Source organism: Aethalodelphis obliquidens, unplaced genomic scaffold, assembly GCF_003676395.1.
Source record: "Aethalodelphis obliquidens isolate GAN/ISIS:26980383/991018 unplaced genomic scaffold, ASM367639v1 scaffold11, whole genome shotgun sequence".
Classification (NCBI taxonomy): Eukaryota; Metazoa; Chordata; class Mammalia; order Artiodactyla; family Delphinidae; genus Aethalodelphis; species Aethalodelphis obliquidens.
The window spans coordinates 8,596,542-8,668,630 of record NW_020837955.1 but is presented as its reverse complement, the minus strand read 5'-3'; the positions used below and the strand labels follow the sequence as shown (position 1 = coordinate 8,668,630).

Below are 72,089 nucleotides of genomic sequence, written 5' to 3'. Positions count from 1 at the left end.
GGGAAAATTCAAAGAGCAGTCAGCCATATAAATGAGCAATGTACACACTTTATTCATTGGTAGTATTCCCCTTACCTGAAGGCCCAGTATTCTGGTGATGTGGGTGACAATTTCACGTGTCTTCTGGACCAGATGTTTCCCCGGCTGTTCCCCATCCATACATCATAACAAACATCTGCCAGAAGGAAAGCCAAGCTGTTGTTGGGCAGGTTACAAATCCAGTTACTGGCAGAGGCAATTAAGCCATGCTGCAGATACACAGCAGGCTTTGCAGCTGCAAAATACAAGTAACAGGAGTTTTTTATATGAACTTCCTTGGTGCTTACAAGAAAATTCTTTTTCCTGACTCCCTGCAATACAGAAGGAAAGTTAAGAGATGAAATTTGGCACCAGGCAAGCCGAGGTTCTAGGGTTTTGAACTACTTCTGAAGCTGGGCAAGTTATTTATCTTCTCTGTGTCTTGTTTTTCTCTTTGCAAAATCAGAATTATGTGCAGTGTATTGTATTGTTATACAGCTATTGGAGTCAGATTGCCCTGATTTAAAATCTATTCTGCTACATGTTAACCTCTTTGTGCCTTAGTTAACTTATTTTGTAATGGGGAATAATAAAAATTGCTATCTTATAGTGTAGTTATAAGAATTAAATTAGAATTAAAATACATAAAATTCTGTCCAGCACAATAAATATCTGCTCTACAATTATTCACATTAACGACATTTTATTTCTCAAAAAGCATCTGGTGACAAAACTAAGCTTTTTCCAAGATAATAACAAAGACAATAAAAGTGTCATTTATTGAATGTTTCCTGAATGCCTGGCATTATGCTAGTTAATTTGCATTGTCAGAAAGCAAAATGCAAGGTTTTAAGTGAAATTTACACAAGGTAAAATTGTTAATTTGACGTAAAAATCCTACTCACAAGTAGAATTGGAACAATTTGACTAAAGAAAGAGAAAAAAAGAAGGAAACAGGGAAGTGGTGCTGAAAACACAGAGAAGAGAAAGAGAAGTGACTAGGATATTTCTGTCTTTTATAAATGGTCTGTGATGCTGTGTTGGTACCCCAGGACTTTCCCTTAGGTCACCTTTGGAGCTAGACCAGTTTCCTGAGATTGAGTAGGCTAGATTGGCCTCTCAGAAAACCTCAGCCGTCTGGAAGTGAGGATAAAGTTTATATCCATTAATCCATCTTTTGAGGAAAAAGAGAAAGAAGAGGTGTTACTAATTCTGCTAAATTAGAGCCAAAGAGCTGTCATGATCCATAGCCCCTTTCTAATCTGAGCCCTTAGGCAGCTTCTCATCGCAGAGACAGCTTTCATCGCATGCCTTTTGGCAGCTACCTGGCAGAACTGATAAGATAAAAGTTTGTGGAAACAAAGTTCTTGTGAGTATTTCCAAAGGTAATGGAGTTATTTTAGGGGATGGTCAGTTCTATAAAGTGAACAGCACCGTTCCACCTCTCTCTCTTTTTTAAAATCTAGATTGTCTCTTTAAATAACTAACCCTTCTGATACTGGAAATTTTCGTTATACAATGCTCCAGAGAAAAAAAGGAGCTAAGAAATGAGAGAAGAAAGCAAACAGTTCTTGCTAAGTGGATTCCTCTCTTCTCTATAGGTATCAACCTATATTGTAGGGAGCTAGAAATGGCTCTAACTGCATTGAAGTATAGAATTAATAGGGTTAGATTTACTTTAAAAAATAAAATCCCAGTGACTTGCATAGAGAACTAATTACAAATGAAATAATCCCAGTGAGAAAGTTGTTGTGGTAGCTGGAGCACAAGATAATGGTGAAGTTGAAGCCTGGACTTGAGCAATATTGAAGCTGAGAGTTTTCAGATTAGAGAGAAGTTTGGAAGGCAAAACTGATAAGTCTTGGTTATTGGCTGTGTATAGGAAGTGCGGGAGAGAAAAGTACCAAAATGACCCTAGAGTTTTGGTTTTTAAGCCTGGAAAGTGGTATCTCTAGAGTAAGACCAAGTTTTCTTTTGTTTCTGTGTTTGTTTGGAAAGAGGACAAAGTGGTGGAGGAAAGGAAAGAGTAAATAGTGTATGTGAAAATGCTTTAAAAACTCCAAAGTGTTACGCAAATGAAATAGTAGAGGTGGTGGTGATGATTTGCCTCCACTTATGGAAGGGAATAGGCTCTATTTCAGAATAAAAGCTTCCCTGCTGCTGTCGTCGCATCCAGGAATCTCTCCTTAGGCACTATTGCTTTCATAATGAAATAAATCCCACCTGTTCTTGGACATGCTCTTCCATGAGGAATCCTGTAAATTCCGAGGATATAACCATCTTTTGTCACAATGTCGTATTTTTCATAAGGATAACCCCAGTAGGAAATAATCTGGCTCTAAAAAGAGGAAACGGAAAGGTATACTTCATGATGTAATCTCCTGATTTTTATACCCACATTTCAATATAGTACTTTAAGTCACAACCTACTGTTCATCTCTGTATCGGAACAGAATGTAGCAGGAAAATCAGGATAACTTGAGGAGGGTTTTAAAAGGAGGATGCATGCAAAGGCATGGGTAAGGCAAGGCGGTGGGTTTCCATACGTGCTGGTTTTCTTGGCCTGGTATTATTAATGCACTCTAGTTCACTCCCCAAATGTTTGATGGAAAATGGCATGTTCATCTTACGAAGGAAACCATACGGCATTGTGCAGAACCCTATGGCTAGTGGCAAGTGAGTTGTTATCAACCTTAGACCTGAAGGGAGATGGGAGAGAGTGGTTACAAGACCCTGCATGAGAAAGTCAAGTAAAGAGGGCCATATTGAGAGGGGCTGTGACCTTTAGCAGAGGGAGGCAACTTGCCCAAGATGACCTTATGGGCGGAACCAGGGCAGTAAACCATCTGGTCTCACTCCTCTCCCACCTTCTGATCTCCTGCTCAATATGTCCATTGGCTGAACTGAACTGAAAACCAAAGGTCAAAGGAATTTAACTGACCTAGTTCTTACAGGGCAGAAAGAAAGGTGTAAAGACTAGAGAGTGGATCTAAAGGGGTAAAAACAGAAGATACCTCATCCACAGATATACAAGGAAGAGGGGAACTACCGTTTATTGGTCATCTTCCACATAGAAGATGGTTAATACCCCTTGTTTTATTAATCCATATAACAGGTCTTTGAGATAGAATTATATCCATTTTATAGTTGAGAAAACTGAATTTGAGGGAGAATAATAATCTGTCCAAGACTGAACACTAGGAAGAGATAAAGACAAAATTTAAGTCAAAGTTAGTTTAGCACCAAAGCATATGCTTTTATGATAGGATTATGCATTTTCCCAGGCCGGGCACTCACAAGAGGTGTGCACATATTGTGCAACTATATAAAGCACTGGTTATGAGAGCCCAGACTCTAGAGACAAGCTGTATGGCATTGAATTCCAGCTCTTCCTCTTATTAGCTGTGCAGCTTTGGGCAAGTTACTTAACTCCTTTGTGCTTCATTTACTTGAACTGCAAAATAAAGATAATAATAGTATCTCTTCACAGATATGTTGTGATGATTATACACACAGTAAGTGCTCTATAAATGTTTATTATTCTTCTTATCATTAGAGAATAGCCAAAAAGCAGCCAGACCAGGGAGGAAGAAAGTGTCTGTGAATGTGGAAGGAGGAGGAAAATATTTTCATGGAATGTGAGCTCAGTAGTGTGGTAGAAGCTTAGGAGTACCTGCTGGATACTTTGGGGAGAGAAACAAGAAGAGACACTAATTAAAAAACATCGACAGTTCCATTCTTAAAGTTCTAATACAAACTTGGGTATGGGTGAGGACTTCAGGGTGCACAACGTACACAAGAAATTGTACATTTCCATTGGAATGAAGCATTTAGCAAACATTTGTCATTTGTCTTGTTTTTGTTTTTGCCTAGATCTGTTCCGTTTCACTTTATTCCAGTCCACTTCTGGTATGAATTCCTGCATGTTAAGACACTTTTGTTTATAAGCAACCCAAACCAAATCTGGCTTACTAAACTGAAAATGTACATGGATATAGTTCACAAATTAAAGGAACTGCTCTAGAAAGAGCCTCCGGAAGAGCTCAAGTATACTCCATAGAGATCATCGGTAGGAACTCATGAACCTTCTCTTCAGGAAACCACCATGAGATGGTAATTCAAACTACCAGCAAAGGAAGTATTACTGCCCCAATTTGGGTCAGGTCTTTCAATTCTTTGGTTAGTTAGCTATGCCAAGAGACAAGGGAGGAAACACAAATTTAATCAGTTCAGAATTTTTAAAAACTAGACAGGCATACCAATTGCATCTAAAATGACAATAGCTTAATAATTCCTTCTCTTAGTTTTTTTCCTTAATGAGTGACTTACAATATTCATATTAGCTTCCGGATTTGTTGAGCTTCCTTCATTTTGACTACCATATATAGGTCCAAGAAGAAGCATCCAGCATGTTGCTGTTAAAAGCTGCCACATTTGGAATCTGCCTGGGAAAGGAAATATTAATATATTTGTCATCAAAGAGAATTCTACAAGTGAAACTCAGTGTAATCTTTCTATAACACTACTGAGAGAGGGAGTAGAAAGATGTTTCTAGGTTGTGTCTTAACAAGTAATATACTTAATTATTCAAGACTCATCCCATGAAAAATCTGAAATGGTGAATTTTTAGTAAGAAAAAAATGAAAGAAGAAAACGAGGAAAGAAGAAATGAAGAAACCAACATCAATTAAATCTCCAATAGATAATCAAACAAAAGGAGATTTATAATTCACAGAAAAATGTAATGGCAAATGTATTAATCAAAGCACCTTTAGTATCTCTAGTTATCAGATAAATTAGTACTCTTCTGATGGTGGGAGTGAGCATTGGCACAACCTTAATGGAAAGAGATTTATTAACATGCATTGTGAATTTTAAAATATTTATACCCCTCACTCAGTATAATTCTATTTCCAAAAGTCTATCCAAAAGAAAAATATATATATACAAGCATCATTTATAAAATTATCCCTTATTGTCTATCTTAACATAGGGAAATTTGCCAAAATAAGACATTGATAAAATAAATTATGGGGAAAGAAGAAAGGAATTATTCAGCCACCAAGTATTATGTTTTTGTGTGATATGTGAATTCCTATCATATAATATTAAGGGCAAAACAATGTCACTTGTACATACATTTTGATAACAAAATATAACGAGAAAAAAAAGGACTAAGCATCAAATTTTAATTATGGTTATATCTAGGTGGTAACTATTTGGGTGATTATTTTCTCATTTTTAAAGAATTCTCCATACTTTCTAAATTTTCTATATCCAGTATTTATTTATCATAAGAAGGAAGTTATTTTTCAAATAGAAAATTGTGAAAATTATGGGGGGAAAAAGATGACATGTATTCCTCATTTGGCTTTTTTTTTTTTCCTCATTTGGCTTTGAAACTACTTCAGTTTAAAAACAAACAACTACTTTGTTGTAAGGCAGAAGCTAGCACACCATTGTAGAGCAATTATACCCCAATAAAGATGTTAAAAACAAACAAACAAAAAAACAAACAACTGCAAAAGTAACAGAGGGGGACATTTTGCAGGAGACTTCCCATTAACTACTATATAAAATGAAGATCTTCAAATTATGTTAGAAAACACGCTATCTGCTAATCTGTTTTATTTTCCTCTAGAAAGGGATAAAGACAAAATTTAAGCCAAAGTAAGTTTAGCTCCAAAGCAAATGCCCTTATGACAGGATTATGCGTTTGCTTAGGCCAGGCAAATAAGAATTGTGTATATATGTAGTCTTCTCTTGGTATCCGGGTGAGATCAGTTCCAGAACTCCCCCACTTTCCTCCCCCATGGAAACCAAAATCCACAGATGCTCAAGTCCCTTATGTAATTGTCATAGTATTTGCATATAACCTATCCACATCCTCCTGATATTTTAAATTATCTCTTTATTACTTATAATATGTAAGTATTATAATGCAATGTAAATGCTATATAAATGGTTGTAAATATAGTGTAAATGCTATGTAAATAGTTGTAACACATGGAAAATTCAAGTTTTGCTTTTTGGAACTTTCTGAAATTATTTTTCTGAATATTTTCTATGTGGAGCTCACAGATACGAAGCGCTTAATGTCTATTGTGGGGTTCTGTAAAGCAGAATAGTCACTTCTCTCTCTTCTCTGTGCTTTCAACACCACTTCCCCTACTTCCTTTTTTTCTTTTCTCTTTCTTTGTCAAATTGCTCCAATTCTACATTTTGAATAGATTTTTATATCAAATTAACATATAAGAGAGATGGCAAATCTCACCCTGTAGGAAATGGAAGGATTTTTCAGACTATGCCTTCACTATTCTGTTACAGAAAATTCCATGAGCTCCTCTCTTGGATTTATCATAATCTCTGTTGACTATATGTATTAACATAATTAATTTATACCATAATTAATATGATTAACTATATATGAATTAGGTAGTACATATGTAATTTTATATTAATGTAATATATTTATATATAACTAATATTGATTAATATAGCCAAATTCTGGTGAAACTCTATTATAATATGGTAGTGATAATAATACCACCACAATAATTATTGTTACTATTACAACTTGTTTTGAGCACCTATTATGTGCCAAGTAAAGTATCAGACATGATTGTGATTACCTCATTTTATTCTCAAAATAATCCCAAGGGATAAGAAATATCATTCCAATTTTATTTCCAATGAAACCTGGTCTTGAGTTCAAGTCATTTGCCTGAGGTCAAAGAGGTAGTGATGGAGGCAGGATCTGAACTCAGGTTGTCTGACTCTAAAGGAAATGCTCTGAATCGTCATGCTCTTAACCACTCAGTCCATTCAGAATAGACATACTAGGGTTCTCTGCTAAGCACCTGGTTAGTGTTACCTGTGGCCTATACACCACAGCGATCATAATCACCATTAAAATCAATATAGACTTTTAGAACCCACCCCAGCCAAACCGGATGAGCATCTATGGGGGTGTGGCCAGGGATCTGCATTTTAAACCCTCATTTCAAGGGATTCATGTGCATTCCCAACCTGTGAAAGACAGACTGACTGGATTCCTTGAGAGGAGAAAATGTTTCATTCTCACTTTTGTCTCTCTGAGACCCAGCATGAAGGTTTTGAGAAATGAAGCATTATTGCCTGCCATATCAGTAAACAAAGGATGTCACAGTCATCAGCGACTGCAGCCCTTCAATGGCAAGCAGGTGAGTCCTGAGGGAACTCAGGAAGGAAACAAAGAATACCTGCCATCTAGCAGGCATCAGACTGCAGCCACTCCAAAAGTGAGCCCTGAGGAAACTCAGCATGTGAAAACACAGGATCCTGGCCCCAGATAGCTGAGGTGCATATCAAAGGAATGATTTCAGTGAGTCCAGACTCTTGCATCTTCCCATAAATAGAAACGTTCTAAATTCCTTAACTTGAGAGGTCTAGTTTTCTTTCATTAACAGTTTCTTTTGTTCCTACTACCTGCTCTTTGTTGCAAAACTCCTATATATCCTACCTCCCCCCTTGCCTCCTAGGAGCAGTTTTCTCAGGGTTACTTGATATGCTGCCTCCTGGGCTTGAAGTCCTCAGTATGCCCACTTAATAAAACATAACTCTCAACTTTTAGGTTGTGTATATATCTTTTAGTCGACACTTCCTATAAATGTTTGCCAAATAGACAGATGGATGAAAGAGAGAATGAGTACATCATTTAATCTTAAAGACTATCCCAAATTGACTCACTATTTTGTATCATATCTTTCTTGCCTGCTTTCATTTTACCCCACTGCATTGCTACTCTCTTTTTGACAGCGAGAGCTGATTAATACCTTAGTTCAGGTCTGTATATTACAGGACGGTAGTAGGGCAATTTAAAAAAATTAGTCTTTTCTCTCAAGACATTTACAATTTAGATGCTCCAACATCTGTTGAGTGATTGATACTTGAGGCCTCTGGGTTACAATCATTGGCAAGTGACCCTGGGACCCCTGAGTTAGAGCAGATCTGACCCTTGAAGGGCAGGCTGGAGAGCTTGTGTGGTTTGTAATGATGCAGGGAGGAGGGCTGTGTGCTGCTTATAGGAAGAGCTGAAGTCTAGTCCCCAGCGATGGAACAAGAATGTGTACTAGTCATGACACTTTGTATTTTGCAGCCATGACATAAAGCCCATTCAGCTGCCTTTGTTTTGTTCTTCTGTGTAATGGATCTGGGTGTGGAAAGGTGACACACCCAGGCAAGAGGTGTCTCTGTGTTATATTTTCTAAAGAGTAGCATGTTCTAACCAAACAGGCTTTGTTCAAGCACTTCTCACCAGGGCTGTGCTTACCTGTGCTTTCTAGGCGTGTGTTTGTAATAGGGAAGAACAAATCTGACTCCATGTTGGATCTGTTTCTTTTACTTTAACCTTTGCTTTCTGTTGCTTTTGTTGCAAGTTACTGTAATCACTGAAAGGATGTTGTCTATAGCTATAAGCATGCATAATGACCTGTCTCAGGGAACCCTGCCCCCTCTGCCTGAATGTTAAACTAAACTACCTTTGTTCACCTCACAGGGAAACATCCTGACCCTGCCCACCTGTGAATGGCTGCAGGAAAGAAGAAATTAACACATCCCCTCCCTGAGTCTGGTGAAACCACAAGATATTATGCAAGACTTATGGCCTTTTTACTTTACCTGCTCACCTCCCCCATCTCTGTTCTATAAAAGAAGCTAGTATCCAGACCCTGGTAAGATGGTTCTCTAGGACTCTAGTCTACCATCTTCTCAGATGCCTGGCTTTCTGAATAAAGTCGCTGTTCCTTGCCTCAACACCTTGGCTCCCGATTTATTGGCCTGTCGTGTGGCGAGCAGTGAGCTTGGACTCTGTAACATGTTTACCTGCTCTGCCTGATCTGAGCCTCACAATATTTATTATCATTGTTGGGTAAATCCACCTGATTCAGGCACTTCTACTTAATGATACTCCAACAATCCTCTAATCTCTTTGACCTGTTTCTAGGATAGCTTCCTGATGAATGATCCTACATTGACCTCCTGCTGATTCACACTAATGTATATATGTATGTTTGACTAAGAAGAGAGAAGACGTCGTAAATTCCAGGGGACTTTTAGTCCTTAAAGAGGAGACCCTTATCTTCAAGAACCCAGACTAAATCAATATAGATTTATTTATTATAGGTTTATATATATATATATATATATATATATATATATATATATAATCTACACAGACTATATTGCTTTATTACTCTAAAGCATTTCACATTGCTTTCCTATAAAACATGACTCTCATAAGATGCTATTTGTAAAAAGAACTCATGGAAAACATACATTACAATATTTAGACATAAATATATGTTTTTTAGACTATATATATGTATATATACAAGCTATATACATGACTTGCTTGGAGAGTCTTAAATTACAATATCATAATTAAGACTCAATATGGTCCTGCAATCAAGACTCTGTTTAACTTATTTAATTTACTTTTCCATAGTTTTATTTGCTCTTAGAATTTTATCATTTGAATAACACCAATTAAACATAACTTGACCCATATTTTCCAAAGAATACACTTGGGAAATTCTAGTTTGATATTTATTTCTTTTTCTATTCATTATACACTGTGATGAAAGTGAATTAAAAGGACTTCCCTGGTGGCGTGGTGCTTAAGAAACCTCCTGCCAATGCAGTGGACACGGGTTCGAGCCCTGGTCCGGAAGATCCCACATGTCACGGAGCAACTAAGCCCGTGTGCCACAACTACTAAGCCTGCACTCTAGAGCCCACAAGCCACAACTACTGAGCCCACGTGCCACAACTACTGAAGTCCATGCACCTAGAGCCTGTGCTCTGCAACAAGAGAAGCCACTGCAATGAGAAGCCCTCACACCACAAGGAAGAGTAGCCCCCGCTCGCCGCAACTAGAGAAAGCCTGCACGCAGCAACAAAGACCCAACACAGCCAAAAATAAATAAATAAATTTATTTTAAAAATATTTAAGGAAGAAATTGTTACAATTAAGAAAAAAAAACACCAAAATACTAAGAACAGTGTTGTTATATTTACAGAGTTTTTAAGAACATCCTTATCTTATGTCCCAGAGGTTCTGCTCAATAAGTTTATACTATGAGGATAAATTCTCAGTTTGAATGTGGAGGAGAGCCCTTTGTATAAAATTACTTTAATGCTTGTTATTTATCATAAAAAATTAAAAACAGATTTTTAGTTATAAAGCATTGCTTAAATAAACTATGTTAATTAACTTTTGTAGGTAAAGCCATTAAAATGTATATGAAGACTATATAATAACATGAAAACAAACTTGTAATAGTATGTTAAATGGGGAAAAAATTATTGTTTGGAGGAAGGGTTAGTCTTCATGCTAGGGTATGCAAAGACTTTCCACAAATACATACACACATAACTAGTTTTTAAAATATCAAATTCTAGATCTTTTACTCTCATATATATTCTCTCCTAAAATTCATATGGCCCGAGATTTCTAACTTCAAGGAGGTTCTCGTTTTCTAACTCTACTTTACAAAGGTAAGGTGACACTCTCTCCTCTTTTGAATCTTAACTATGGTGAATTGTCCCAGGTTGTAAAAAATTCTGAGGCCCCTCACAAAGGAACACTTCACAATATTGACATGGGTATTGGGAAAAGGAGAGTTTAATCAGGTATCAATCCTTTTTCAAAAGCAACTATCTCTGCAAATCTTGTAGTTTCTAATTCTTTGCTTTCAAAACACTGAAAAAAGATCTACTTGAGTTGTTAGGAGGTAAATCATTAAAAATTGTTTTTGCAGATGCATCACTGTGATTTGTGATACAGAGCTTCGAAAAGTTCAGAGCGGAATGGCATTAGGTAAACATGGTTTTTCAGCAATTTACATCTGTCAAATAAATGGAAAAGAATTGATTCTAAATTTTGTGTCATCTGTGAATAAATAATAATTGTCATTGGGTGTATGAATTAAAAGGAAATGTTTCATTCATGTCATTAAGAGATTCATTGCTACTAAAATTTGATTTTAATGCTTAATAATTATTCATTGAACTTTTAATATATTTATGATCCTTTGACCAACTGTATTCTAATAAAAATTACAAAGACAAATCATTAAAAAATTAAAAGAAAAATGCAACCTTATAAGAAGTGAAAACAATTTAAATTTTAATGTATATCCACTTTTTAGTTCCAGAGAAGAAAGATCAATTGATCAATAAAAGACTTTTTAAGCATATAAATAAATGACACTAGAATATATATTTATGGAAATATATAAAACACCTGTAAGAAAAAAGTGGAATGGAAATATGAATTCAATAAGAAAGCAAAAGATATAAAATTTTAATCCATTAATTAAAATATTTTTTTCAATGGATAATCTTGGATATTAAAAAACTACTCTATTGAATATATTTTTTAAATTGTATAAAATTTCAATTTAAACTGGCAATATTTGTGAGGTACCTTAAAGTACATCCTTTGAAACTATTTAGAATTATGATAAAAATTTTTCATACGTCAGCCTAAAAATATGTAAACATTTATAGAGTTTTGCAAAATTTGTTTGGGCCTATAGTAGTAAAACCAAATTTTAAGTAACTACAATTTTATTTTTTGAATATCTCAAACAAATAAGCAAATCAAAAAAGTATGATCTTCAGAAACTCTGGAAGAATTACTGCAAAATGATAATGGTTATATCCAAATAGTAGGAATAACAATTTTCCTTCTACTAATTTACTTCTTGGTTACATATTTTCCTCAATGACTTTATTAGTTTGAATTATTCTCACAATAAAAATATACTAAAATATTTATTATAGTGAATATTTATGATATAAAATATAATAATATACTTACACTAAATAAGAATACTTAGAAATAATTAGCTGTAAATTTAAATGTAGTGAACTCTGAATAAAGGTTCTAGATGCTTATGGGGCAAAGTCCACAAGTTTTAGTATTTCCACCTTGTTATAACCATTTTGGCAGTTCCTCATAGTTTTTCTTAATAATGAGATTTTTGTCAGTGACACAAATAACTGGGTTTGCCAGAAGCCTGCTGTCTGTCATTTAAAATATCTTGGCCTCTGACACAATTTCTCTTTCTAGCTGACACTTTTAATCTAAAACTGATTAGGGTGTTTACAAACATTTAGATTCTGTCTTGCCCTTACCTCAGCATCCTTCACAAAACTCTGATATTCTCATCTGTTACCAAAGTATAGTGACTCACAAGTTTACACAACTATTGGTAGCAAAGTTAATCAGAATCTAGATTTAAATTACTTCTCTGTTTTCTGAATTCCCCCAACCACAGAGTGAAAGAGTTAATGAATCAGGAAGATTAATGAGGCTGTGAACAAGTGAAAGAAAGAAAATGATTGCACAATCAGATGTCCAGGCCTGAAAATTTCAGATTTGAGGATTAAGTATTTTTGTATCAAAGGAAGGAGTAGGCAGCTGTGATAGGATCTTCAAATAGCACTGAGAGACTTTTTAGAGCCCAGAGCTATTGCTCTGTGCTCCAAACCCAGAGGCATCAGAAGACAAAGGAGTACCAGGGTGAATGGGGAAGAACAGACACAAAAGAGAAAAGAAAAATAAATAGCAAATATCTAGAAGGCACTAATTTTCATGGCTCTTCTACAATATTAAGGAAGAAGCACTTGTTCTGCTTGGCAAAATAGCCTCTGAAAGATTGCTGCGTTAAAAATTTTAATATAAAATAAATAGCAAAAGAAGAGCTGTGGAGGAAATAAAATTTCCTTCAATTTTTTTTAGACGTAAGATAGGCCAATGAAGAAATATTAAAGCAAGCTGCTTTATAGTAAAATGACTCCTTTAATATCATATTCCTATCCCCAAATTTAATTCCACACTATCATATTTCCTGCCTGAAGTGTTGTGTGCTAAAGTGACTATATCTTTGATATATGTGATTATATATCTTTTTCAGACAAGAGGAAAATCTGGCGACAACTTCTTTCTTAATTCTGGAAACAGAAAATAAAGAATAAGTATTAAAAAAAAAAAAAGGGCTTCTCTGGTGGCACAGTGGTTGAGAGTCCACCTGCCGATGCAGGGGACATGGGTTCGTGCCCCGGTCCGGGAGGATCCCATATGCCGCAGAGCAGCTAGGCCCGTGAGCCATGGCCGCTGAGTCTACGTGTCCGGAGCCTGTGCTCCGCAACGGGAGAGGCCACAAGAGTGAGAGGCCCGCGTACCGCAAAAAAAAAAAATTTTTTTAAATAATAATAATAAAAAAAAGAATAAGTGTATTGTAAAAGCAACCAAACAAAAAATAACAACCTTTTGACTTTGATATATAGAATTAAAGGACCATCATTTGATCTCTCAACGTCTTGGCCAGGGGATATTAGTCCATCAGGTTGGCTCATCCTCATCTCCCTAGACTTGAAGGCAGGTCTGCAATTATGAGGACTGGAAGAGCATGTACTCTTAAATAACATCAACATTAATATGAACCACTTTTTCACACAACACTCAGCAAGGCTATTCATTATGAAGCAGCAGGAAGGAAACGGCAGGTACTTCACAAATTATAAGGGTCCATCAGCAGGCATATCACTTAGTACAGTGATTCCTGCCAATTCCTGCCATGTTTCCCTGCAGATGACCTTGCTCCTAAGAAAGAATATTCAGGCTCAAGGCCATTGGAATGAGACAATAAAGGGCTTTTTGAAAACGCTAAACATTTTAAAAAACATTATTTAAATATTATTTCCCAAAGTCCTAGATGCAATCCCAAAGAAAGATCTCTTAAATTCTTAAAAGTATCTTTCACTAGTATTTCCAGGTATCGATATGTGATATCACCTCTCACTGAGATTCAAAAATAGCAACGTCTGCTTTGTTAACTGCTACAGCTTTCTGAAAGGGAAAACTCATCTTAACATGACTGGAAAACTCTCCAGTATATCTTCTCCACCTGGAGTGGTCACATTCTACTCTTGCTATGTTTTCTATCAAAACACGATGTTCCTCACAAACAAAGTTCTGTACCTCCAAATATTTTCCATGTCTCACAGACTCTGCAAATAGATCAATAGTCATTACCCAATCTCTGAAGTCTCCGGGCATCTGTCTTCAAGTCCTGGGAGCTTCAGATAGATTTCAGCTCCTTTCAGAGACAGCTGTCAATAGAGCATGGTCTGTTTGATACAGCCCAGAACATGTTGCAACCAGGAATTTCTCAACTGGAGGCAGATTAATCATGACTTGAAAACCAGGAATTTCTCAACTGGAGGCACATTAATCATGACTTGAAATGCAACACATGCTACCCAGACAACATTGTTAGGTGAGTTCTTAGTCAGTGATGAAAAAAGAGTTGTAACGGACTAAAGTCCCTGCTCCTGCCAAGCCAGTCCCTGAGTTGTGTGCTTCAAGGGCTAAATGGATTGAAAGCTTCTCAGCAGAATGTAGACTCTCCATTCAGAAAATGATTTTCACCCAACAATGGTTGCAATGACCCAGTCATATAAGCATCGCTATAAAGCGCCTAAACCCCCTGCATCATCCAACTACAACACCTGTAATGCTATTCATTCTCAATTACTGTTTTAGCTTTCCTAAATTTTCTCTACCTTGCTCTATAAATTGCATATTAGAACTGGCAGGAAACACAGAACATGTTGTTTCCAATTCTTTCAACTAGAGCCTAGAAAAACAATGTCTCATTTAAGATCTCCACCTAGCTAAAGGCAAAAAAACAACCAAACACAAAACAAAACAAAACAAAACAAACAAACAAGAAGAGTTTTTCTCCTACTCTCTAACCAGTCTCTTTCCTACCATGTAAGCAGCCCCTGTGTCTGCACTGGGCAGAGGAGGTTTGGTGTTAGATAACCTGTAAAAAATTTTAGAATTGCATAGATTTCTATTTTCCACTTTCATGCTTACAAGAGTGCAGATCTAATTTGCTTAAAATAAACCAACCAAACTGCTAAAATGATCCAAAATTAACGTTTGACATGTGTAAAATCATCTGAAGAGGAGGAAGAGAATTCGGAATTATTTCCTAAATTTTCATCATTGATTCAGGAATACCTATGTCAACTTAACTCATAGGAGATGGCTGCAAATAGTCTCAGAAGTTGCATTTTGGTCAGGCAGCCAGAACTTAGTGGGAAGAGGCTGATTTAAAACACCTTCAAGTTTTTCTGGATTGTGTCAATTTGTAATTAGATTGGAGTCGATTTGATTCAAAATTGTAGTTGGAATTGCTTCTGTTACTCTAATAGTTTCAGCACTTTAATTAAAATTGTTTAGAGATTTATTTGCTTTATTAGAAAAGTTTTGTACCCCTATGGTTTTAACAGTCAATTACACTTTCAAGAAATACCTTCTGCTAACATGTCATTTTGAGTCTCTAAAAGAAAAACAAAACCAAATGGAAAGACAGTACATACGTTGGCGATACATAGGCAACTGGAATCCAGTCTATGCTAGAAAATCAGATTACTCTTGAGCAAAAGAAATGGGAAGGTAAGGTTTCCAAGTATTGCATAGTTGATGTTGAACATCTTACCAAAAATTTTCTGCAGTGCATCCTTTGGCAAAGGAAATCCACATCATTGTCATTGGAAAATTTTTATAGTGAATGAGCTATTTATCCATGTAAGGGCACTCTACTGTTTTGTTCACTCTTATCTCGTATAATTTGCCTTTAATCTTTGTCTCCGATCTCCACTCCTACATTTTCAACCTCCGTTTTATGCAAAAGAGTCATTGTAACATAGCATTGTATATGAGCTTTTCATATGGTATTTTGTAATAAATCTCATTCTGTCCCCTGCTTTTCTTACTCTGTACTATGCTTGTGAATGGGATGGGCTGCAGTGCCCAGTTAAAACACCTGCATGCTTTGGCATATCATGAAGTGAAATCACCTGGGATTTTGCAAGCCCCAAATATCTCTTCTTTAAATTTTATAGGGGCATTTTTATAAACAACTTTCCTTTTTGATGATAGCCATTCTGGCAGGTGTGCAGTGATAGCTCATTGTAGTTTTGATTTTCACTTCTCTGATGATGAACTATGTTGAGTGTGCCTGTTGGCCATCTGTATGTCTTGTTTGGAAGAATGTCTATTTAGGTCTTCTGCTCATTTTTTTTTTATATCAGTTTTTTTTTTTTTTTTTTTGGATGTTGAGTTGTATAAGTGGTTTACATATTCTGGATATGAACCAGTCATATCATTTGCAAATATTTTCTCGCATTCAAGCCTATGATGACTGTCTCTCCTTTGCCCACATCTATCCCACTTCTTCTTTCCTAGCTTAAAGTGCAGCCAGTCAGGAAATCTCTAGATCTTTAGCCTTCCAGGTGGAGTCAGACATCAGGCTGCTGTTTCCCAAAGTGCAGGGTATATACATTACCCTCTCCAAGTTGCCCTGTTGAAGTTCTTTCCTTGGTCCTGAACTGAGAGACAGGCACTTACATCTTTTAAAATGTGTTTTAAGGTTATTAATTTTTTAAAAAGTGTAGCATAGTATAAGAATTGACCACAGATTTACAAAGCAGAACAGACAGACTAAAAGCAATTATAAAATAGAAAAACATAATGTATAATACATTGTAAGATATGTAATAAAAATAATATACATTCAGTGGAGAATAAAAGGTACATGTATGTTAAAGGCTAAAATGGCAAAACAAATTGGATAGGTCTTGGGATCTTAGAGGAAAATCATCACACTTAGAAAGAATCATTATAAAACATTCTCAAATTTTGAGATGATAGAAAACCTATCCAAAATTGACACTGAGGGGGAGAAAAAATACTTTTCCCTCTAACCTTGTAGGTTCCTGGCTGAGAGACCCCTGTAATAAAAGACAGATTAACAAGAGAAAAAACAAACAAGTTTCATAACATGTATACCTCCTGTATACAACATAGGAGAGACCCTGGAAAGCTGAGTAACTCCCAAAATGGCCCAAGCCACGACCTTAAATACCACCTCAAGCTAAGGACAAAACAAGATCTTGGAAGTGGGGAGGAATTATGAGAGGTGAATAGCAAAACAGAGTAACAAGGGGAAGGTAGTTATGCACAGTTAAGTTGTTGTCTTCTCCATACCTAAGAGTGTCTAGAGATTTAGAGTTATTCTTCTCTTTCTAGTACTACAGAGAGGGAGACTGCCTTACCAATGGAGATTTCCCTTATAAATGTAAATGTCTCGTACAAAATGGTAATTTCTACTCAGTTTTTAGAGCCTTTCCTATGTGTACTGTTTCTTAAAAATAATCAGCCTAGGGCTTCCCTGGTGGCGCAGTGGCTGGGAGTCCACCTGCCAATGCAGGGGACACGGGTTCGTGCCCCGGTCCAGGAAAATCCCACATGCCGTGGAGCGGCTGGGCCCGTGAGCCATAGCCGCTGAGCCTGCGCGTCCGGAGCCTGTGCTCCGCAGCGGGAGAGGCCACAGCAGTGAGAGGCCCGTGTAGCGCAAAAAAAAAATAAATAAAATAATCAGCCTAAAATAATCATTATGCCAAAGAGTCATATTTGGGGTGACAAATTTTGCTCCCCTTTGACACCGTTAGTCACAAATCAGAATCTGGATTTGGGCCCAGCTCTAAAGCATATGTTCTAATATTCTGCCTTGCAATAAAGAAAAAAATATATGGATTAAACAGCGGGGAAAAAAATCTTCTCATGAGCCTATGTTTATGTCTTCTGTATAAACTAACCAAGACTTTAAGATCAGTATGCATTTAAAAATATTTTAATGGTCAAAATACTTTTATTAGGAGCTCAAATGTTTGGCTGTGCTATTTGGCTCAATCACTTCAGACTGACAGCACAGTTATCCCCCAAAGTGCTCCGTAATCAGCCTAAATGCATTTCCCTAATTGTGGAATGCACTGAGTTCAACTTTAAAATACAGGAAGAACTATACCTTGGATCATTTGCAACTTGGGCTCAGGAAATACTTTTGAATGAGGACATTTGCCTTAATAACTTGAGAACACATAAGAATGACTTTGTACTGGAATCTTGCAGCAATTGCAGAACAAGTGGCAGGTATTTTTAACCACCTTCCTATATCCCTGATGATCAGGGCTCCTCTGGAAAGATTTGTCTTTCTGATTCCACCATGCTGTTTATTCAATGGATATAATAAAGATTCCAGAAAGAGCTTTTTTTTTTTTTCAGAAAGAGCTTTTAATTGTTAATAAGAATAGTTGGCTCATAGGTGATGTAAATGAAATCAAATTCTGACATGGGTAAAGGAGTAACCAAACAAGTCCAGGAAGAAAAGCTCTTCATTACATCCTAATTATTCCTGAAAGCATATCTCGTTATTTTGATGAGAGGGTGGAAATTCAGGGAACGACAACAACTTCTTAAATATTGTTAAAAACAAAATTTAACTGAGTAAATTTGAAGATCTAATTGGGTTTATTCAATGATTTATGAATCAGCATCATCTTCCCTAGAAAATAGAAAGGATCTCCAAAGAGCTACAGAATGGGAAATGCTTTTAAGGGCAGAAAGGGGATGGAACAAGAAAGTCTTAAAAATGAAAGAATTATTTCCCCAGGCAATGCCACTTTCCTTTGGGGGAAGGCAGGGGTCTATCAGGTGGATTACCTCATTAATGCTGGCCATGTAATTCCAGATGGTCTGGTTAAATTTCACATTCCTGGGAAAGGTTGAAACTGCAATTAAGTCTTGGTTTGCTGACTGACATGAGACTGCTCTGGAGTTCTCCCAGTTTTTGATGATCCTCAGTGTGGTATTCACAGGTCATGGCTTTTTTTGTTGAATCTCTGTTGTAGTCCCAGGTCACAGTTTCAGGTTGACTCTTGTTTTAGTTGATCATTCTCTTCATTCCATTTTTGATGTTCCTGTCTTAAGGAGACCATATGCTTCAGCTTAGTGGCTGTAACATGCATTTAAAGCCTTTGAAAGAGTACATTGCACCGGTAGAACTACCATGATTATTATAAACAGAATAATTCCTGATGTCTGGAGTGCACTTGGAGGCTATGGTTGCCAAGACCCAATCCAATCAAAATCAGATAAGTCAAAGAAAGAACCCACTGAGGGAGTAGTCTTTTTAAGCTAACTGGTTTGCTCAGTGATCTTATGTAACTGAATTTCAACATCCCCAGAAGTGTCAATCCAGGTACAGCAGGCGATATTGATCACAGCAGAGACAACTCTTTGCTCAGCTAAAAGATAATTCAGGGCTAGGGTATTACAAGAATAACTTTGGCCAGTGAGTCTAAGGATTTTCGATGAGCAGCTATTGTTTTAACTATCACCAGTACTTTCAAGAGTTAAGGAAGGTTTCCTGATTATAGTATATTTGCAGGCATACCTCAGAGGTATTGTGGGTTCAGTTTCAGATCACTTGCAATAAAGTGAATATTACAATACACCAAGTCACATGATTTTATTTGCTTTCCCAGTGCATATAAAAGTTATGTTTACTCTATACTGTAGCCTATTAAGTGTGCAATAGCATTATGTCTAAAAAAAATGGACATACCTAAATTTAAAAATCTTTTATTGCTAAAAAGTGCTAACCATCACCTGAGCCTTCAGTGAGTTGTAATATTTTTGCAATAGTAACATAGTTTCATTTTAGGTTATGGGAAAAGGCCAAAAATTTAAATGAAATTCTTTTAAATATCGTGTCAGTTTTCAGCTGGGACAAATAATAAATATTTCTGCAGTATTGAGCAACTTTTTTTTTTGAATTTTATTTTATTTGTTTTTTATACAGCAGGTTCTTATTAGTTATCTATTTTATACATATTAGTGTATATATGTCAATCCCAATCTCCCAACTCATCAACCCTGCCTCCCCTAGCCCCTGCCACTTTCCCCGCCTTGGTGTCCATACGTTTGTTTCTCTACATCTGTGTCTCTATTTCTGCCCTGCAAACCAGTAGTATTGAACAACATCTTGAACTCAAGTGATATCCCCAGTAAGGGTGCAAAAGATATTTTATTTTCCTCTTTCTACCTGGTACTACAGACAGAGATCTGGGAGAGCTGACTCTGGTAAGAATTCTCACCCTTTGCGAGCTTCTGCTAGTTTTCCCAGGATACCATCTGCAGCTTAGGTACCCACCAAAATTTGGAAAGGTTTTTTTTTTTTTTTTTTGTGGTACGCAGGCCTCTCACTGTTGTGGCCTCTCCCGTTGCGGAGCACAGGCTCCGGATGCGCAGACTCAGCGGCCATGGCTCACGGGTCCAGCCGTTCCGCGGCATGTGGGATCTTCCCGGACCGGGGCACGAACCTGTGTCCCCTGCATCGGCAGGCGAACTCTGAACCACTGCGCCACCAGGGAAGCCCTGGAAAGGTTTTTTAAATTAATTTTAATTTTAGTTTTCTTTTGACTATTTCAGGAAATAACTAGCAGTTTACTAGAAAATCCTTCAGAGTACTGTTGACCCTTGGAGGGACCATACAGTGGCTGTCCTTTAAGGTTAGATATAAGGGTGCCTTTAAGGGTAGATATGACTGTCACTAATTAGGCGACCTTTTATTTACAATATTGTGGTCTCTTTATAATGGAAAGACAATTTAGACAGAGAATTACTGGAATGTGTACTCAAATGAAAGAGGAGAGAGGAGAGCAGTAGGAGTGACGTCAGTCTCTTGTTTTTTGTTTTGGGTACTTCTTGTGTCTTTAATTTTCATTAGCCTTTGCAACAATTTTTTTAATGAAGCAATTTCAATTATGAAGAATCCCATTCAGTTTGTTACTTTAGGAATCTTATTTTCAAGTGTGCTTTTAAAATGATCTTATTTAATTGGAATGTTCCTCATAACGGCCACGGTAATTTCCCTGAGGGCTGCCGGTAGTTTGGTAGGACCCTTAGCTGCAAATAAGGAGAACCCATATGTCTGTCCAGCCACATCTTGGGGCCCCCAACCTGATGGTTACCAAGCTAAGTTCTGAGGAAACAAAACAAAGATCTTGTCTAAAATCTAGATGCTCTGAGTAAGATTTTGTCACTTTCATAGACATTTATACCTTCTAGGACCATAGTTCTTAGACATAAAATAAGCAGGTGTGCTGGAAGGTGGCATGCTTAACTCTTGAGAATTTAAGGGTCCCATCTTTTATTATTTATTTATTTATCTATTTTAGTGAAGTTTTGGGGGCTCTCAGAGCCAAACTGATACTTAAAAGGTATACGCTACTGGGCTGGAAATTGTGTGATGTTTTGCAGTGTAACCTGTTGCACAAAATTTTTCTTGAGGTTGGTGGGTTACCTAGTGTCAATCTAGCCCACTCTGTGACCAATATATCCTAACACAGGAGTCTTTAGATTAGGTGGTAAGTGCTCTAACAGCTTCTAAATACTCAATCCATGCTCATCAATTTTTGTGGCTTTTTGGCTTTTAAGATTCCCATTGGCAGTAGCCTTTAACTATACAAAAGAAAGCAAATGAACATGTGCATCTTAATATATCAGGTAACCAAGAGATGTTGCTACATCCTGGCCAAGAGAAGGCTCTGGGTTTACCACCAACAACTCCCACCATGGAAACTTGGACTGGGGAAAGGATGGATTGGGGACTGCGAACTGGGGTCTCTACATTAATGGGGAACTGTGAACTGCCACTAACAGTTTCCAAGTGGATCTTGGGACAGAATTAAGGGCTAAGAGTTTTCATTAATTAAATTACAATTGTGATCTGGAATAAAGGTTAAGGGCTTGGGCTCCAATCAGAACCATCTGTCAGCTCAAGCTGACCTGCCTTGTGTTGGAAAGTCAATTAGATCAGAAGCTCCATGCAAAGAGAGTGGACCTCAGAAACGAAAGGAACTTACATACGGCCCTTGGAAATGGGGAGAAGACAAAGAACTCAAAAGGGTTCATGGGTGCCATATCTGTGTTTAACAAAATCTGTTAAAAAAACAATATTCAACTAAGTAAATTTGAAGATTTAATTGGCTTTATTCAACAATTCATGAATTGAACAGCATCCCATCTAGGAAACAGAAAGGAGCTCCAAAGAGCGGCAGAAAAGGAAAGGTTTTTATAGTCAGAAAGGGATTGGGGCAAGGAAGTCATAAACAAAAGAAAGGATTATTTCAGGCAAGATGATCTTCCTTTGGGAGATGGCAGGGGTTTATCGGATGGATTACCTCATTAGTGCTGGCCAGGTAATTCCAGACTGACTGGTTAAACGTCTTATTCCTGGGTGAGGCTGCAACTGCAATTAGGTCTTCGTTGCAGACATGGGGCTTAACACAACTGACTCCATTTTGAGCCTGTTGCTTCTTTTTTAAAAATGTACAGGCATACCCTTGTTTTATTGCACTTGGCTTTATTGTGCTTTTCAGATATGGTGTTTTTTACAAATTGCAGGTTTGTGGCAATCCTGCATTGTCAGATGATGGTTAACATTTTTTTTGCAATAATGTATTTTAAAATTAAGGAATGTACATTGTCTTTTTGGATATAATGTTACTGCACACATAATGGACTACAGTATAGTGTAAACATAACTTTTTTATGCCCTGGGAAACAAACAAACAAACAAAATGTGTGATTCACTCTATTGTGGTATTCACTTTATTGCAGTGGTCTGGAACCAAATCCACAATATCTCTGAGGTATGCTTGTATAAGGATATTATTAATATTACAGGTCTGTCATATCATGAGGGAAAAGACTTTTTTAAAAGAAACTCAGAAATCAACTTGATTCTGATTTAGGAATTAAGCCTCTGTTGGTTAAATCAAAAGCTGGAAATTGTGAGAGGCTTCTTATGTTGGATTCAATCAGGAGAAATGGAGTCAAAAAACTAAGGGTTCAATAGTCCAGCTCTAGCATGAGGTTGAGGATGAGCCTAATAGTATTGATGTTACATGGTAGGAAAATGTGTTTAAGAGGGGCTGGGGAGTGGAATTTTGTTAGGAGTATAGCACTTGCATAGATTGAACTTAACGTGGCCATTTTTGGAAAAAAATAAAAGGGAACATTAAAAAGTAAAATGGGATTATAAATTGGTTATACCTTGCTGTCTTAGAGGAAAAGGATTGCACTTGGTAAAAGAAAAGAATTAATATAAAGTATTCTCAAGGATGGATTATATTATTGGGATTGGAGAATACCATCAGTAAATATATGGCAAGAAAGAAATAAGAAAACAGGAAGGAAGAACTGGGATAAACAGAGTCTTGAGATACTTATAAACCAAATACAGTGTACAGGAGTGTTTATGTCCTGATTTGGACAAACTAATTGTAAAAAACACATTTATGAGACAATCATGGAGAGGTGAACATTGCCTGAATATATGATAATATTAAGGAATTTTTGATTTGCTTGGTGCTTAGGTGTGATATTGATATTGTGGTTATGTTTTTAAATTGTCTTATGTCTTAAAGTTATATAATAAGATATTTCTAGATGAAATGATATGATGTCTGGAAGTTTGCTTTTAAACAATCTGTTGGGCTTCCCTGGTGGCGCAGTGGTTGAGAGTCTGCCTGCCGATGCAGGGGACACGGGTTCGTGCCCTGGTCCGGGAGGATCCCACATGCCTGGGAGCGGCTGGGCCCGTGAGCCATGGCCGCTGAGCCTGCGCGTCCGGAGGTTGTGCTCCGCAACGGAGAGGCCACAACAGTGAGAGGCCCACGTACCGCAAACAAAACAAAACAAAACAATCTGTTGCTGGGTGTGGTGGGATATAAATGAAACAAAATTGGCTATATACTAATAATGATTTATGCTGGACTATAGATATTTGGGGGTTAAAGTATTTTCTCAGTTGTTACATTTGAAAACTTCAAAACTAAAATTAAAAAAAATAACGAATAAGAGATGAAGTAAATCAAACTCAGAGAATTGTAAGTTTCTGGTTTTTTTTTTAATAAATTTATTTATTTACTTTTGGCTGTGTTGGGTCTTCGTTTCTGTGCGAGGGCTTTCTCCAGTTACGGAGAGCGGGGGCCACTCTTCATCGCGGTGCGCAGGCCTCTCACTGTCGCGGCCCCTCCCGTCGCGGAGCACAGGCTCCAGACGCGCAGGCTCAGTAGTTGTGGCTCACAGGCCCAGTTGCTCCGCGGCATGTGGCATCCTCCCAGACCACGAGCTCAAACCCATGTCCCCTGCATTGGCAGGCAGATTCCCAACCACTGCGCCACCAGGGAAGCCTTGAGAGAATTGTAAGTTTTATATTAAGTTTAGGAATAAGTGCTGTAATGATTGTTTGCTATTATATGTGATTTGCTATTATACATGTAAATATATGTTATTTATATGTTTGCTATTTATATGTGATTTTAAGAGAATCTGGCACATTAAAGAAATGGACAGATTAGGCACATGGAGAAAAATGTGTTCAATTCTTTGTTACACAAAATTAGTAAAGGCATTAATTACAGATGCACATAATGATAAGCTTCAATAATTAAAACCAAAGCTCCTATGTTTCTGCCTGTGCCATGCAGAAGAGAAGATATAAAAAGAAGCAAACTGGGTTCCCTGAATTTATAGACTTTATAAACATAGAAGAAGTGATTAAAAACACGTCAAACATACCTACTGTGCAAAACAAAATGGTAAGAACCATAACAGAGGTAAAAATGTACCTTGTAGCATGGTATCATGTGAAAGATTTATTTGTATTAGGACTTGATTTGGAGTGTAGAATTTGGTTGTGTGGAATATTGAACAAACTTGGGTTTTCGAGTCAGGCAGAACTGAATTAAAATTACCTTTCCACTATTTGCTGCGAGATTTTGCACACAAAATTTATCTTCAGCATTCTTACTTCTTAAGATTGGTATAATATTGTCACTTTTGTAGTATTTTTGCAGGAATTGTGATGCCATTATCAAGTATTAATACTTAGCAAAGTGCTTATTTTCCCTACCTTAAGTTTGTGAACTTCTCTAAAACTCAATTCCTATTTTTTAAGATAAATTTTCCACAATTTTTACACAGGGTCTTAACATACTACATAAAATGAGCATAACCACTATTGATAAAATGTATATACCCTGGATTAAGAGGAAAAACAGAAGCAAATTTCCAAATCTTCCCTCTAGTGTCAAATTTGGGTAATTGCATAGTTCCTACACATTTCTTCTGAAAGTAGATTGTGAATATGAAAATACTATTTTAAATAACAGTAAGTGTTTTTCTCTTAAGATTAATAGCTGCATGTTCCCTTCTGGCCACTTAAGGAATTTATTTCATAAAACAGTTAAATTTTAGAGCTGTAAAACAAAAAACACTGCCAGATCTGCAGGAATTCTCATGTAACCATTAAGCATATTTTTATATTAATGGCATAGGTTTCCGGATCTGTGTGTAATCTGAAATATCTAAATACGATTGAGGCAGGAGATAGACGGGCCCCAAGCTAGGCATTTACAACTGGCCTCCCGTTTACATTTCATGGGGCAGGAAAAAGTGGGCTTCAGGTTGGACAGCTACAACTAGTCTCCTGTTTGCATTTCCTGAGACAGGAGATAGGTGGGATCCAGGTTAGACATTTAAAATCAGCCTCCTGTTTGCTCACCGAAATGGAAGTAACAACAGAAGCAGGTTAAATAGCCAGGCTTTGTGTCCTGTGTACCTCTTAAGAAAATAGTCATGGCAGGAACAGAGAGGGGCTAACCCTTGTTTGAGTAAAGGACCAACAGGTCCCATCCTTGGGGCCAGGGACACACTGCACCTGTGCATAAAGGCTCTTCGGGGGTCAAAAAGGAGGGGGCACCACCCCATAATATGTGATGCTAAGACCATCCCTTAGGCCTCTGGGCTGGAATCCATCTTGGAAAAAAGTTGTGCACGCATGTTGGGGAGGCTAGGGCGGGTCAGGTGGAAAAAGAAACCAGATAATTGGCCAAAGGTAAACAAAGACCCAGAAGAACTGACCTATATAAGTGACTTAGCCGCCTCTTCACTGCGCTACTCCTTATTAGGACGGATGCCCACACCCTTTCTCTCTGGGTGTGCATCTCTGCCTTGCTTCTGTCTTAACTAAACAAGCTGTTTCTCTGTGTGCTCTCCCACTTGTTGTTGCGCTATGTCTCTAATAATAAATTTTGCACCTGTTTCTACAGATTTTGCCTCCTTGAGAAATGCATTTTTCACTGGGGGCAAGGGCCAGAGGGTCTGGTGGCTAGGATTCCTGGTTTTCATCCAGGCTACCCAGGTTCAATTCCTGGGCCGGGAAATAAGATCTGCTGCCTTTCCGAGATCAATATTATGTTACTTAAAACTCAATTTTGACTTCAAAATGTTTTTATAGGTGAAGAAACCAAGAATAGGTTATAGTAGATGGAAAATGATCATCACTCTTGAAAGAATTTGAAGAGATTCAGAACAAGCCTCCCCAAATATGCCACTTTGTTATGCAGACTATTTTGAGCTGAAGGCAGCCACACCCAGCAGACTGTAACAAGGTAAAACAATTTAGATAGGGGGTCTAACTCAGAAAGAGAGCTATTACCAAGAGATAACTTTTTATCTGAATGATCTATCTGTGTGGCAGGACAAACATCAAATTACCAAACATCTGCCCTCCTCGCCCTGTGAGTCACCTCTTCCCGTTGAAGCCCCAGGCCCCTATCCTGTTCCTTAGCCCAAGATAGCATATAAGCCTCAATTGTCTGCCTTGTCCTTCGGTTTCATTGTCTTTGTGGGGTCCCCATATGTACATAATTAAATTTGGTTTTCTCCTGTTTATATGTCTTATGTCAGTTTAATTATTAGACCAGTCAAAGAACATAGAAGGGTAGAGAAAATTTTTTTATTTCCTGCAGTTCTGTGCTTCAATCAGTGCATCTTGTAGTTATAGACTGGAATGTCATTATATCAACTTTAGGCATGAAATTACCATTAAGATCATTAAGATAATATCACAGGCAAAAATTTTTCTCTTTTATTTCAACTGTTTCTTTGTTTCATATCTGGATAAACTGAAGTTGATAATGAAACCGAGCAGGACCCCGTGGGGCTCCTGGGCATGGAAGCCTTTCTGTACACCATTTCTTGTTTGCTGGAAATAGGCTTTAGCCTCCATGACCTTCCCTGAGTTCCAAAGGGCAAGTTCAAACAGTTGTTAATCAGGGAAGGGAGGGGATGCAGAGACAAGGGAGGGGCAGTCAAGAAACAATAGTGCAGCCTTGGGACAGGATCCTGGTCCTGCCTCAAGGGATACATATAACAATATCTTTGAACTCTTCTGCAGAACTAAAACCCTGAACAAATGGAAGATGTTAACTACTTGAAGCATTCTTCATTCCAGAGGGAAGGTCACAGCTTGATAACCTTGAGAATCACAGAAGCTCATCAGGAGACCACCAGAGTCCAGATTAAAGGAGTGAAGCCCTGCAGGCACCCTGATCCTTATCAGCAACCCCGCCCTTGAACCATTGCTATAAAACTCCTCACCAAACCCTCCCCCCACATCGGGACACACAGTTTTGAGGGCACAAGCCCACTCTTTCCCCCTTTTGTAACCAAGCAGGACCCTATGGGGCCTTCCCGGGACAGGCCTTCCCCCCTTATCCTCTGTTAGCTCCTCTCTGAAGTACCTAGATAATAGTGTTTGATGCACAATTCCTGAGTTGTTTTGCAGATGTGAACCGCCCCCCCCCCCCCCCCCCCCCCCCGAAATAAAATGTAAGATGTTAACTACTTGATGACCATGAACATATAGCCCCAGGCCTCCTGGAACCTAAGGATTCATAATGTTAACCCCTGTGACACCACCCTGTTATCTCACCATCAGCCAATCAGAGAATTGTGTCCAAGCTGATCCCATACCCTGCCACCCCCTTCCCTCACCTAAAGTGCTTTGCCGAACGCCTTCGGGGAGTTTGGGGCTTTTAGGGCATGAACCACCCATTTCCTTGCAAGGCCTTGCAATAAACCTTTCTCTGCTCCAAATTCCTACGTTTCAGTTTGTTTGGTCTCAGTGTACATTGAGCACACGAACTTGCGTTAACACTTTGCCTGGCAAAGCAATAAACTTATTCTTTCTACTTCACCCAAAACTCTGTCTCAGAGATTCAATTTGGCACCGGTGCACAGAAGCCGAGTTTTCGGCATCAATAACAGCTAAGGTTCGTCTGAAATAGAAGTATAAAAGCCACAAAGCTGAACCACAGTATAAGATATGAGAAGTGTCTCTAATAAGAAATATGTTACTTACCAGAGTCAATGACATAAAGATTACAATAGGTATAAGTATTTAGAAATGTGAGTTTCTGATTATAAAGCCTAGCCAAAGGAAAGCAAATCAACAACGGCATAACACAAGGTGTCTTCTTAATAGATTTAGAACAGAGATTCTCAAAGTAAGTATTTGTTTTTGTTTTTTTTTGCGGTACGCAGGCCTCTCACTGTTGTGGCCTCTCCCATTGCGGAGCACAGGCTCTGGACGCGCAGGCTCAGCGGCCACGGTTCATGGGCCCAGCCGCTCCGCGGCTTGTGGGATCTTCCCAGACCCGGGCACGAACCCGTGTCCCCTGCATCAGCAGGCGGACTCTCAACCACTGCGCCACCAGGGAAGCCCTCAAAGTAAGTATTTCTGACCAGAAGCATCAGTGTCACCTGGGAAATTGTTAGAAATGCAGGTTTTTAGACTCACCCCAGACCCACTGGGGTTTAATCCTAGCAATTTGTGGTTGTAAAGGCCTTTCAGGTGATTCTGATGTACACTAAATGTTGATGTTGCGAGACTATTCTCCAGAGTATTTCTGTATGTCTCAGATCAGTTTTTTCCAGACTATCTTTTCAAGGATGTTGTAAAGCAAACAGCCTGGAAACACAGAAGTACTGTCTCTCTCCAGGGTAGAGGGCAGGTTTGTTCTTGACCAGTATGATAAAGAAAATGTCTCTCTCTGCGGGCAGAGACTGGACAGGTTTGCTAACAGCCGCCTTCATAAGACTGGGGGCTTCCTAAGCGTCACTGTGACATAGATACACTATATGTCCAATGTTCATCTAGGCCTGCTTTCACATTATCCCTATGGATCTTGAAGATCGAGGGGAATGTGAAGGTCATGAAGTCTGTGTGTTACGAGTAATAGAGTCTTTTATCTTTGAAATGGGGGTTTCCTCTCTTCTGCCAGCATCCATGAAATTGTGGCAGGTTACCTTGCCAGCTTGCAAGACTAGTCACATCTGTGACAGATCAGAGCTACCGGACCAGGACACTCAAACACATTGGAATTCTTTCACTTTAGTCAGTTCTCTGCTCAGGTGTCACTTCTCAAAGAGACCTTTCCTGATCATTCTATTTAACATAGTGCCTTGTGTGCTTCCTACTCACCTATCTACTGTATTTTTATTATCAGTGGTTCTATTACCTGATAACATAATATACATACATACATTTATCTGTTTATATTTTATTATCAACCTTCACCACTAAAATATAAGTTCTATGAGGGCAAAAGATTTCTTTTGTTCTGCAACCAGAACAGTGTCTAGCTTGATAAATATTTATTAAATGAGTATCAATATAGTGTATTCTATACAACTTAAGCTTACTAAATGGATATAAATAGTTTCCACAAGAAGGGCAGATATACTAGACCAAGAAGTTTTTTTAAAATATTGAACCCAGTTGATTAATTTTACCCTGTTTTGATAATAAGTTCAGCCATATTTTATATCATTGCTTGGACAGGCAATTAGCAGAAGGCATATAAAATAACTCTGGGATATCATTTCCACATCTTCTCACCTCTTTTTTTGGTTTGAACTTGCTCTAGAGCCAAACCATTTGCAGATCTTCTAATCTTTTGATTTCCTGTGGTGATTTGAGCTGTTTTAAATTCAATCAGCCTTTAGAATTCTGAGGAATAGTAAATGTATGCTATGAGATGTTTCAAAGTGAAACGTGTGAAACATAGAGTCCTAAACTCATTAAAATGAAAAATCTGAAGCTCTCAGAAAGGGTATATTAATGCTTCAATGATTAAAGTTGTTTGGCAGTATATTTATTCAAGGAAAAATAATTCTTGTTCTGACTGTGTACCTAGCTGACTGTGTACTCATATTCTCAGCAAATCATGTATGTTTGTGCATAATTTTATATGTATAATATTATACATGATGTATTATGTATATACTTATACACATAAAATATATAATATGCATTTGTAAAAATATGTATGTATACCTGTACATAATGGACATATATTCTTCAGTGTTCTATAACCTAATTTAACATCTTTATGATGAAGACATAAGGATTCACCAGCAGAGTCACCTGACTCCCAGTAAATAATCCTGTATCATAAATCTCCACCTAGTAGGTATTGGCCTTGCTATAGTGACATAAGTTGAACAATAAAATAGTAAGCTAAGTAATCTGGTGCTACTGAGTGTGCTGACATACATGGATTGTGTTCTCTCCAGTAAGGAGCAGTAGATTGTTGGGACTTGTAGAGAGACCTTGAATTAAGGACATTTAAAAAAGCATAAGTGTTTCACTGAAACCTCAAGCTCACAGATACGGCAAGTTAAGCAGCCCTGGTTTGGAGAGCCAGCTGGATGATACGATAGATGAGATGAAAACTTTGGAAGAATGAGTAGGCAAACCGCATGAATATGAGAAGAAGAAAGTATTTTTCAAATGCTTTTTCAGTCTCAGAAATAAACCTTGAAATAATTAGATGAGGGTTAACATTCAGAGAAATATAATTCATTAAGCTCCAAAATGTATAGTAAGATAAAATCTTTAGATGGAAGCCAACTGGTCCCTCAGATTGGGTCTAACCTGGATCCGTAATTATGTGTAAACTTTGGCTTTCTGTGTTTTTTAATATGACTTCAGTACTTAAAGATAGTCGGGTTTGAGGAACTGCTTTATACGAACCAAAATCACAAGAAGGGCTCAATGAACCAGAATATCAATGCTTTATGTGTGCAGAGAAATTACCTGCTGTTCAGTAGATCATACACTTAATATTGACTCTTCTATGAACTTCTCACTTAGTAGGTTAGTCCAGCTTGAAGCTAAGATTGTCTGGTATGTAAGAACAACAAAATTAACTTAATAGATAGTGCCTTGGAGCTATAAAAGTAATAATGGGTCATATTGGTTGAGTGCTATCATGAATCATACACTAATTATATTAAACTCTCTGGCACAGAGTAGCCATTCAATACATAGCCGTTCAAAATGAATATGGAAATCCTCACAACAACCCTTTGAGGTTGCATAGATCCATACTTACTGCAGAGCTTACTATGACATCTCCTTGTTATGATGCTTTGACTTGTTTTACAGTTTATTTCAGCTATAATTTAATATCCTTGATGAGGTTTTGGATTCACTGCTATTATGAGCAACCCATCTGAAAACTACTTAGGGTGGGGTTATTTAAGCAGACATTTCATCTCATCTATATTTTAATTTGCTTTCCTAAGTGCTATTTTCAAAAGGAAATTCTACAGTGGCATCCTCCTTGTATGCCTTAAACATTTTTCCCTGTTTGGCTAAGATTATATTTGGCTTTTGCAATCTGATCTCTTTGAGTAGGGCTACAACAATGACCAACTGAGACACAACAAAGCAGATGAGGATGAGGTTTGCATCTGAAAGCACTAATCCCTTCCTGTACCTTCTTTTTTTCTTTTGAATTTTATTTTATTTATTTATTTTTATACAGCAGGTTCTTATTAGTTACCTATTTTATACATATTAGTGTGTATATGTCAATACCTTCTAATATTTTCCATTCTTTACTTTTCTTCTCACCTCTATTCCTTCTTTCTCATTCTAACATCTATCTAGCTACTTCTACTTTCTTTCACACTAGCAGAGAAAGCTCACATTCAACCGGCATTTTTCTCATACTAGATATCTGTGTAGAGCCTAGGAACTCAGATATCCAATATTACTCCGAATAATGCTTTAGAAAAACCTCAGCACCACCTCACCCCATTGCCTCCTTCAGATAACTCTAGAAATATTTAATTTGAAAGTACAACAGAGCTATGTACATCAGCTTTGTGCAGCAGAAAGAGAAGAGTACTTGGGCTAGAATGTGTGGATTTTAACAATGCCAGTTGTACATCCTTTATTAAGGTGCTCAACCTTTATGAACTTTAATATCCTCAGTTGGAAAATGATGGGGTTAAACTAGGTAATGCTTAGGCATCTTCTAATTTTAGAATATCTTGACTTTTAAAAATGTGAATCGTATTATATCTAGTAGGCTTGAGATTACAACACAGTTCTCTGTTCAGATATATTGGTCTTCCTATGAGTTATGCACAGAGCATGGATACATACTTGTAAACCCAAAATAAATTAAGAATTTTGGAGGGGAATGTGAGCAACAGTATGATGGTGCAAGTTAAGAGGTATATATGAGGCACAGCTTGGGGGGTGTGCGTACTCAAGGCATCTGGTAAGTAGAAGCCAGGGATGATGCTAAATATCCTACAATGTCCAGGACAATAAAAAAACTATCTGTCCAAAAATGTCAATAATGTTGAGGTTAAGAAATCCTTTACCTCCCACCTTCCTGAACTGGGGGTTGCCTGTTGCTCCCTAAGCTACCCTTGTTCTTTTCTCCCTAGAAAGGGAAAGTGAGCTGACCTCAATTCAATTTACAGTCTAATTTGCCTTTTCATGGAGTTTAACAAGCAAAAGAGCAAGTGATATCCCCATAGCACAGATGGAGAGACTGAGCTTTAGCAACAACAGACAATAGAAAGAAAACAATTTACTCAATCTCAAGTGTGCATACGAGATATCAATACTCAACCTCAAGACTGTCTTTTGGCAACACCCATGATTCATGGCTTATTATCTACCTGGAGTTTAGAAGATAAACTGAATGGGAGGATTGGAAGGGAAGTTTCACCTCCCCAAGACTGTGTTCTCTCAAGAGTTTCTAGATAAATTTTCAAGTGAAAAAAATCTAATTAAAAAAAATTCTTTTCAATTAAAAATGACCAATGAAAAGTTTGTTGATGCTAATATATTTTGAAAGTCAGAATTACAGAAAGAAACATTGCATTTAAAACAGTACAGAAAACTATGTGGAAGAGAAGAAATCATTTTGGGAAAAGTACATGAATAATTCTTTAAATCCAGCACTACTTTTTATCTTCTGCCATCATAGAAATGATTTCATTGTAAACTTCTTGAGGTGCATCCATTGCCCAGATAAAGTCCAAGTGATTGTAAGTAGGAATTTCCTTGTGGTAAATGAGATTAGACAGTTTTGGAAGCAAAAGACCAACATCCTGAGGGTCAGCCAACAAGTCATGGTCACCACTCCATACTGCAATTGGTACATCCATGGCTGTCACATTGTAGTTGGGAGGTGTGGCCTAAAACACCAGAGGAAAAGAATCAGAGTGTTAAGAATCAGAGTTTTTATAAGTAACTGCACTTGAAACTCAATACTTACTCAGTGGGTAGATTAGATACCATTAACCTAGTTTTTTAAAAATTGAGATACAATTGATATATAGCATTATACTAGTTGCAGGTGCACTACAATGATTCCATACACGTATACATTGTGAAATGATGACCACAATAAATCTAGTTAACATCTACCAGCACATGTAGTTTTTTTATATATATATATTTGTAATGAGAGGTTTTTTTTTTTTTTTGCGGTATGCAGGCCTCTCACTGTTGTGGCCTCTCCCGTTGCGGAGCACAGGCTCCGGACCCGCAGGCTCAGCGGCCATGGCTCACGGGCTCAGCTGCTCCACGACATGCGGGATCTTCCCGGACCGGGGCACGAACCCGTGTCCCCTGCATCGGCAGGCGGACTCTCAATCAACCACTGCGCCACCAGGGAAGCCCAATGAGAGCTTTGAAGATATACTCTCTTGGCAACTTTCAAATATACAGTACGGTATTATTATCTGTAGTCACCATGCTGTACATTACATCTCCAGGTCGTACTTATTTTATAACTGGAAGTTCATACTTTTTGACCACCTTTACCCATTTTGCCCACGTCTCTGACACCCACCAATCTGTTTTCCGTATCTATGAGGTTTTTAAATTTTTTTTTTTTTAGATTCCACATGTAAGTGACATCATACAATAGTTATCTGTCTGTGTCTAACTTATTTCATGTAGCATAATATCCTCAAGGTCCATCCACGTTGTCACAAGTGGCATGACCCAGTTTCATAAGTAAATCTTAACAATTATTGCTCAGAGTTACCTTTATCCACAGAGGAACGTGGATGCAATGTTTTAAATCAGTGCTTCTCAAATTCTAAAGGCCCTGTGAATCACTAGGAGATCTTAATAAAATGAAGAATCTGATCCAGTATATCTGGAGGAAGAGCCTAGATTCTGCATTCCCAGACGATGCTGAGGCTGCTGGTCCTGGACCATGCTTTGAATAGGTGGGCTTTAGATAATAATTCTTACGAAGTAAAAACTTAGATTTCGACTCAAGCTGAAGGAAGTGAATGTGACTGAATTTTAACTGTGATAGATAGTTTCTATACAAATAGTTACTCAAAATGTCCTGAGTCGTTTATTTTGGCTTTGTATGGCTGCCAGTATAGTCATTCCATAGGTAATCATTTCATTTAAGGAGCTGTATTTGTTAAATACTTGCCTGATTTTACTAAATATACGTTCAAATTCTGAGAAAATCTATCAGTGGCCCCATTTCCTATTTCTACAAAATCTCCATTCACACAAAGATTTTAAAGAGATTCATAAAGCAGGCCAAGGGGACAAGAGAATCACTGCTAACTTTCCCACAGTTCACAGAGAATTTTGTTAGTTTTTAAAGATGATATTCTCAAGAATTCTAATATGAATATTTTCTTTATCCTTATGTAATAGCCAATTCACCAAAGAAAAATATTTTATTATATGCAATTTTTCATAGTATTTTAATACTTTACTATATTCCTTTATATGTTGAAGAAAAGGGAAAATTGTGGAGAATATCTATAAGAATAAACCTACTTTTCTTTACTCATATTCCACTATTCAAAGTGTTTTCCAGAACCTAGCTTCTGGCTCTTAAATTAGTGTCACTCCCTCAGTCAGTTGAAACCATCCTGAGTTTGGCTTGGTTGAAGGGAGAATGGAATTGGGAGTGGGTGTTTCATGCCCCACTTGGCCCTTCAAGACGGAGTCTCTGATTACTGTTATTAGAGCCCAGTATAAAGATAGAGTCTGTGTCTGGGGGGTTTGAGGTTGTGATGGTTGGGGGGCAAAGTCTTTACAACAAATGTTTGATCTGATTGTGTTCAGAAAACCTCTTTAAAGACATCAGAGATGTAAAAACAAGGAGGCTGGGCCATCTTTTTCACACAAAAGACATTGTGGTGAAAAGATATAAATCCCTTGTAGATATTGAGTCATTGAAGCAGACAAAAATTAATAGGGTTGTTACTTGGTTGGAAAATTGGACGTGGGGTGAAGTAGAAGGGGAAAGAATTACCAAAAAAACACAGAGCAATTCTCTCATTCAAAATTAGCCTGTGACAATCTGAGAGTTTATCCTGAGCTGACATTACCCATTAATTACTGTCAATAACTCCCTGAGTCTGGGTGGAGAGATGAAAAGTTATTGTCTCAACTTATATTAACTTCAGGTACGATGGACTCCAAAGCCTGGCTTCTTTGTACTACAAGTAGGAGGAATGCTCAGTATATCTACCTGCGTACAAGGCTCTTGTCTGCTGAAAAATATTTCCAGCCTTGAACTGCAAGCATACCATCCTTCTTTTATGTCTGGGAATATGGTGAGAAAACTTCTCTGGCCATCAACAAAGGATAGGAAATTGTTTAAGAAGACCAGAGATTCCAGCTCTATCCCATGAACAGTTAGAGTTATTGGTTTAGGGAATTCCCTGGCGGTGCTGTGGTTAAGACTCTGCACTGTCACTGCCTGGAGCCTGGGTTTGATCCCTGGTCGGGGAACTAAGATCTGGTAAGCCTCGCAGAGCAGCCAAAAAAAAAAAGAAGAAGTTATTGGTTTATTATAACAGTTAGTTGCACTTTGGAAAGGAGAAGACAGCATGCCGGGGGTCTGGGATACAGGGCAGATCTGTCTAATGCAGCGAGGGGTGACAAGATCTAGAAGGTTCTCACTGCAGTGGTGTGGTACTTTGAGGGCAGCTTGAATGAGCACAGACACTGGAGCGTGAAGGCTCAGTGGAAGAATTAGAGACCAGTGTGATGTTCCACATGACAAAAAGACTCAAAGGATAGAGTCATCTACTTTATAATTTCCTTAAGGCTAGGTCTAGGCAACAGCATTCCTTTGGAAAATACCTGCAAAGTTATCGTAATTTCATCTTTAACTTTTTATATCTTTGTCTTTCAAAATGCAAATAACCTCAACTTAAGATGCTTACCTGGTTATAATGCAGTATGTTCTGAGTTGGGGTTCCCCAGTCAAAAGCTTGGAATTTCCCAGACTTAACAGCCTAATGTAGAGAAATTAAAGATACAAGGAAATTAAAAAGTCACTTGGCTATGTAAATAATAAAATGCCAACTTTTCCAAGTAGTTTACTTTTAATTTAAATATTATTTAAAAATTTTTTCTCATTCCAAAAATAGACTATTAATCCTCTGCAACAATTTATTCAAGTTTAAATGCAGCTTTGCTTGACATAATTTCAAGTCATAATCATCATTTATTTCTTGTTACCCAAAGCACCTGTTTTTTGTAGGATTTTCATTCACATGGATTGATAGATATTTTCATCTGGTAGTCACGTGCCAGAAAAATTCCCTTTTAGAAGCATTTGACAGAATATTTTAAGACTGTGCTTTAGGTAAATTGTTAATGGTTTAGGCCCACAAAAAGTTTGAGCAGCTTGAAATGATACCTGACTCCAGTGGAGGGCGTCTTGAACTGAAGTTCCTGCTGGATTATGTCCTAGATACACATCTAAGCGAGTCTAGAAAGCAAACACACAAGCACACACATGCGCACTTAGATGTATGTTCAGTTTCTCACAAACATCTAAGACTTAACTTTTTCTGATCTAGATCAAGTTTTATGGGCAGCATTACTGGCAGGATACGAGCAAAAAAGTTGTACATCACTTTATGGCTTGCAAACTGTGATTATATGGGCTAATTTCGAGGGTATATAACAAAACTAAACAATTTTGAGGGAGAATAGGTGTCAGTGTATCATACTATTAGTAGCAAAACATGATATACTATGAGCAAAACATGATATACTATGAGCATTGCTTTGTACTATGTTCTATATACTTTACATATGTTAGCTCATATAATCTTCACAACAACTCATTTCATGGATAAGGAAATCAAGATGGAGGAGTTCAAGTGCGCTGCAAAGATAGGATTTGAATTTAGGCTTTTACCCTGAATCCATATTCTTAACTACTTTCTGATACCGCGTTTTGTCATATGTGCTTTTAAGCATCCACTTGGTGCAAAGCAAATGAAATAGAAGGTAAAGAGTGTGGACAAGATCTTACATAAATGCTCTGAAACAAGTTTTAGAAAGTTTATGGAGATGACTATCAGCATTAAAAATATTTAAAGTAATATTCAATATCTAGACATATTTTTCCTACAGACGAACTTGACAACTTGGTTCAATGCCTCCACTCACAGAATTTAAATGTCACACCAATTATTCAGGTGATCAGAAGTGAGTAGGGAGTTTTTTGTTTTGTTTTGTTTTTCCTACAAGCTGTTTACTTCAGGGCACAGTGAGGTGATGGAAGAAATGTGGAGGCAACAAAACTGCGAGCAATGACTTGTGATTTCTCGTGGGCTTATCTGCATATCATGGACAGAATTCTGAAGTGACTCCTGGTTCTCATAAAGTACCATTCCTAATTGATGATGAGACAAGTAATCATGAGGGTTGCTCAAAATATTCAGAATAGAAATTTCAATGCATACAAACCATGTTCAAATTTTTCTTATCAAATCCAGTCACGGCAAACAAGGCATTCCTACAAACGACATTCAGCATCTCACGGGAGCACACTTCAGCACCAAGAAATTTTTCCAAAAAATCGTGTGGGTAGAACAATTTGTTACCAAATAGAATCTGAAAAATAAAAGCATCATTAAAGATTTGCAAATAACAAGCTGCAGAAAAGACATTAATTTGTCTTGTTTACTGGTACAAATGGGAATAGACATTATATTTTCATACTTCTATATGTTGTCTTAAGAGGTTTAAATACTCTCTCTCATTGAATCCCCACAATAAAGATATGGAATGGACAGTGCAGGTATGAGTATTGAGTATTAATTGCTGCATTGAGAACTGCATTGGGTGCTGGGTAAGACACAGAGTTACAGTCTAGTTGGGGTCATAGGAGTTAGGGAATAAACTCATAAAACAACATGGCAGAATATCATAATTAAGTGCCAAGATGTGTGATTTCGGCAATAAATAAAAAAAAAAATCAGGAGGGGAAATGGTGACTTCTAAGCCATATTTTCAGCAAAATCTTTAAGAAGACAAAGAGGCTTGGTAGTTTAAAAATTGAAAGGACACACCCTAATTGTTCTTAAAATAAGTAGACACTTTGTTATCCCCATTTTATTTAATTTATTGAAGTATAGTTGACTTACAATATTATGTTAGTTTCAGGTATACGACATAGAGACTCCATATTTTCAAAATTATACCCCATACAAAGTTATTATAAAGTATTAACTCTATTCCTTGTGCTATACATTATATCCATGTGACTTACTTATTTTTTAACTGGTAGTTTGTACCCTGTTATCCCCATTTTATACGTGAGAACATAAGGCTAATGAATAGTCAGGATCTTGGTCTAGTGAGAACTGGATTACAGCTAGAATCTTGATCTGAGCCTCAAGCCTCTGACCTAAGGTCTAATGCTTTTTTAAAAACCTCTCTCTACATTACCTGTCAGAAAATCTGAATATGAGTAAGAAACAAACAATTTCTGAATCAATGCAACCGGTAAACATACTCAGGGTCATCACACAATTTTACATTTTGAGTAAAAGCTTTACAAATGTAGTTGGTCTGTAGGTAAAATCTCTTAGATTTTAGGCATGCGTGTTAATTGAGTGAAAAAAAAAAAAAAGAATAGCACTCAACCACAGAAGAAAATGGCATCATTAAATTTTGTAGCCTGAGGTAAACTGTTCTCCTAAAGGAGACTGTGTATGTGTGTGTATGTGTTAGTTTCGGTGGGTGGGAGAAGTCAGTGATTAAACACTGGAAAAAGGAAAGATTATTAATTCCCTACCATGTATGCCTCCATAATATTTACAGTTTATTGAAATCTATGCTACTGCCCTATGAAATCCCCATTTAAAGAGGAAGGAACTCTTAGGAAAAGGCTTGGAAAGCCAAGGATATATGATAAGTGGTCTCCGAGTCCTTGCCTCACTTCACCATTGCTATCTTCCCCCTCTCTCTCCTTTTCCCTTTCCTTCCTTTTCTTTCCTATCCTTCTTCTTCCCACTTTTCTTGGACCAGGTGGTTTAGGCTTCTCATTTGACTCTTTTGCTTTTATTTCCCTTTCCCTGGTCTTGGGGGGGAAATCACAGCCTTGAAGACCTGTGTGGGTGCTTGGTAAAGAAACATCCATGGAAGGAGCAAAAACTCTCCCAGGCATTGCTAATCCACACAACGTAATCGAGAATAAAGAAATCGGTGGGGATCTCATAAACTCTAATGGGGATTCAACCATGGTCAGTGCTATTCAAGAAATAATATAAACATGTTAATTTCCATCCTTGAATATAAACATGATTGTCCACCAGGTGTTTGTTCTCTTTCCATCACTTTGAAATACACAAACAATTTAACATCTTAGACCCAGTTAAAGGGAATCACATACCTTGAAGAGGAAGGGAGGAATGAGTGCAAGTTTGTTCAACAGGGTTTTGGTATACTTCACTGTGGCAACTGGGGCTAATGCATAGAAGGCTTTGATTTTTTTAGCCAGCGTGGGATTTGTAGAAAAGGCGATAAAACCTGAAAAAGAACAACAAAAGGTGAAAGGTGTGTGTGTGCGTGTGTGCTTTACAATGTGACATTACTTTGGATTTACTACGGGTGCCATCTGGGACAACCTGAAATCGACAGAATGATCAGATTTTAGTATATTTGTTTTATTTTCATAGATTCTCTCTGGGAACATGAGGGTAGAACTTTTTGAAAGTTATAATAAACTGTTTTATCTGATTTTAGAAAACAGGCCTACTTTAGAATAATCATGTGGTAACAAAAACGTTATATTACAACAGGTTTGGTTCAGTTTAAAATTATCTAATCTCGTAACAATGAGATAATTAACATTTAATATGAGTAGGGTATATACGTGGAAAGGTTAAAGCACAAATTTGAAATGTGTCCAGAGTCTGAAACCTGGTTCTGTGATTTATTAACTTTGTGACATTGGAAAAGTCACCTAAACTCTAAGAGCCTTAGTTTCCTCATCTAAAAATGCATGTAATAATGAATGCTTCCTTGGGTTGTTTAGGAAGTACTTGAGGTGAATCATGTAAAGTATTTACCAGGAACTAGTCACATGGTAAATGCTTGACAAATGAGAAGCCGAGATAATTCCAACATCTATATACAATAAACATTCTCAGCCTGTCTGCTTTTAATTGTTTTCATGAACAGTAGCATATAAATAGACTGGGTTCTAATCAAAGAATTATCAACTTAAATTCTTTTTTTTTTTTTTTCTGCGGTATGTGGGCCTCTCACTGTTGTGGCCTCTCGTGTTGTGGAGCACAGGCTCCGGACGCGCAGGCTCAGCGGCCATGGCTCACAGGCCCAGCCGCTCCGCGGCATGTGGGATCTTCCCAGACCGGGGCACGAACCCGTGTCCCCTGCATCGGCAGGTGGACTCTCTAGCACTGCGCCACCAGGGAAGCCCTCAACTTAAATTGTTTACAGTTGAATTACATAAGACAATCTCTCCCTACTGTTAATAATGACATATTGACGAGACTCAATAATGCCCTGAAACAAAATTTTTCCAACTTACACAATGGCCTCAGTTACATAATATCCAGCCTGATCCCAATGGAGGAAGAATGGTCTTTCCAAGAGCACTCTGTTTATTAAGGGATTCTTTATCTGGTTGCCTAACTCTGCAGATATCAGCCAACAGATCACCCAGAGTAAGCAAGAATCACACGCAAGGAGCCTGAGTGGGTGTCCATGGGTCCATATAGGGTCAGGACAGGTGACTTCTCAGAATAAACTTAATCCCACTTTAGACACAATTCTATCAAGGATACTTATCTAACTTTCAAGTACACAGCAGATTGATTGGAAGATGTAAATTAGAAGGCAGAAAAAAATTTCCCAAAATGTATGAGTATGGTGACATAATGACAAACTATCCAGTGGTGAAAAAGAAGAATGAAAAGAAGTTCAAATGAAAGAAAGACAAAATTTAAATACTCAAGAGACTGGTAGGTTGGAGTTATTTTGTGTCAGGACAAGCAGTTCTATTGATATCAATAACTCCTAAGGAAATTGTTGCATTTCAGCTAAATGCAATCATTTTATAGCCCTATATCGTTGAAAAAAAGTTAAGCTATGTTCAACATGTTCTATTTAAAAAAGCATGGGCATCGGTCATAAGTTGAGGTAGATTTCCATCCAAAAGGGTTAAATTTTGGATAGTTTGGGAAACTAAAGGAGTAAATTTTAGGAATCTAGAAGATTTCTCACTTTTTAACAAAGAATTTGAATCCATGGTTAACCATGTGTTTTGTTGCTGTTCTTCATTGCCCTGATTTCTCTTCGAGTCCAAGGCATTTATTCAGCTGAAGCTGCAGGGAGACTTTTGATTTTGCATTTGCTCAAGAGAACCCAAGGTCCCTTCCTGGGTCATCCTGCATTGAATGACTGGTCAACAAATGGGTAAAGGACCAGCCAGCTAGTCCCACTGATGAAGACTCTGAAGAGCCATGTCATACAGAGCTGGCTGAGGACTTTTGGGGACTGCATCACTGCCCAACTTCTCCCTCTGCCTAGTCCTGCTTTTTTGCCCTTTCCTCTAAAAGTGCTTTTATTAAAAAAAAAAAAATAGCACAAATCCTCATCTCCTTGGGCCCATAACATATTACACAATGACAGAAACATTGGGAAGCTCTTCCTCACTGACCCTTTTTTCTGTCTAAAATTCTACCAGTGGGATCCATGCTTTAGGATGAACAAGCAGTGGGAAGAGAACTTCCACAGGCTTCTACCAAGTATTTCATCCACTTTCCTGAATATGCCCATATATGGACATTCGGATTGTTTAGAATTGTAGTAGGAAGTAATGTCACTGGCTGACAGTGAGGATCAACATAAAAAATACACCATTATTTCTCCCATATAATCCCCTATTCCCCCTTCTGCTTTCATCCTTTCTCTTCCCTTTACAGTTTCTCTCATGGTCTCTTAAATTTCCTTGATTATGCTTTTGTCCCAACCATTCCACCAAAGTTGCTATTAGAAAGGTTCCCTTAGAGCTTCTAGGTTGCCAGAACCAAGGGTCAGTCCTCAGACTTCATTTCACACGATTGATCAAAGCCTCTTCCACAGTTGACTGCAGTATTTTCCTAATAATACTTTCTCTACTTGCCTTCCAGAACTCTAGACATTCCTGGCTTCCCTTACACCACAGTCACCATTATTTTCCAGTTTATTCACTTGATTCGTCCTCATCTTCCAAACCAATTGTGGCCCAGGCCTTAGGGCTTGGACCCCTCCTCTTTTCTGTCTGAGCTCAATTCTTTGCTTATTACATCCTGTCTCATGTACTGATGATTCACATTTTGTATTTTCAGCCCAATCTTCCCTCCTAAACTCCAGATTTGTATCTACAGTTGACTGCTTGACGTTCCACTTGGATCTCCAATAGCACCTAACACTTGGGTCCAGAACTGAGCCCCTGCTCTCCCCACCACCTCAGCTGTTCTTACTGTCTCCCTCGTCTTCGCTAATGGCATCTCCATCATCCCAGTGCTCTGGCCATAAATCGTGGTGTCATCCTTGACTCCTCTTTCTCTTACACTCCATATCCATTACATAAGCAAATTCTGCTGGTCTCCCCCCCACCATATATAGAAAATACGTCTAGAACCTAACCAGGTATCTTTACCACCCCCTCTTCTGGGTCACTATCATCTCTCCCCTGGGTTACAGGAAGAGTTCAGTGACTGCTTTCTCTGCTCCATCCCTGTTTTCCTTCAACAACCGGAAGGATCCTGCTAACAAGTCAGATCATGTAACTCCTCTACTCAAACTTTTCTATGGTTTCCTTTTCACTCAGAGAGAAAGCAAAAATCCCTACAACAGCCTCAAAAGCCCTGAACAGTCGGCCCTCCTCACCACTCCCACCCAACTCATCTTTGTCTCTCTCAATCTGATTCATCCACACAATGAACAGCCCCATTGCTGTTCCTTGAATGTGCTGCGTGTGCTGTAGCGTCAGATCTTTTGGGCTATCTGTTCCCTCCTCCTGAAATATCAGTCTTCCAGGTATGAGCTTGGCTCACTGACTTCCTTCACGTTTACTTAGAAAGTATTTGGTGGTGTTCCTGGTATAAAATTGCTGTGTACCCCTCTGATGCTCCCTAATCTGACCCCCTGATTTATTTTTCTCTTCATAGTATTATCATTATCTAGCATAGTACGTATTTTACTTTTTAATTTTTATTATTTTCTCTACCTTCTCCTGCTAGAGTATAAGTAGTAGGAAGACAGAGATTTTAAACTATTTCATTTTTGCTGTATTCTTAGGATACATTATAGGTGCCCCATAAATATGGTTGAATGAATGGAATAAACTGAGACCAGAGCCTGTGTGGTACAAAGTTTCAGAGCATTGGCTTGGGCGTCAGATTTCCTGACCTGGTATCTGAGCTACCCTATTTGTAATAACTGTGTTACCTTACACGAACTATTTATTTACCTGCTCTTTAGTTTCACTATATATACAGTAGGAATAATAATGGTCTTATATCATTGGGTTGCTGTAGACATTATATAATGAATGGAAAGCAATTAGCATGATGACCAGCATGTCTGCATAACCACTGGAAAGGGGTCTATATGAACTAAACTACCTGCTAACTGCTGTTACCTACCAATGGTGGTGCCCTGGGAATGGCCAACATAGTGTAGCTTCTCCTGTCCAGTTTTACTTAAAATGAAGTTGATTGTGGATACAAGGTCATATTTAGCCATTTCATCAAAGCTGCAAGAAAAAAAGACAAAATAAAAATGAGTACATTTCCTTGCTCTACTTTCTATAAGTCAACCTATTTAAGGTAAGGTTTCCTTTGAAAAATAGAAAACTAGATTCTCTAAGCATTGTTGCTTATAGACTGTTAGTGAGTGTCAGGGGCTCTTTGGGGTGGCTTCTCATAAACAGCTGACATCATTTCTGAAGCACAGCACATCATTTCTGAAGCACAGCTACAATGTAATCCAAACACAATAGTAGCTGTAGCTGGGGAATACTTCTACCCTTGAACCTGAATGTCAGATTTAATAATCATTTGTATGTTGTGTTCCACTGCCATGTAATATGAACAGAAAAATCAGCCAGAAAAACCCTTTGAAAACGAGAACAGGCTATGCCACTCCCCTGTTGAAAACTTTCCAGAAGCTTCTCATTACACTTAGAATGAGCTCCAAGGCCTTAACCAAGACCTATGCAGCCTGGCCTGATTTGGCCCTTGTCAGCATCTCTAGTCTCCTCTCCTCTCACTCGCCCTCTTCCTCGCTACACTCGGGACACACAAGCTTCTTTCACTTCCTGGAACTTCTAAGAGCACCTTTGCACCTCATCGTCATCAGGCAAATTCTCTTCTCCACTTCCATTAGTAATTTCTAGGAATAAGGCACAAGAGGGCCAGTGAGAGGAAATCTTTGATAATCTCCCCATGGTGTCAGAATTTCATTATCTTCCCCACCCCCACTTGAATACTGATGATGACAGGTGCTGTTCATGAACCCCAACTGGGTTTAACCTTCTAGTAATCCTTGTGGATGTTCCTTCAGAATCTGCTGGGGGCAGCAAATTTCCTTGCTTCAGTCATTTCGCTCATTCCTTGTGGAAAAGCATATTTAGGGAATCCCGTAACAATGGTTACTGGGATCACAGACGGTTTGGAGGAAAGGCTACCCTTGGAATGAGGTGTAAGGAAGAATCCAAAAATGTATTAGAATGAAGATGACATCCTTCTCCTCCTATTTGGAGTGTAATTTGTTAAAATGAGGCTAGGCTGGAAGCAGTGAATACCCGTGCTTTTTAACTCAATATTTATTTTCAATCGTCCCTTTTCTTTACCTGAAAGCCCAGAATTCAGCTGAGTCTGGTGAATAGTATAAATTTTTCCTGGCCCAGGTATTTCCTCTGCTGTTTCCCAGCCACACATCATATCCAGCATCCGCCAGGAGGAAGCCCAGGCTGTTGCTGGGTAGGTTGGAAATCCAATTTGTGGCCGATGCTAGGAAACCATGCTGCAGAAGCACAGCAGGTCTCTGACCTAAAGAAGATAATTGTTAAAATCTTTATAAACTCACTCCTTATTCTCAGATAAACATGAAGATAGAAACAGGCTTTTATATGAATAGAATTAAAAACGTTTGCTTGGTGAGGTGAATATTTCTGAATACGTTATCTTAATTGTGGTGACAGTTTCTCAGATGAAAAAACATGTCAAATTGTACACTTTAAATATGTGCAGTTGATTGTATGCCAATTAAACCTCAAAAACCTATTGAAAAAATTATGTTCTAAGGAAATTCAGCATTATGTTAATTAAGTGGGTCTTCTATTCAGGGGCCCTGAGTTTCCACCCAGCACGACAAACTAAAATCATGGGCCAGTGTGCTTCACATCAGAGAAACCAATGTAAATCTGGTATCACTCAGACCCTCAGCTTAATCTCAGAGACCAAGGTGGTTCAGGTTTTTTTTGAGTAACTTAATCTAGTGTTTTATGATTAGAATATTTTTGACTGGAATGTATTTGATTCAGGATTTGAGACACTCATTTTTTTCCCTCACACCAATCCTACCCAAATGATCAGCATCATTCTTCCCATGAGGAATCCGATAGACCTGAAGGATGTAACCATCTGCAGTTATAACTTTATGCATTTCACTTCGGTAACCCCAGTAGGAAATCATCTGACTCTGAATGCAGAAAAGACAAAACATTTAGCTTCATGAGTATACTTGGCCACTTCGGATTCTTAAAATAGAATTTCTTATTGGTTGGGGTAACATGTACTTTGTAAAGAAATCTTTCAGACTTTATAATAAATCATAAAGGATTAATGAGAGCAATAGTGTCAATATCTTTGGAAGTGTTTTTTAAATATTAGTGATATGAATAACTTACAATATTCATGTTGGCTTCAGGGTTCACCGCTTTTTTTCCAAGGAAACAAAATGAATTTCCAGACATGTGGATGAAACACATTGTTACAAGTAGCCACCACATTTTCAACCTATTAGAGGAAAAAAGTTATTGCATGATGTTTGTGTTTAAGGAGAGCCTGAGAACAAGGACTCGCCGCAGAGGGATCAAGGTTGGCAGATGGCAGGAGAAGCCGGGTCCGAGGATCCAGTGCTTGGTATATGAGATCCAACAGGGTCTTGTCTTCAGAGAACTCACCACATCGTGAGGGGAGAGACAGATGTGTAAAGAATCCTGCAGTGGAGTGCATCATGTGCTCAGATGAAGACCAAAGCCCAGAAAAGGGCATGTCCAGTCCAGGATCCCTCATCAAGGAAGGACTTTGATTTCTGTCTGGAACCTGTGGATTCCCGTGTGATCAAAACCACGGGAAGGACACTCTCAGGCCTGCCTGTCACAGGGAGAGGGCTGGGGAGCTGGGGCATGGGGCGGGTGGAGGGCAGGAGTCCAGCCCCACATTGTGCCCCATCATAATGGACTCAGCAGTGTAGTCCTGTCTGCTCACCTCCCCAGGATTGTCTGTCCTTCCAACCCATTTCTCAAACCAGGTTTCTAGCCTTAGTCATGAGCGTCTGCAAAATCTCTACCTGAGTTTCAAAATGTTGTACCTTCACTTTAATAATAATCTAAACAAATTGACAGGAGAATAAAAAAATTTGCATGTAGTAAATGTTACGATATAACATAAAGTCATGATATTGAGCTGCCTTGCTATTTGCTTCATAGATTTTCCATTTATTACCTTATTTGTCCTATTGTTCTCCTTGTTTCTCATCACTTTGTCAATTAGTAGGTTTTTATAATACTTCTGCTATTCTGGTAATTTATTCAGCTTTGTACATGATTCTATTTTCCCAAAGGACCTTTTATTTATCAACCTACCCTTGTAGCCTTGATGTCAGAGCTACCATTTACCATCTGTTTTGGTTTGAGTTGGTTTCCCCCTGACAACCCGAAAAATAGATGTGTTCAGGTCCTCAGCTCAATACCTCCGAATGTCACTGCATTTAGAAATAGGGTTATTAAAGACATAATTTAAGTTAAGATGAGGAAATACAAGAGTAGCGTGAACACTTAGTCCAGTATGAGTGGTCTCCTTTTAAGAAGACAGCCATGTGAAGACAGAGACACACTGAGAGAATACCGTGTGACAATAAAGGCAGAGATTGAAGCTATTCAGCTGCGAGCCAAGGGGCAAAAGAGTCTGCTGGACAACCGCCGGAAACCAGGAAGCAGCAATGAAGGATTCCTCCACATGTTCCGGAGGGAACATGGCCCTTCAGACACCTTGATTTTAGATTTATAGACTCCCCAAATGTAAGACAATAATTTTCTGTTATTTTAAGCCACCCAGTTGTGGTACTTTGTTCTGGCAGTCCTAGGAAAGTGATACACCATCTGTCAGAAAAGGGAGAGAAAATTAATACCTGGAATGATCGTCTTTTTTGAAACTGTGAATAAAACAGGGAAGTCTGTCTGTTTTGTATGTAAGAACTTCCTTTAATTCCCGCAGAATGGCAGACTAAATGTTACTCAGATGATGACAATACAGAGAAATTTTTATATTATTGCCTTAAAGTACCTGGATTCAGAGATGACCTAATAAATAACTCTTGTTCACTCGCTATACTACACATGATGCATACAACTTAATCAGTGACCATTGCTCTGTTTTGAACTTCTAGGTGTCCTGATTCCTCTCAATTCCTACTGCAAAGATCTCCATCAACTTTTCCCCTCTCCCTAATGGATACTTTTCCTAAGGGATGCCTGCACTAGCATAATCCTGCTCCCACCCTGACCTTGGAAATGCTCCACTGTATTCCATTTGCAACCTTGTAATGTTTTCAAAGTTTCAGACTTTTATTTTCCCCTACCCTCTATTTGAAGCCATCATATCCAAATGTGGCTGTAGTTTCCACAGCTGCAGTCTTCTGCTCTAAACTTGACATGTTTATTCGACAAGGAAAAGGTTAGCCTGAGGGATACATGAAGGAATGGCATGTTCTCTGCCTTCAAGAGACTTACAATGTAGTGATAGTTCAGCAGTACCAACTCTTTATACTTGCTCTCTTACCTGTACTGTCCATGCATTTCTCATTCCCTTCTACTTCAGGTCTACTCAGGACCTATGTGCTTGCTCTTAAAATCCCATAGATAAACTGAAGCTTTAGATAGAGTCAAACAGAAGGACGACTAGGTACCAAGGCAGCTATACAGCACCCTGCTCAGTCCTTGGCTCCATAAACATTTGCTGCTCAATAAATGAAAATTAATTATACTATTATTAGTACTCCTGAAACCTAATAAGTCTCTTTGTTAGCCTCCTACTTTCTAACTAACAGCTAAAATTAAATTTAAATTGACTTACCCCACTATTCCTAAGAGCCGCCTATGGCCCGTTATCTTTTATCAAAAATTAAAATAAAAATTGTTTCTCATTCACTATATGAACCTCAGCAAGGCTTATTAGGATTATTTGTTCTCTAAGAAACAAATTTGTGTATGTTGTTTTGACCAAGGTTGTAAAAAGCTCAATTCAAAGCTCTCAGGTTTTGACGGTAGAGGAAGACTAGGAGAGAAGGCAGGAAGGAAGGTAAGAGGTAGGGGTGAGAGGGGGAGAGTGAAGGAGAGTGATATTTATATAAGATACTAGGATTGGTGACTGTGAGGGACCTAATCTGGGCAAGTCTGCCAAACTGGCCTTTTTTCATAACTATAAACACCATAAACATTCCTTGAATGTTATTTGAATTACTAAAATAAATGAATTTTTCCAAAATACCCCACATACATTGTTAATAAATACTGAATAGTTAATAAATACTGAATATGTTTTCAAACTCCTTGCCACTTCCCATAGAGATCGTGAATAGAGTACCATTCTACCCATATTGGTTTGAGAAACAGTCAGGTTTGATTTCAAGTTAGAAACTGCATAGTGAGGAGGTAGAGCCCGTTGGTAATACAGCTTGTTCCTGTTATACATTCAGAGCATTGCTTGTTCTTTCTTTTTTTCAAATGTCCTGAAATCAATCACCAAAGGAGAAAAAGAGAGAAGAAACTTCCTAGAAAAAAAATTTTATATACATATAATCAAGGTTAAAAAATTCAATGGAAAATTATATTTTACCTAAGGTAGAAATAAAGTTCACAAAACATATCAATATATTAATTTTGAAGTATATTAAGTCAACTTTATAACACCAGAGAGTCATACTCACTGTCACCACACTGAATGCTTTCTTGAAGGTAAATGAAAAACTTAATTCTCTTCTTCCTTCTCTCTCTCACTAAATACCCATATATATATAGGCGTACATGTGTGTGTTTTGGGTGACCTTTCCTAAAAATGTGAAGTCACTGCATTTCCAGTGACCTCTCATATTTGCCAAATGGCAAGTCAAATATTGCATAAGCAGTAAATTCACAAGAGGATATGGTTCCAATATGTCCTTAGAGATTCATTCTTTTTGATTTGTCACCTCCTGAAACTGCCTCCAACATCCTCATTCTCTGAGTTTTCTTGATTCTGGCAGAAATCAATTTTTTTCCCATACTTGGGTAGGAGCGCTTGAACCCATAAAGAATCATATTTACCTTAAAACAGTCAGTATGACCCCCTGGTATACTTTTCAAAATTTGAGAGAAAAACAACTTTTATCAAAAGGTTTTGATGGTTGTTTTTGCCTAAATTATGAAATAACTAATACAAAGTATTGCACATGTGAAAAAATGAAGTTTTATTTATTTATTTATTGAAATATTGCTTTATTAAGAACACTTAATAGGAGGTCTACCACCTTAACCAAAATGTTATGTGTACAATACAGTACAGGGGCAGCACTGGTATACCGGGATCCTCTCTAGTGTGTTCAAACTCGTATTTTTCTTTTCTCCAGTGGTGTGCTGGAATCTCCCTTCCAGATGGCTGGACTTCTATAAAGCCTTTCTCACCCACAGGTGTCGGACCACATCGGCATTCCCCAGGTTTTCCTAGTTCCAGCTATGACGAGTTGGGACAGTTTCAATGGCTTCTGCTGGTTCCACAGCCCATACGGAGGTGTGTCTGCCTACCAGCTGCACAGGTGGGTTAGACTTTTCTTGGGTTGCTGGTAATATGGTGCTGGATTCCACAACTCCCAAAGAGATTTTCTTGTTTGTGATGGATATTGATTTTTAGTTGTTAAAAAGGGGAACGAAAAGAAGGGACATTTTATATCACCTTGATGCTGATGTCACTTTAGTATTGTTAAAATGTCAACTTTTCTTAAATTTTTCTATTTTTTTCTATATTCAGTAGAATCCCAGTAAAAATTTTATCAAACTTTTTGGTAGAAATTGACAAGCTAATACTAAATATAAAAAGCAAAGTACTAGAATATTCAAAGAAAATAAAAGAAGAAAACCAAGTCAGAGTATTTCTCTCTGATTTCAAGACTTAAGTTACTGTAAAGGTACTATAAGCAAGACAGTGTGGTAAACAAAATATTTCTATAACCATACAATGGAATTCTACTCAGTAATAAAAATGAGTAAACTACTATTACATGCAACAACATGGATGAATCTCAAAATCATTCTATGGAGTGAAAAAAAGAAACAGGCAGCCAAATCATAAAAGAAGAAGTAAAACTTTCACTATTTGTAGATGACGTGATATTAAATATAGAAAACCCTAAAGACTCCATCAAAAAATTAGAATAAACAAATTCAGTAAAGTTTCAGAATACAAAATCAATATACAAAAGTGTTGCATTTCTATTCATTAAAAATGAACTATCAGAAATGGAAATGAAAAAAAAAATCCCTCTTACAATAGCATTGAAAAGAAGAAAATACCTAGAAATAAAGGTAACCAAGGAGGTGAAAAACCTATACACTGAAAACTATAAGACATTAATGAAAGATATTGAAGAAGACACAAATATACATCAAGATATTCTGTGCTCATGATTGAAAGAATTAATATTGTTAAATTCTCAATATTACCCAAAGCAGTCTGTAGGATCAATGCAGTCTCTATCAAAATTCCAATGACATTTTCCCCAGAAATAAACTATCCTAAAATTTGTATGAAAACATAAAAGACCACAAAGAGCCAAAGCAATCTTGAGAAAGAAGAACAAAGCAGGAGGCATCTCACGTTCTGATTTCTAACTATATTAAAAAGATATAGTAGTCATAACAGTATGGTATTGACATAAAACCAGACACATAGATCAGTGGAAGAGAATAGAGAGCCCAGAAACAAATGCACACATATATGCTCAATTAGTTCACAACAAAAGAGCTAAGAACATACAGTGGAAAAAAGAGAGTCCCTTCAATAAATGGTGTTGGAAAAACTGGATAGCCACATGTAAAAGAATGAGACTGGACCACTGTATTATACCATGCACAAAAATTAACTCAAAATGGATTAAAGACTTTAATGTAAGATCTGAAACCATAAAACACCTAGAAGAAAAATAGGGGATAAGCCCCTTGACATCAATCTTGGCAATGATGTTTTTGTATTTAACACCAAAAGGGCAAGCAAAAAAAGCTAAAATAAACGAGCAGGACTACATCAAACTTAAAAGCGTCTGCACAGCAAAGGAAACCATTAACAGAATGAAGTCAATCTACCAAACGGGAGAAAATATTTGCAAATTATATCTCATAGAGAGTTAATATCCAAAATATATAAAGAACTCACACAACTCAATAACAAGAAAACAGTTCTTGGCCAGAGGACCTGGATAGACATTTTCCCAAAGGAGACAAACAAATGACCAACAGGTACATGAAAAGGTGCTCAATATCACTAATCATCAGGTAAATGTAAATTATAACCCCAATGAGATATCAACTTATACCTTTTAGAATGGCTATCATCAAAAGACTAGAAATAACAAGTTTTGGCAAAGATGTGGAGAAAAGGGAACACTTATGCACCATTGGTGGGGATATAAATTGGTACGGCCAGTATGGAAAACAGTAAGGAGGTTTCTCAAAATATTAAAAACAGAAGTATTAATGATCCAGTAATTCTGCTTCTGGATATTCATCTAAAGAAAAGGAAAACAGGGCTTCCCTGGTGGCACAGTAGTTGAGAGTCCGCCTGCCGATGCAGGGGACGTGGGTTCGTGCCCCGGTCCGGGAAGATCCCACATGCCGTGGAGCGGCTAGGCCCATGAGCCATGGCCACGGAGCCTGCGCGTTTGGAGCCTGTGCTCTGCAATGGGAGAAGCCACAACAGTGAGAGGCCCGCGTACCGCAAAAAAAAAAAGAAAAAAAAAAAAGAAAAGGAAAACACTAACTGGAAAAGAAATATGCACCCCCATGTTCTTTGCAACATTGTTTATAATAGCCAAAACATGGAAGCAATATAAGTCCATTGATGAATGAATGGATAAAGAAAATGTGATCTATCTATCTATCTATCTACCTACCTACCAATCTATCTAAAAAATACAGCCATAAAAATGAAAAGAATCTTGACATTTTGGACAACATAGATGGACATCAAGGACATTATCCAAAGTGACGTAAGTCATAGAGAAAGGCAAAACCATATGATCTCACTTATATGTTATCTCAAGAAACAAACAAATGAAAACTGAACTCATAGTTAAAAGATTGGTGGTTGCCAGAGGTGGGGGGGTAGGGATGGGTGAAATGAGTGTATAGGATCAAAAGGTACAAACTTCCAGCTATAAAGTAAGTCATGGGTATGTAATGACAGCATGGTGACTCTAGTTAATAATATTGTATTGTATATTTGAAAGTTGCTAAAAGAGTAGATCTAAAATGTTCTCATCAAAAGAAAAGAAATTTGTAATTATGTGTGGTAATGGATGTTAACTAGACTTATTGTGGTGATCATTTTGCAAACCATACAAAAATCGAATCATTATGTTATATCTCAAAAATTGTCTATTTAAAATTAATTTCTTAAAAAATAGCATCAGTTTAAGAAAAGTTCCTTTCGACTTCACAACTTATAGTTTAGTAATACCGTGAGGTTTTTTTTATCATTGCCGTCAAATCTGGAAAGCCCTCTGTCAAGGTTTTGTCATACGTGTGCTTCAAAATTTCAGGACAGTTCAAGTCGCCCTAAATACTTAAGTACTCTCTAAACTGACTACATTTTTCCTAGAAGCCTTTCAAGACTGTTATAAATAATTTACCTACACATAAATTACTGCAAACTACAAAAATATATTACCCTATATTTAGACTATATATATTCTCAGCTAAGTGTCCATAGGCAAATTCCAAAACTTCCATTGGCCATGCCAGCACTAGCAAACCAAAGGGGAACAGTGACAAAGAGGAAATGAGAGTGGAAACATCCAATGGTCCTCATCAATTGTGGTTACTATATATTGATTTTCAAATTTTGTAAAAATATATCACCTTGTGAGTCAGTTAGAGAGCCCTGGAAGGGACTTATGCCAGTGAGGGTTTTGAAGCTTAAGTTTTGTGACTTTCACAGTCACTCCAGGTTGGCTTGGAGAGGAGCAATCAGATTTCGAGAGGAGCAGGGGAAAAGGTGGATCTGAGAGAACTGAATGATCTGAAAGAAAATATGTAAATTTAAAATACATGCAATCTATTATCATGGACAAATGTTACCATCCTGGAATAAATTTATTACTCTGTATTGGCTTCCACCACCTTCCTTTGCCCAAACACTCAGGAGTGAGTGTGTGTGTGTGTGTGTGTGTTTGTGGAGGTGGGGGGGCGCCTCAGGTGAACGTTGCATCCGTAAATTGAAAATAAAGAAACTGTTTTCTTTGTGCTTCTGAATATAATACAAATAAACGTAGGACATTGTTTTTAAAAAGACAAAAAAATACCTCTGTGTTATTCAATTTATATAAAATTATAGACAGTGAAAACTGATCTATGATGACTAAAATTAGATCAGTGTTTGGCTGCAGACAATTATAAAGGGATAAATTAGTAAGGAGCATGAGGAAACTTTTTGGGGCTGATGACAATGTTTGGTATCTTGATTAGGATATTAGTTTTCTGGATGTATACATGTAGTAAAACTCATAAAACTGTGCCTTTTAAATATGTGTAAATTAATACATATAGCTGATTCACTTCGTTGTACAGCAGAAACTAACACAACATTGTAAAGCAGTTATACTCCAATAAAAAAAGAGAAAAAATGTATAAATTAATGTATTTCAATTATATTTCAAGGTAGACAGAATAAGAGAGAGGCCTTTTATCAGAATGATCTTTGCACTCATTCCAAAGGTGTAATTCAAGCAGATGGGGTGGGTGTTATGAAGCTTGGACCTTGGTTTTATCTTTCTTTGGAATTCCTGGTCTTGATCTTGTTTTTCCTGAATCAGTACCTATTGATACCATCTGACTTAACTGGCCCTAGCAGAGGCATCACTCACTTGGTCTTGAAGATTATGACCTCTCCCACTCTCTGAAGTTTATCTTAGCGTAACTCCCAAACATCTATTATGGTGATCTTTCTAGACCTAGTTTACACATGACATATTTTCATATAAACTCCCAATATAAATAGACTACATTCTTCATGAAATCCATTGAACTTATTCATTCATTTTTAAAAGAATAAGCCTACGGAGAAAATATTTTACTGAGCCACAGATAGCAATATACCTATGAACTCTAAAGACATTATAGTTTGTATTGTGTGACTTGCAGATACATTATAATGGTAATTAATTTAAAGTTCTGTCAAGGAATAAATAACGTGAGAAAACTATTATTTTGGGAGAGAAGTTAACATATCATTTTTTCATTTATCCATATTCTTGTTTATAGAAGAGATGCTTAGCAGAAAGGTGAGGTATGACATATATGTCCTTACAAAATGCTAGACCTGTGTAATCTGCACTACCTGGTATAGAACTCAGTATTGTGGCCTGATAGTGCTCAGTAGATGAAGATTAAGTTGCTTCTCAGATTTAAAAGTAGTATCTGGAGATTGTAGTTAACTTATCTCTGACCTAATATATCTATGGCTGTCTGATCCCATACTCAAGTTTACTCGGTGTACACAAGGTACTTTGCAGAAATGAATATTTTAATATTTCTGCCTAGTTAGTACTTTCTGAGCAAATAAATCTTCAACTTGAATTAAAGGACAAGCCTTGGAAGTTAAAAAGTGTTAGACCTAGAATGATTTGCTCCCATTCAAAGAGTAATAAATCTTATTTCCCTGGAATCAGTTGCTTTCATTCTGTGGTAGGGACTTTCCCTTTTCTCTTCCCGAGAAAATTTGTTCACATCCAAATGTGGATGAAACTCTGGGTCGTGGAGCCAGCCATTTACATTCCAGTGGAGCAGTTTTCTTTCCCTCTCTCAGGAGGTGAGGTGGCAACTAAACAACTGTCCTATTCCTATTTAAACTGCTGGATTCATAAGTCTAGGGTTCTTCTCCTATGGCACAAGAGAAATCCTTTGTGCCATGGGCCTAATCATAATACAGCTTCAGAAGGGGAACAGATTGAGGCATGAGGAACTGATGTGTTTATTGCTACAATAGTCTTGCTGATCCAGAAATTTTACGTTTACTTGTAGGATAAAATACATGCATAAAGATATTAAAAACTTATCAGGATAGTTCCAATTAATATCTAGTCAGAAAACAAGTACACTAACAATCACTTCCATAGTTCAGTTCAATAGACGTACAATTTTCAGATTTCCAGAAAATGCCAACTAGGGAAAACATTGTAGTATGTGGGAACGACCTCACTGTATCTCAGTGAGATCACGTGCAATTTTTCTAAAGAAGCTATTGCCATACAAAATAAACAGATGGATTACCAGTAATATGAAGAGTCTTTGTACTGTGTAGATTTGGACAACAGTGTCTTTAGGAGCTAAAGGTTAGGATGCTCACAAATGCATGGAAATATCCGGGAGACTTTTACAACTGTTCAAACAACTACTGAATAGCTTAATAAGAGTTCCTGCCAGTGCTGCCATCCATGGGGATGCATAATGCGTGAAGTGAATTCCGGAGCTGGTGAAAGAGGGAACCAGAGGTAGGGAAGAGTAAAATAGAAGGTGACATAGAAAATACAAAAGGTTGAAAGGTGACATAGAAAATACAAAAGGTTGAAAGGTGACATAGAAAATACAAAAGGTTGAAAGAAAATTTTCCAAGCACCTGTGGGGCAGGGTCTAGAAAAGTAAAATGAAATGTTCTCAACTGCTTTAGTTAAATAAAAAGTAGTTAATGACAATGCGATACAAGATAATATTGTCAGCTTATATAACATTTTGGCATATCTGATATGTTTTGACATGAATTCTTTGTTGGCAGAGGTGAAGTTACACAATCCCTTTGGGAAAAATGATACCTAACTGAATGTAAGAATAAAGATATAGTATGTATGCAATTCGAGCGTTTACATTTCATGGGACACAGTTACAAGTTAGACAAGACCTAATATTTGTGGTCCATCTTGGCTAAGTTTTTATCTTCCATGGACAGATGGTGTTGGGTAGTGGAGGGCAGAGTGGAAAAGGAGGCAAGTGTCTCAGAAAGCAAGGAGACTTAAGGTGGACCCCTGATGGCAATCTTCTCCAGGCCCAATTTCTTCAAACTGAGAAAAGGAAACATGTATAAACCAATGAGGAGATTCTGGATTTTTATACATGGCCTTGAAATCCTAGCTAGCCATGGGACCCCGAATCGTTCTCATGGCTACATAAGGTAGAATGGCCAACCAGCACCAAGTGATTTAAACCATGAGCTTGGATCTTGATGTTTTTGGTTTTTAAAGCTAGACCCTTGATGTTTGGCCTGATAGCTACACACGCTTGTCCGATCCATTACATTAACTTCACAAAAGACACCACCACATTTGGGCTTCATGTAGCATTTTATGATTGAATTTTACTAGTTTTATAGCACAATTTCTATAGGAATAAGCTTTTCATTGTCCTAACATTTCATGATAAAGATATGATTGTGAGTGGTGTATTTAAGTGAATTATACTGATATGATATTTTAACTTGATATATTTAAGATACATACTTTAAAATATGTAGGGAATGATTTGAAATGAATAAAGTTATATACATTTGAAAGTTTTTGCCTACAGCAGTGCTGGGGAAATTAATTTTATGATGTGTAAAAGTCACTTTAATTCATTTCTTATTTCATTATACAAAAGTTTTTAAGTTTTTTTTTTTTTTTTTGGCTGCATCACAGATCTTAGTTCCCCAACCAGGGATCAAACCTGTGTCCCTTGCAGTGGAAGAGTGGAGACCTAACCACTGGAGCACCAGGGAATTCCACAAAGTTTTAAAGCTTTATTTACTCAGAGAAGAGAAGGAAGGGAGGAGAGCAAGGATAAGGAAATGAAGAAATTTTGAAATTTTCTTTCAAAAGAAAGTGGAAGAAGAAGTTTCCAATTAATATTTTTCCTTCCAGATCTTTTGAGACATAATTCATATACAGCACTGTGTAAGTTTAAGGTGCACAGCATAATGATTTGACTTACATGCATCATGAAGTGGTTACCACAATAAATTTAGTGAACACCTATCAACTCCTACAGATTCAAAACAAAAGAAATAGAAAAACAAATGTGCCTTGTGATGAGAACTCTTAGGATTTAACTTCTTAATACTTTCCTGTATAACACAGAGCAGTATTAGTTATATTGATAATGTTTGGCATTACATTCCTAGTATTTATTTAGCTTATAACTGGATGCTTTTCCCTTTTGACTATTTTACATTGTTGGCGCTTACTCAAGCAGTGCCCCAGAAGCAGCCCAGACTTCTGATGGCAGCAGGGTGCCAGATTTTCCATGACTGCCTTGCTGTAAAGCCCCAGCCCAAGCAACATGGGCACGCTCACTCCACTCCACAGCGCAGCACTAGATCTGGGGCAGTTCTGACTAGGGAAATGATGTGCTCGTGGGCTGCATCTGAGCAGAACCACAGACACCTACACAGGCAGATCATCAGACCTCTGTAAGCACACACACTCCACTTGCTTCAGCACTCTTCTCCTTTGGGGCAAAGGTCCCAGTACAGGGAGAAGAAAAAACACACACTTAAAGGGGACAAAACCAGCTCAAGCCCAACCCTCAGCAACTTGAGAGTAGACCCTGTCCCCGATAGGGCAGTGACAGCCACTGAGCAGAGAGGAAGTCCTGCTTCATTCTCTACACAGCCTTTAGCTTCTCTATCACCAGCCACACACGGTACCAGGGTGATAACTGCCAGCACTTCCTGAGGAAAGATATGACTGGTGTCCACATCAAATCTAGCTCTCCCACCAAAGGCATTGGGCACATGCAGTCTGCATATAGGTACTCCCACATAAGAACACTCCCTCAAGACCACAGTAGGTAACTGTTCCCACAAAATTCATAGAGACAGAGAAAGTAAGGTAAATGAAAAGGCAGAGGAAATATTCACAATTGAAAGGGCAAAGAAAACCCCTGAAAAAATAATGAAACACCAATAAACAATTTACAAGATAAAGAATTATCTTGTGGTAACAAAAATGCTAACCGAATTAGGGAAGAGAATTGATCTAAACACAGATCATTTTAACAAGGAACTAGACAGTATTAAAAAGACCCAATCAAAAATAGATGATTCAATATCTGAAATAAGAAACACTCTAGAAGCAATGAATAGCAGACTAAATGAAACAGAACACATAAGTGATCTGGAAGATAGAATAATGGAAATCACCCAATCAGAATGGCAGACAGAAAGACAAATGAAAAAAAAAATGAAAGCAACATATGATATCTCTGGGATAACATTAAATATGCCAACTTTCACACTTATAGGGGTTCCAGAAGAAGAGAAAGAAAAGAGTATCGAAAGTATATTTGAAGACATTATGGTTGAAAACTTTCCAATCTTAAAGAAGGAAACAGATATCTAGGTCCAGGAAGCACAGAGTCTTAACAGACACACACCAAGACATATCATAGTTAAAATGGCAAAAGTTAAAGACAGAATTCTAAAGGCACCAAGAGAAAAGCAAAGAGTCATATACAAGGGAACCCCTGTAAGGTTATCAGCTGATTTCTCTGTAGCCTCAACAAATTTAAGGGGATTGAAATTATATCCAGCATTTTTTCCTACCACAATGGTATAAAACTAGAAATCCATTACAAAAAGAAAAATGGGAAAAGAAGAAACACATGGAGACTAAATATGCTACCCAAAAAACCCACAATGGGACAATAAAGAAATCAAAGAGGGAATAAGAAAATACCCCAAGACAAATGAAAATGGAAACTCAACACTTCACAATTTATGGGCTGCAACAAGAAGTTCTAAGAGGGAATTTAATAGTGATGCAGGCCCTTCTTCATAAAACCAACAAAAAAATCTCAAATAAATAACATAACCTTACACTTAAAGGAACCAGAAAAAGAACAATTAAATTTTATGTAGACAGTTTCCATCTGTAGTATATCTATAATAAATATTGCTCTATTCCTATTTTCTATTTTATAAATCAATAAAAATGTTACACAAACAAGTTTTAACTTCAAACATTCTTGCTTCAGTTGTTGGCAAATTCTATATGAAGCTGCACTGGAAGGGAACTTCTAGATCTAGACAGAATTCTAGTTTGAGAAGAACACTAAAAACAAGTCCCCTTAATTCTCAGAAGCCCTATATTATGGTTAGTGCCTTCAGAATATCTTCACAATTCTACCAATTACTATATATTGAATATATAATGTAGGATAGATACTTTCACAATCAGTATTAAGTTGCATCACACAATGCAGCTTCTTTGAGGGTATTTGCATATTTCCTGTGAGGATCTATAAAAATTAAGACTCTATCATTTTGGAAAGGCTTTCAACACCTGAGTCAGTGGCAATGACAAACAACTTGAATTTTTCTGGCAGTATTTTCCAGTCCTTTCCAACTGATATTATAAACCATCTATTCTTTTTCTGCTTCTTTTGTGGGATTTTTTTTGCGGAATGTTCTAAACCTTGATAACTCTACTGTTTACAGTTCTCATGTTTTGCTCTCTTCCTTTTCCAGAGCTCTTCAATAGAACTTTCTGCAACAAGGAAATGTTATCTATCTGTGCTTTCCAATATGGTACCCAGTAGCCACATATGGCTATTGAGTACTTGAAATGCAGCTAGTGAGACTGAGAAACTGAACATTTAATTTAATTTAATTAATTTCGATTTAAATTTAAATAGCTACATGTGGCTGTTAGACATCTACCTTACTGGACAGCTCTCTGCAACAGATAAATGAAAGAGACAAAAGTATTTTGGTAAGTCAGATTAATCTTGGGCTTTGAACACATGAGTAATGACTCAATCCTACAGCATCATATGTTAATGACTCAGATTCTTTTAGATCAATTTATGACTGAAAATGAATGCAACCCTGGCAGTCAATAAAACATATCTTTTTGGCTTTTGACACTTTATATTAATTACCAACTGGCAAACTTCTCTCTGGAACTACTGGTCCTAAGGCAAGCATTATCCATAATAAAAAATGATTCTTAAAATTTTTTCCTCTTTTCCATACGAGAGAATACTAATATATTCAGTTTCTTCAAAACAGGTCCTGGTTCATATAGAAGGTGGGACAGGAGAAGTCCTGGTCCAGTCCAGTCCAGCCAAGAGGACTAACTGAAAAAGTTCTCATTTGGCTTCTTGGCCAGAAAGTATGACAAGCATCTTTACAGTCCTTTCTCCAGACACCGTATCACTCCTCCTATCCCCAACCAAAAAAGCATATCATACAACTCAGTTCATTCCTGCCCAAATATTTCAAGATTGTTTCATTGCTAGTAAGACGTATGTTTATGTTTCAAAGAGCTCTCTTCTTGTCAAAAATATCAAAATCACCATGGCATGGAAAGCATCCATGAGATGAATAAAATATTTTATTAGTACTCGCACTTTTTTTTTAACATCTTTATGGAGTATAATTGCTTTACAATAGTGTGTTAGTTTCTGCTTCACAACAAAGTGAATCAGCTATACATATACATATATCCCCATATCTCCTCCCTCTTGTGTGTCCCTCCCACCCTCCGTATCCCACCCCTCCAGGCGGTCACAAAGCACTGAGCTGATCTCCCTGTGCTATGTGGCTGCTTCCCACTAGCTATCTGTTTTACATTTTGTAGTGTATATAAGTCCATGGCACTCTCTCACTTCATCCCAGCTTACCCTTCCCCCTCCCTGTGTCCTCAAGTCCATTCTCTACATCCATGTCTTTATTCCTGTCCTGCCCCTAGGTTCTTCAGAACCTTTTTTGTTTGTTTGTTTTAGATTCCATATATATGTGTTAGCATACGGTATTTGTTTTTCTCTTTCTGACTTACTTCACTCTGTATGACAGACTCTAGGTGCTGGGGTTTTTTTTGGTTTTTGTTTTTCTCCAGTGGTGTGCTGGACTCTCCCTTCCAGATGGCTGGACTTTTACAAAGTCTTTCTCATCTGTGGGTATCTGCCCAAGACAGCATTCCCAGGTTTTCCCAACCTGGGCTTAGAGAGACTGTGGAAGGTTTGCTGGCTTCTGCTAGTTCTGCAGTCCATATGGAGGTATGTCTGTCTATTACCAGATGAACAGTGGGTGGGACTTCTCCTGGGTCCCTGGGTCCCTTGTGCTGGATTTCACAACTCCCAAAGGAGTATTTTGTTTGTGGGTGGGTGCCATTTGTTAGCTGTTAAAAAGGAGGACAAAAAGGAGGCATATCTTTCACCACCTTGATCCTGACATTACCTCAGTATTTTACGAAGTCAATTTTCCTCAAATTTTTCCATATGTTGAATATTGTCACAGTAAACATTTCAGCAGACTTTTTGGTAGAAGTTGACAAGCTAATACTAAAATTTATATGAAGGACGAAGAACCTAGACTATTCAAAAATTTTAAGAAAGAATAAGTTGGAGGACTTTTCCCTGACTTCAAGATTTAATCAAGTTACTATAAAGTTACTGTAATCAAGAAAGTGTGGTAGGGCTTCCCTGGTGGCGCAGTGGTTGAGAGTCTGCCTGCCAATGCAGGGGACACGGGTTCGTGCCCCGGTCCGGGAAAACCCCACATGCCGCGGAGCGGCTGGTCCCGTGAGCCATGGCCGCTGAGCCTGCGCGTCCGGAGCCTGTGCTCCGCAACGGGAGTGGCCACAACAATGAGAGGCCCGCGTACCGCAAAAAAAAAAAAAAAAACAAACCAGAAATGAAACTCTGCCATTTGAAGCAATCTGGATGAACCTAGAGCAGGGGCCCCCAACCCCCAGGCTGTGGACTGGTACTGGTCCAGGGCCTGTTAGGAACTGGGCCACACAGCAGGAGGTGAGTGGCGAGTGAGTGAAGCTACATCTGCCACTCCCTATTGCTCCCCATTGCTTACATTACCACCTGAACCATTCCCTCCCTCACCCACCGCCCCATCTGTGGGAAAATTGTCTTCCATGAAACCTAGAGCATATTAGGCTTAGTGAAATAAGTCAGACACAGAAAGACAAATACTCTCTGTTATCAGTTACATGTGGAATCTAAAAAATAAAACAAACTAATGAGTATAAAAAACAGAAACAGTATCACAAATATAGGGAAAAACTAGTGGTTACCAGTGGGGAGAGGAAAGGGGGAGTGGCAAGATAAGGGTAGTGGATTAAGGGATACAAATTACTGTGTACAAAATATAAAAGCAACAAGAATATACAGCACAGGGAAATATAGCCATTATTTTGAAATAACTTTAAATGGGATATAATCTATAAAAATATTGAATCATTATGTTGTACATCTGAAACTAATATTGTTAATCAATTATACTTCAATAAAAAATTATCTAAAGATTTTCTATAAGGTGTGAAACTTTCATCTTTCATATGCTCCAAAAATTTGTTTACTATTTGTATTTTGTCTTGTATATTTTGAACATAATTTGTAAATGATTATGTATTCGATGTTTTTCTCTTCAGTTCCATTTTTATGTTCAGTTTTATTTTTATGCTTAGGAATGTCTTGTTAGGTTACATATGTTCATCTGTATCTTCTAGTTCTATTATCTTTTATTAGATATATGTAATATTAATCTATCACCAACTTGTTGCCTGGTAATTGCTTCATGATGTGTACATAAAGTAAAACTTCTAATTTTTAATGTTTCCGTTGTAATTGGCTACCACTGTCAACTTTCTTATAATTCTGATAGCTATTCAAGTTTCTCTGGTTTCCAGGTAATAGTTTATCTGCAATTCAGGGTAACTTAGTTTTTTTAATTTTTTAATAGTTCAGTCTTATCCTTGCTTTTTATCGTTTCCTTGAGAACCTCCAGGGCAACGTTAGAAAAAACAAAGACTAGTGGTAATGGCATGGATCCTTGTCTTGCTCATCTTCATGTCCCTTTATAGCATTTGGAATGTGTTTTGACATAAAACTTAATATCTACTGAAGAGATGAGTGATGTAAAATTTTCTGGTGAACCAAGTATCTTTAATTTTCAACAATTTGGAATGTAGAATTTTTTGGCCTCCTTTCACAGATGGCGAAATTGAGGTTCAAAAATGTTATATCCCTTACACAAAGCCCGAGGGCTAGTTTAAGAAAATCTCTCCCAAACTCTTTTCCTATTATGTGAATAGTGGCCATTAAGGTCTATTGAAAAAAGCTGGCTCTGGCATCGCTGGTAAGTTCCGTTCGGACTTAGAATACTAAGCTAGCGAAGGTTCCAGCAAGGCATAGCTACCCTAGTAAGTTACCTTGGGCTGGGTCTCCGCAGTAGTCAACACCAGCCCTGTGGCGAGGCGGGGTCTCACACTCTAACCTACATGATTTACAGGTTTACAGGGGGCGAGGGGCAGGCTGGAATTCACAGCTTATCGGATGGGGCCAGCCTGTCTTGGAAGCCAGCTGCTGGCCCTCAAACCAAGGGGAAAGCCAAGGTTTGCTGGTCTTCAGCAATTATCATCCCCTCAGCCCCGGTCGCCTCCTCTCCGTCCCCTGCAGGCCAGCCGAGGAACTGCTCAAGGACCGGGTGGGGCCCGGAGCGCGGAGCCGACATCTCTAACCCGCTGAGCTTTGGCTGTTCCACCTACTGCAGGCTGGCCACCCCGCCGCGGAGACAGCGGGCCATGGCGCGGGTGCTGATCGTGGGCGCCGGGCTGACGGGAAGCCTGTGCGCAGCGCTGCTGAGGAAGGCGGCGACCCGTCCTTTGCACCTTGCTGTGTGGGACAAGGCCGAGGACTCAGGTGGGTCGTCTCCCGGCCGAAACGGGGGGGAAAAGAAGCCTGCGGGGACCATTGCTTCTGAGGTGGCGTGGGCCCTCTCGGGGTAAGTCTGTGAAAAAAATCCAGCAGCTCGGCGGGCGTCTGGTCACGTGATCGGAGACTTCCGGCGCCCGTAAGGCCTGAGAGGGCGCGCGGGTGGAAGCGGCGACCCCGGCTGGGCTGGGGGGTGGGGCGGGAGTGCCGAGAGCGCTTCAGAGGGCGGCCTGAGCGGCCTGGGAGGGATCCTGACTGGAGTTTGCAAATCCTGGGCCTGCCGCTGTCGCTAAGAAATGGATTTTTTTCTTGGCCGCTCTGTGCCTTGGAGGCTTATCTCTAGATTGTGAGACTCCTCAAGTGGTCATTGACCAAGACTTTACGAAGATTTAGTTGACAGCATCCTGTCCATCTCCTGAAATCTGACTGCAGGAGGGAAAGCATTCGTTGATTCGTTCATGCTGACGTTTCATTCATTATTTTGTTTTCTTTTGTCCGTTCGTTCATTCCTTTTACTCAGGTAAATAGATGCCTCAGTCACAGTGCTGAAGGGTGGCGCATTCATGTGTTCTTTTAAAAAAGTATCTCACACTCAGTGACCAAATTGTCTCTTAATTACTTCCTGACAATGTTAGATGACAAAAATCTTCAGTATAAAAAAACGTTTTCTAGATGTCTGTAATCTGGAGAAAACAGAATATTTAAAAATATATTAATTATTATGAAAGTAAAAAATTTTTTAAAAAAATTTAAAATGTGTCCTGAAACAGTTCTAAGTAATCTATTTGTGGTAACCTGGGGTGAATAGCGTCAACTGCAAAAGGTTCATTCTAATGCACTAAGACATTTTCCTGGGGACTAATTCCAGGGGGAAGAATGACCACAGCCAGCAGTCCTCATAATCCACAGAGCACAGTGGACTTGGGTGCCCAGTACATCACCTGCACTCCTCATTACGCCAAAAAACACCAGAGGTGAGTCAGTTGAAAGGGGTGGAATCAGTCTTACTGGTTGGAGGATGTAAAAAGATACAAATCATCCATTTTTAGCAGGGTTAAACTTTGACCCTTGTAATATAGTGAAATTATATTATCATCATTGATCATATTAGCAGTAAAAGGTTAACCTGAGTAAAGCGGGGAGATTGTAATACATACCTCATCCAATTGTTGTGACCATCAGATGAGATGTTGCATGGAACATAGTAAGGGCTCAATAAATAAGAGTTCATATGTTGGTGCTGAGGAAGAGGACAGATAGCTGTGATGAAGTCAATCTTAACCAGATTTAAACCTGGTGTATTGAATATCTTTCTTTTTATTTTCACTGTCTTTAATTTTGAAATATATGAGAAAACAGACCTTTGACTAAGATTAGCAAAAGACTATGGATTCTCAAAACATTTCCATTCTTCACCTGAATTATAGTTTTTATTAACATAAAACATATGTTGAGTTGTTCATAGAAGATTTCTAGTTATTATTTAGGATTGTAATCTCTAAGAATTCTTGGAAGAGAATATAGTATTTAGAGCTAAGTATAGCTTATAGTTATGTTATACATATTGATTTATTTCAGTTTTTATGATGAACTGTTAGCTCCTGGTGTTTTGAAGCCTCTGACCTCTCCTATTGAAGGAATGGTGATAAAAGAAGGAGATTGTAACTTTGTGGCACCTGACGGAGTTTCTTCAATTATTAACCATTACTTGAAAGAATCAGGTGAGAAGAGAATTTTTTCTGCCTTCTTTTAAAGTTAGCATTTTAAAATAAAAGTTATACACATAAGTAAATATTAATGCTATAAAGAAAGTTATAAAATAAAGTAAATGTTCTCCTACTCACCACTCAATAGCTAGTTGTCTTCGCCTAAAGTAATCATTGTTTCCAATAATATGCTTCCAGAAAAATGTTTATGCATCTATCTATTGTTCTCCGTGGCTGTCTCTATTTACCTATTCATATATTTGTATATATTCTTTTTTAAAACAGAAACGAGATTATTTTACATAAGCCATTCTATACTTTTCTCATCTATGTTTATAATAAATCAATCTCTATCTCTATCTATGTCTATATATATCCTATTGGTTCTATTTCTCTGGAGATTCCTGACTGATGCATAATCATAGAGTGAATCATATCGTGGGTCTATTTTCATATCAGCAAATTCAGTGTGCTTCATTCTTTTCAATGCCTGTTCAGTATTACATGGTATGTGTGTATTGTTATTTAGTTAACTGTTAACTTTCTGGTAAGCATGTGGATTGTTTGGGGGGGATGAGGGGTTGTTTTGGTTTATGCTAATACAAATATTACTGCAATGTTTAACCCTGACATACTTTTGAAAGCATATCTGTAGGATCAGTTCCTAGCAGTACAGTAGGTGTGTCAATGGTATGTGCATTTTTTATTTAACTAGGTTGTGCCATCTCTTCCTCTTAAAGAATATCTCATCAATAGTGAAGGAGAACGTCTCTTTCCACACATCCTGATATTATGGAAATTTAAAAGTTTTGCCCATGTGATGGGTTAAAATGGTATCTCCTTGTGTTTTGATTTGCATTTACTTAATTATGAGTGAGTTTATGCATCTTTGTTTTGCTAACCACATCTGTGCTTTTTTTTCTTGTGAATGTCTTATTCATAACCTTTGCCCATTTTCTATGAGGATTTTCATTTGTTCTTTATGTTTATTTTATAATATGTTTATTTTATAAGTGTTTTAAAATTGACTTTTTTGAAAAAGATGATAAATCATCTTGGATGATAAATGATTTATTTTTTAAAACAGAAATAAGCTTCTTGATGAATCATAAATAATTGCCCAACTGAAGAGCACTGAGGAAAGGTATAAGGCTGAGTATTTGTTTTGTTTCATAAGCTATTTCTAGAATAATTACTGGTTTTTTTTGGTCTCCTTCATCAAATATTACTAATTGGGAACCCTGAGAATCCTTGATACTGGGCATGGGAGGGGCCAGTGAGATTGAATATACAACATGAGGACATAGTAAATACCATTCTGGGTGAAGCCATTTCTCCATCTAGGATTTAGTCTATGAAGGTGTATTCATCAGGATTTTCCAGAAAAACAGAATCAAAAGGATATATATATACGATATATATATGATAAAGATTTATCGTATAGAATTAGCTTATGTGATTTTGGAGGCTGGCAAGTCTGAAGATCTGCTGGAGACGCAGGAGAGTTGATGGTTTAGTTTCAGTCCAAAAGCCTGAGACCCCAGAGAGCTAAAGGTACCGTTCCAGTCCAAAGGCTGGTGAGCCTGAGACCCAGGAAGAGCTGATGTTTCAGTTCAAGTCTGAAGGCAGGAGAATAAAACAATGTCCCAGTTCGAAGGCTATTGTCTTCGAACTGAACAGAACAGAACAGAACATAGGTCTGTTCTCATTTGTTGTCTCATGTGTTCACATTAAGCTTATTACGGAGAAAACTGCGTTTATTGACATCAGTTTTACCTACTGCCTGTCTTACTCCTGGGAGGGTCAGCCTTTCTGTTTTATTCAGGCCTTTGATTGATTGGATGATACCCACCTATGTTAGGGAGGGCAACCTGATTTATTCAGTCTACCAATTTAAATATTAATCTCTTCTAAAAACACCCTCACAGACATACCCAGAATAATGTTTGCCAAATATATGGGAACCCCCATGACTCAGTCAAGTTGACACATAAAATTAACCATCACAGATGGTGACACCATTTGGACATTTTGTAGAATGTCACCATCAGCTTCATATATTGCCACCATACAACTTTAAAAAAAAATCTCATTTCCATCATGATTTTTACTTAACCCAAATTAGATGTGCATACTTACTAAAATTTCCAAGTACTTACTAATTGTATTATATATCTAGCCATCCATGCATGCATACATCCATTCATTCAATAAACATTTACTGAGTGCTTACTATATACTGTTTTAGGCACTAATGATACATGAACCAAAGTCCTGCCTCATATAGCTGAGGGACACTCCTTGAATACATTGTACCTACACCCTTTTGTGTTACGTGTTTGGGGGAATATATGCTTTATTTTCCAATTTTGCTTTGGAAACTCTTGGCAGAAGAGGTCATATTTAATTATTTGTAGCTCAAACAGAATCTAATAGTACCTTGTACCTAGTAGGTAGGTATAGTGATATAGATTTAGATTTCTAAGATATATAAATATACATATATTCATTCTAATTTAGCCAATTCTTAGTAAAAACCTATTTATTCTTTCAATTTGTACAGTCTGTTCAGAGTGTGAGTACTTTAGATTTTCTTATCACTATGTAAAATATTTATTTCAAAAGTAACTTTTAAAAAAGAATTACATACTACTGGTAGAAAATTTGGAAAATACAGAAAAATAGCAGGGGAAAGTGTCACTATGATATCAACACTAAGTCCATTTTGTGACATACTTTCTGCTTTTTTTTAAAATGAGTTTTTATATAATTGAGTTCAAGGTCTACATATTTTGAGTGTATATAAACTTTTTCTTAGTTTATTTAAATATTATCTTTGTACTGCTTCAAGAGGTCTTTCCACCCTCTACCCAGATCCATTATTATAGGCTTTGTAGACCCTATCTATACCATTTAAAATTTTATAATTATATCCATTTAAGCATTCTTTAAACTTCTTTAAAGCTTTCTGTGCTATAAATGGTTTCTATCTTATTTTAGTTGTTTCCACAATATAAGTCGAGAGAGTCCCTGTAATCAAAATGACCTGGATTCAAATTCACATTCTACCACCATTTCCTAGCTATGTAATATTAGGAAAGTTTTAAAGTCTATACCTTGGTTCTTTCATTGGAAAAATGAGAGCAATAACAGTACCTAGTACTAAGTTTTGGGAGGAATAAAGGATATAATGCACTCATTGTCAATTTAAGCAAATAATAGGCCATGTACATAGAAATCTCTTGATAAATGTTAGTTTAAAAAATATTCTACTTGAATGAAGCTGACCTTTGCACGTGCTCAGCGCATAAGAACCCAAATTGCCAAGTCATTCCAAAAAATACTCTACATTTTGAGATCAGTTGAGTTCACAACCCCACAGTCTGATGGTCCAACCAGTTTTATTTAGTTTGGGACTAGACTTCCAGGGAAATTATCTGTATTGGGTATGTCTAATCAGGTATGCTTTAGAATAGGTTCAACTCTCTAAAGCCAATATTTAAGTAGACCAGTTTCCCAGAATAAGTAGTAAAGGGCAGGAGGAAATAGGCACATGCCTCTTCACCTTATGGTCTGTTCTCATTTATTGTCTCATGTGTTCACATTAAGCTTATTACAGAGAAAACTGCGTTTATTGACATCAGTTTTACCTACTGCCTGTCTTCCCAATTAATACAATCTTCTTGAGTAAGTAAAATGTGCTTTTTCTGTTGTTTTACTTTTTTGGTTGTCATTGTTGGGGGTGGGAGAAATTCAAAAGAACAAAAGCTACTCTATCATTTGTTAAGTGCCATTTATCTGATACTATGTTAGGCTCTTAACATACATCATTTCTAATTCTCATAACAGTGTCTGTCAGAGAGAAGGTAGAAGATAGCCCAGGAGCCTTGGTTAAGCACTCTGCAGTTTAAGCAGTGCATTTAGTTAGACATTGCTTACATCTCTTCAGGTCCATCTCAGCAGTTCTGAACTGAAACCTTTTGTAGGAAATTATTGGAGGAAAATGAATTTAGATTCTCTCTCTAAAATGGAAGAAGGCAGGAGATACACATTGAATAAATAAATAACAGAAACATATTTGCCTTTGTAAAATGGCTAAAACTTCTTTGTGTTCTGATATCTTTGTAGTTATCTGCAGACTTTTTTATTTTTATGAAATATGTCCTGGGGAAATAGCGGTAAATAAAACACATGGACCTTGCCTTTGTTAATATAGTGTAGTGGGGGGAAAAGACAAAAACTAATTTCACACACATAAAAAGGGTACATAATAAATGCTAAGAAGAAAGAGTGAGAGCCTTGTGAGAGAGCTATAATAATAGGACCTAAACTAATGTGAGTTTGAGAGGAGTGAGGTATGGGAAATGTGTCAGGGAAAGCATCTCTGAGGAGCTAATGTTTCCATGGGTACCTGAAAGGTGAGCAAGAGTGGGCATATCAAGTTGCAACTGTTCTAAAGTAGGAGGAAGATGGTGCGGTTATGGAATGAAAAGGTCATCATGACTGGAGCGTAGTGAATGAGGGAGAAAACAGTAAGAGGTGAAGTTTAAGAGTGAAGCAGGAGCCGGATCATAAGGGGCTTTGTAAGCAATGTTAAGATTTTATACTTTATCCTAAATGCAGTGGGAAACCACTGAAGGATTTTATGCAAGAGAGGGACATGGTCAAATTTACTAAGCTCAGATTGAGAGATATTATCTAGTTCTCTAAGTGTTTAAAAATGATTTTCCATAGCCTATAGATTTGGTCATGTGGTCCTTTCAAAAGTTATTAGTTAACTTTCACAAGGAAATGCCACTTTCCCTGAAACTGACTCCTAGCAATTGGACAGGAAAACTTCCTGGTTAGTCAGAGCAGCTATACCATTGCCCCTAACTCTTGGAAAATGCTATTTTTTGAGTGACTTTGCCAGTGGTGGTGTTGGATTTGGGTCTATCTATCTACCCCAGTGGTCTCACACTTTAAAGTACATGGTAACAAACCTGGAGGCTTGTTAAATGCAGGCTACTGGGCCTGATCCCCAGATTCTGATTCGGTAGGTCTGGGTTGGGACCTGAGAATTTGCATTTCTGACAAGTTCCAAGGTGCTGCTGGTGCTGACTGATATACATCTTGCAGAACACTTTGGGACCCCTGGGATATATGTCCAAGACGTTTGACTGGATATGGAGAATTTCTAGTTAGTGGACTTCAATTCTGTTAAACACACACACCTACTCACCACCAAAAACAAACCCAATGTAATGCTGTTTTCAAAGGGAATATTATGTGAAAACACAACTGAATGAAACATATAATCAGTTGACTTAGTTGAGGTCCCAGTCAGGGCCAGGACTAGAGTGAGGTAAGTGAGCGGTGAGACATCCTAAATCAATAGAACAGAGGGAAGTGGAGCCATTCTGGTTGGAGTAAAGGGGATGGTGGGTGTGAGTTGAAAGCTCCAGTTATTTGTGCCTTCCCAGAGGAGGGGCCTTAGAGAAACCCTCAGGCAAGTTGAAGCACTATTTAGAAGCCCTTGCTCTAATCTTTGAGCAGAATGATGCTAATTGCCTCAAAGAGATTGACCCCTGGGCCTCGTTCCTTCTACCATATTTGCATTTGATTTTAAAAAGTTGTAATTACTATGTTGTAGAGTTATTCAAGGGAATGTGAAAGATGTAAAGGTATATGAGATCTGGAGACTTGACATGGAGGAGCCCG

The 72,089-nt window shown here is 37.8% G+C and overlaps 3 protein-coding genes across 7 annotated transcripts in view; 1 reads left to right on the top strand and 2 right to left on the bottom strand.

The window, feature by feature from the left end:
• Nucleotides 1–14,225, bottom strand: part of LIPK (lipase family member K) — a 24,785-nt gene extending 10,560 nt beyond the window's left edge. Inside the window, exons 1-4 of one of the 5 annotated variants that reach the window (XM_027111942.1) lie at nt 14,107–14,225; nt 4,348–4,463; nt 2,242–2,356; nt 76–274 (exon numbers count right to left, since the gene is read on the bottom strand). In XM_027111942.1, the coding sequence (XP_026967743.1) occupies nt 76–274; nt 2,242–2,356; nt 4,348–4,463; nt 14,107–14,125 (449 nt within the window). In that variant the 5' untranslated portion in view covers nt 14,126–14,225. Of the gene's footprint in view, nt 1–75; nt 275–326; nt 351–2,241; nt 2,357–4,347; nt 4,464–13,333; nt 13,462–14,106 lie in introns of those variants that run through there. The other 4 variants (XM_027111944.1, XM_027111943.1, XM_027111940.1 and 1 more) reach the window with 4 other exon arrangements.
• An 18,748-nt stretch (nt 14,226–32,973) lies between these two features.
• Nucleotides 32,974–47,494, bottom strand: LOC113623632 (gastric triacylglycerol lipase). The gene is made up of 9 exons (XM_027113097.1): nt 46,366–47,494; nt 46,040–46,157; nt 45,307–45,505; nt 44,099–44,208; nt 39,835–39,971; nt 37,905–38,051; nt 36,844–36,915; nt 36,365–36,436; nt 32,974–33,343 (listed from the first exon to the last, which is right to left on the bottom strand). The coding sequence occupies exons 1-9, from the start codon at nt 46,465–46,467 to the stop codon at nt 33,107–33,109; spliced, it is 1,194 nt and encodes a 397-aa protein (XP_026968898.1). The 5' UTR covers nt 46,468–47,494; the 3' UTR covers nt 32,974–33,106.
• Nucleotides 47,495–64,480: 16,986 nt separating this feature from the next.
• RNLS (renalase, FAD dependent amine oxidase) overlaps nt 64,481–72,089 on the top strand; it is a 266,973-nt gene continuing 259,364 nt past the window's right edge. The window contains exons 1-3 of the mRNA XM_027111938.1: nt 64,481–64,671; nt 65,552–65,657; nt 66,262–66,404. Coding sequence (XP_026967739.1) covers nt 64,554–64,671; nt 65,552–65,657; nt 66,262–66,404 — 367 coding nt within the window. The 5' untranslated portion in view covers nt 64,481–64,553. The remainder of the gene's footprint in view (nt 64,672–65,551; nt 65,658–66,261; nt 66,405–72,089) is intronic.

What these genes read in the sequence shown, in the direction of transcription:
- LOC113623632 (XM_027113097.1), bottom strand. Translation starts at nt 46,467, where the DNA reads ATGTGGTGGCTACTTGTAACAATGTGTTTCATCCACATGTCTGGAAAT. An exon ending in GCTGAATTCTGGGCTTTCAG is followed by an intron (nt 44,209 to 45,306) that starts GTAAAGAAAAGG and finishes TTTTTCTTGCAG; the next exon opens with CTTTGATGAAATGGCTAAAT. An exon ending in ACATACTGCATTATAACCAG is followed by an intron (nt 33,344 to 36,364) that starts GTAAGCATCTTA and finishes CTGGTGTTTTAG; the next exon opens with GCCACACCTCCCAACTACAA.